At 43.6% G+C, this 61345-nt stretch overlaps 1 long non-coding RNA gene across 1 annotated transcript; it reads left to right on the top strand.

The window, feature by feature from the left end:
- Positions 1–3344: 3344 nt before the first annotated feature.
- Positions 3345–35949, top strand: LOC135221431 (uncharacterized). Its single transcript, XR_010315945.1, has 2 exons — positions 3345–3491; positions 35308–35949. It is a non-coding gene; the product is annotated as an uncharacterized LOC135221431 (long non-coding RNA).
- Positions 35950–61345: the final 25396 nt, after the last annotated feature.

Genomic DNA, 61345 nt, shown 5'->3' with positions numbered 1-61345 from the left:
GCAACAACGATGCTTTCCTTGCATCAGATATGCAACAGTTATCTACTGAATGGTTACTAGGTTTTTTCAGTGATGCCGAATGTCCTCAGCTAAAGAACAAGCCTAAGCTCTTCATCTTTGATTTCTGCAGAGGCTACTATACTGACAGCTGTGCCAGTGTTCCTAGATCTTTTAGACCTACAAGAGTGAACGAACCTCAGCGAGATATGGTCTGCATTTACTCCAGCAATACTGGATTTACGTCTTATAACTTCTCAAAGGATGGATCTATCTTCCCTACTGCCCTTTGTCGTACAATGGCAAAGCACGCTCACGATATGGAACTCAATGATCTTTGCAGAGAGCTGGTTGTAGAATGTGGAAAAGAAGCAAACCTGGTGCCATCGATAAGGAATATTGGGTTCACAAAGAAATTCTTTTTCAATCCTGGGGTCTCAATTTCCCTGGTACAGAATCGCTAAGACTGCCCATCACATTTACAAATCATTTGTAGCCTTTATCTTTTAGTGAACGAAAGTACCTGACTTCTTGTATATAGACATTTTACATTTCGTAGGCGTTAAGGTGATTGCTTAAATGGCATTTGTATTTGTTGCAACTTTATTTTAGTGTTAATTGTTGAATGCGAATGTATTTTAGGAGTAAATAAAATGTTCAATACAGACGGGTTGGTTGTAGGCTACTCAGAATACCCATAGGCCATATGACTTGGATTATCACGAATTAATACCTTTATAAGGATTTTCATTCGCCAGAACTGAAATTCAAGGAAATCTGTTCTTATACAAATCTGAGTACTTTTCAAATATGATAATAATAAGGGAAACTGAAAAGGCATATTCCAAATTAAATCTCGGCTTTCTGTGTAAAACAAAGTGAGACGAGCGCTCACATATACACTCATTTTACCACAACACACTCACGTAATTTAAGATGGAGGCAGTTGTATGCTAATGTCATACCTGTTACTGGTAGCCTACTAATATTTACCTGAGAAAATAGAAAGATGATCTGTCTTTATATTTGACAGTTGTCAAATAAAAATTATATAAATGCTTGCAAATACTAATAGAATTTCAAATAAAAAAGATATAAATGCTAATAGAATTAAATGAGGGACCACATGGAAGGTAAAACACTGATCTTATGACAAAATTCTGACTACGCTGCTCATAAGAATGTGTAAAACTCAGTGTTTTAATTTATTTAAGTCATCCTTTGAATAAATGGACAGTTCCATGTTCTTTGAAAGTTTCTATATAGTTTTCATTCGTCGAAATTGTGTCATACACCAAGAGTCAGTGTTGCCACGAATTCTTCTACAGTGGGGAAATCTGGTGTCCGTGAGTGGGTATGTGAAACCTATGGGAATTTCACTTATTTCCCTTGTAGCTAATGTTTTTTCTTAATATTCTAGATAACAAAATAGAAGTATTATTGATATAAATAAAAACTGTCAAAAATAATAAATAGCCAACATAATGATTGTAATAAAAATTCTGTATTTGCGAATTTCAAAGGGCCCCATCCACTGAACGATTGTCTCTATCGTTCGCAAAAACATTGTGTTTTGTCTTATCTAAATGCAAAAATGGGTGGAATTTCGTGGTCTGAACGATCTCGGCGGTAATCTGTCACGACCAGGTTTGCGACTTATGTCTGTCATTCACAGCTAGGTCGTTCAATGCAGTATGTGTTTGTCTACCGATATAACGGTATCGCGCACGTGTCTTGATAGTACATGCCAAGTCTTCCACAGAGAAAATCTTTGTTCAGACTGAAATCGCTGCGGAGATCGTTTTTACTATCTGAATAGTGTGTGTGTGTGTGTGTCCATGGGCGGCCGCCGCATATTTTCCAAGAGGGGGCAAATTATATATATATATATATATATATATATATATAGATATATATATATATATATATATATGTGTGTGTGTGTGTGTGTGTGTGTGGTGTGTGTGTATGCATGTATGTATGTGTGTGTGTGTATGTGTGTGTGCAGTGGAACTGCGATGCCAATAATTTAAGTGAAGCAAGATGCAATAAAGAAAAATTACAATGTTACATTGATTTTTTTTCAATAGTTCCATATACTGTTCAGCTGAATTCAAGTATTTCTGGCAAGAACAACGTAGTTATATATACCGTACACAAATCTTATACAATACTTAATGATACCTTCAATTTACTTAAACTGAAAAAAAAAAATATATAATGTAAAATGAAAGGAAAACAGTAATGTAGTTAAATGTTATATATATATATATATATATATATATATTATATATATTATATATATATATATATACATAAATTTTCCCAGGATTTCAGGGGGAGGTAAGTGGCCCCTTTTGCCGTTATGTGGGCGCCCATGTGTGTGTCGATAACGGTTACGACAATCGTTGAGACAGTCGTTCATACAAAGGTTCAGTGTATGGGGGGTTCCTTGAGGAACATCGTGTTTCAAGTTCAGACTTGTGACATATAAATCTCAGTTTAGCATGAGTCTAGCCAGCTCCTGATCAGGGCATCATTCACAGGCGATGTTTTGGGGTTTCTGTAATTATGCATAATTCAAGTAACCGGAATAAGTCACCGCACCCAAAGATATACGCAGGAATTGGTATCGTGAAAATTGGCACTCGTCGTTCATACATAATCGGATTCTCTTATACATTTTCCAAAGGAGTGGCCGCAAATGATGTTTGTTGGACTAAAGGATGACTATAGGATTAAATCAGAATTGGGTGTTGTTGCAATGGTAGTTAGAAAATATATAGGTTGTGAAATTAATTAAATTCTACTGTGACTGAAGAATTTTTTTGTTACAATGATTTTTATGTAATAGAATAATCTGGCGTTTATTCACGTTTACTATAAATGCTTTAACGTTTCTCTTAAAAATGTATTTTCATAGGTTACAAATAAGTAGTCCCTTTATCATTTTTCTTTAATATCAATGTTTTTTTAAGTAAAACAATTTAAAAGTCTATTAAAATTATTATTTACTTAATAAATGTTTGTCATTTTTCTTGAAAATCTCATTTTTCATCTGTAAAGTAATGACTATTCTTAGTGTTGGATCAATGGTTGTAATAAGATAATTTACTATTTATTTACATTTGCTATAAATACGTTAAGTTTTGATGCATATTTTTTTTCAGCCGAGTTCATGTTTTTGTATATAAAAAATTTGGCATGTTTATTTTCAATATAAATTTAAACTAAAGTGTAATACTTCATTTTCAATTAGCGTACTTTTACATATGGTACCTAGGGGAAAGTTGGGGGGGAAATCACCTGTGGTTTAGGGGAAAACGCTCTTATTGGGGTGGCAACACTGAATTTGTATCACACGCCAAGGAATCTAAAGTGCGGTTCAGACGTCACTCGCTGAACGCTAGGCATTCGCACTTTCACAGCCATTTAGTATTAAGAATTATGGCTGCTGATTTCGGCCGTGTTTCATGCAGGTGGAAACAACCGGCGTAAGTGTCAACGGCTGGTTAATATATGTTTGTTGCTTCGTGAATTTCGTGGTAGATCTACCAAATTAAATAAGGCTAGTATAGCTATTGCTTTTGCAAAACTAAACTTTTATGGAGGTGATTTTGTTTCAGTTGGAGTCTGGAGGCTAAGGATTTCTTGCTGCCCAACATTTTCAGAATGACAAATAGCCCACAGCACTTAACCTTAATTAAATATGCAGAGTGACATCCGGAAAATGGTAAAGGTATAAATAACTGTCATGTTTAGTAGCCTACCAGCTCCTTGGGCTTCGATATCAAAACATATACCTAAGGCCTTTAACGTTTCTGGATAACTAACCAAATTTTTCAAAAAAATTTAGTACGTTTTGTACCTATTAAGAAGCATATTAGCACTTCGGTGGGGTGGTTGGTTTGGTCTTGGCTTGCCGCTTTGGTGGTTGCAAGTTCAATTCTCGGGCATTCCACTGAGGGGTCAGAGATGTGTACTACCTAGGCTATTTCTGGTGATAGAAGTTCACTCTCGCGAACTAAGAAGCATGTTAGGGAGACGTTAGCAAAAAGCAAAACAACTAGCCAATATGGAGAACTGGCGTCAAATAGAAAAAAAAACTGGAAAATATAGGAAGGTAGGCTAGGTTAAATTCAAGGTGGTTTACCTAGGTCCTGCTTTGAAAGTTCGTGTTTTGACAGAGACCTTGGTTTACTGGGCATTCCAAAATGTTTTAACTGTCATTGAACTACCCATAGCCAAGTATGGTAGACTTTACAGTTTTTAAAGTTGCAAGTATTTTGGCTTCTGCCAAAGTACTATAGCTAGGCCTCTGAACTCTACTTTAATATCGAAACTGTTGGTAATTAGGTTAAATTCAAGCTAAGACTGGAGACTATGGGAGATCAAAAAGTACTTGAAGAGAAAGTGCAATCTATTGGAACACATTTGATAGTGCTCAGTTTATGAACAGTGAAGATCAGTTTGTCATCCAATTATGGCAAGCAGCATGACTCATGTAGCCCAAGGTTTTAAATGATGAAAGAGTAATGTTGGGCTCATGGTTAATGTTTCAAAGTTATGTATGTAGGTAGGTAGCCTTATATGATTTAGTATAATTTGAAAAGATATTTTTTGTCTACCCTTTAAAAAAAATAGCCAAGCTTAGACTATTACCCAACACTTTCATTGGCCTACATCCGAATGCAGGCTTATTTGGAATGTGGCTGATTCGGATCAGATTCAGACCTTAGTCTTGGCTGATTCGGACCATTTACTAGGCTGATTAGGACAATTGTATGGGCTAATTCGGACCATCTGCTCGCTCAGCTGTTTCCTACCTTTGTTTTGGATGATTCGGACCCATACAAATAATTTTATACATAGCAAAGTTACTTTTTAACATGGAAGACCCATAAGCTGTTAGTTTCTTGCCTCACACCACGCCAGGATGAGTGATCAGTGTGTGAAATGTTTGGCCACCACCAAGCCATTGACTGATTTGTGCGGTGGTCGACAACATCGTGGGTGTGGAAACACTGGTAGATATTATACAGTGATATGAAAAATATGATAGTAAATTAAAACAAACTATTATATTAGATATAGGTTATTTGAGAACTTGTGAATCCCTTTTATGAAATAAATGGTCCTAGAAACGTGAAAAAGATTGGATTTCTATTGCTTACCCAATATATTTTCATAATTGACTTTTGATTGATTATGAATTACAAACATTGAAACAATATTATAAAACAATTTTACATATGTAGATGCAAATTAGGTCCCAATCAGCCAATCATATGAAGGTCCGAATAAGCCTGGATAAAGGTCCAAATGAGCCAGTAAATGGTCTGAATGAACCTGTTACCCTACAGCCATCTCAGTTGGCCCAGGAGAAGAGGAGCGTTACTACTTCCTGGGGTAAATGTTTAGGAGAGGGCTGCACCAGTTTTTTGAGGTTTAACGACGAAAAACGGCAAGAAACCACCAGATTAGTGTTGCAGAATGCATAGAAGCATGAGGAAACCCTTTGAAAATAAACTATCACTTACTTAACCCAAAGCCTACTACTATAGTTATAGGGGACCCCAGTGGGAACCGGGGTTTTTGGGTGGGGGGAGCAGGAGAAAAGTGATTTGTGGGGCATTACCTAACCTAACACAACCACATAACCTAACCTAGGTTGCCATACCCCTACCTAGGCCTAGGGGTGGGGGCTTTGCCCCCCTCTACAACCCCCCCTTAAGGGCACTACATCTCTGGAGCAAATCCACTAGTTTTTGTGTATTTTCAGAGTACACTAGACAAAAATCACCATAACTTAAATAACAGTCTCTACAAGACGGAATTTCGCCAATACGATTCTGGAATATTATCTCGTAAATGCTGCTCAAAAGTGTTGGCTACTGGCTCCATGTCTAAGAAGGAACTGAAATAGCGTTGCTAGGATAATGTATTCTTGTGCCCAGAAAATTTTCGAACAATCGCGCCATATGCCAAAGTTTCTGAGGTGTCAAAAACTGAAACTGTGATTGGCCAAACATGTAAAATGTTATAGTGTACTCTTTTCTCTGTGGATTTTAGTAGTTACACGGCTCATTAAAAGTAAACATTACCATAGAGGAAAAATCTATCCCGACTTAGGAAAAATTTAAGGCAAAAACTTATCAAGCTCATTTAATTCCACCTCTTTCAATCTCTAATATAATGACTATACTTGTTATATAGCTTTTCACATGATCTTTCCATGTAGGTAATTATTATTTTTAATATCCAGTGCGGCATGAAAACCTTCCTGTCTGCGGCTGCCCAGCATTGGTGAGTGTGTTTTGTACCCAGTTGGCTACCACTTGCCTTGGGGAAAATTTAAATTCAAAATTTTGGTATATTGGCACATTTTTGCTGCTTAGACCTACAATTCAACAAAACTACATCAAACAGTTGTAGTTTGGGGTGCATCAGTGGTATAACTGGATTTTTTGGAATGATGGTGGCCAGAGGGGCCAAGTTATTATTTAGAGGCCAGTTTCCAAGCTGACTGTAAATTTCCTAGGTAACTTGCTCAAATTGTGGTAAATGGCTCAGGGTTAGGGGAGCAGGGCAGGACAACAACCCCTTCCATTGTATGCATTCAACAAAAGATCGAGTGGCTGCCTGGATTACTATCTAGTGTACCTGTTCACCACCAGGTGTGTTTTGAATGTTATGGCTCTTGTTAGAATTCTCCTTGTTGGTACTTCATGGCTGTTTACTGCTATCACAGTACAGTAGTGCCTCAGGATACGAAATTAATCTGTTCCGAAGCGGCCTTCGTAACCTGATTTTTTCGTATCTCGAACTACATTTTACATGTAAATTGCCTAATTCGTTGCAAGCCCTACAAAAACACCACAGTAAATTTTATAATAAAGCTAAATTGACCAGTAAACAATGAAATACAACAATTTGGACCATTCAATAACTAACATAACCATGACTGTACCTGTAAATAAAGTGTATTAGTGTACAGGGTTAAAGAAATACTGTACATACATGTACGTACTTATGTAGTAAAATGTGGAACTGTACCTTTCAAGTGAGGCGATCTCCGAAAGTGGCGACAGAGGAGGAGGAAGACAAATGGCAGAAACATGAACACTTAACTTTATGAAACACATTAAAAAATGACAGAAAACCTTAACACTAAACTTTACAAAACAAATGGCAGAAAACATTAACACTTAACTATACAAAAACTTAAATTTTTGTTTTTTTTTTTTTTTTTTTTTGCCATTTTCTGATTAAAATTTTTTTTTTTCATGACACTTACGTTTGGCAGATATATATATATATATATATATATATATATCTATATATATATATATATATATATATATGTATATATATATATATATATACTAGTCTGTATTCTCCGAAGTCCGACAGAATTTCAAAACTCCCGGCACACGCAGTGGTCGGCCAGGTAGTTAGTACCCATTCCCGCCGCTGGGAGGCGGGTGTCAGGAACCATTCCCATCTTCTATTCAGATTTTTTTCTGTCACCGGTAATGTAAACACCTGTTTTCATTACCTCCGCCTAGGATTTTGGAACTTCATTGCCGTTTAAGTATCTTGGTTGTTTTCTTTTTGGTTTATTAACTTGGATTTGCGGCTAGGCATACGCTATCATAAATTGATTTCATTTTGAATTTCTTGACATAAGACGTCTGAATCTAGTTAGGCTAGTTTCAGACTTTGTTGTCTGCAAGGGGTTAGGTGAGAATAACGAAACTTTCGATAGATTCTCACTTAATATGCACGACGTGTACATAATTCTTGTTGAAACATCAATGTAATTAGTGTGATATTTGACCGATTCCGAAGGAAGATGTATGATTCGTATGTACGCAAATTAGAGCGTAATAGAATCAGGAGGTCTTCCTCCAAGATCAGCAAACAGAGTAAACTTTATTTTGACTAACCTTGTGGTATGGCCTACGGGCCTAGAGGAAGTGTCTGTGAGAGGTAATGCCCTTTCTGCTATGGTGGATTACATCAGTAATTGGAATCTAAAGTGCTCGCTCTCCAATCAGTGTTGTGAGTGTAGTGATGTTGAATTAGTGCCCCTAGTGTTGTGGAGGGGGCGTCAGATCGGCCTTATAACGCCTCTAGGTCTAGACCTCTGTCGGACTCCCAGGTCCACAGGGAGAGGGAATGTCGATAGCCGAAGGAGGGTTACGAGGAACCCCCACCGATCTGGCGTCCCTTCGGCAGGACCTGAAGACGCTTCCCAGGCTGCCAAAGATCGTGCACGTGCACGAATCCTGAAGGATTGCTTCGCGTCCTCCCCGTACAGGGGTTGTATCTCTCGGAAGGACTCGCGCCCTTTAAATAGAAGCTTATAGAGGAGGACGCTTCACGTCCTCTCTCTCTATTGTCATGCGATTGTAATCGCCGCCTTAACATTTTGACGACTTTCCAACGCATGGGGGAAAGAAGAAGGAAATAGGACGTCATCGGAGCAGGACGCTGTTAAGCGCCCAGATCGCCTTATCATTGTTACTGTGAAAAGGAAGAAGGCGTCCCCTCGTCTTCTCACAGGATCAGCCCTTCAAGGTTGGCCTCGTTTTCGCCAAGAGAAGGGCAAAACACATTTACCGCATGAAGGATTTGAGGCTGTCTGTCTGTCAAGTTTTCGGAACGCTCGGCGTTCCCTTTTTGAGCGCATTTATGGAAGCGTTCATTTGCTTGACAAAGACGCAAGATGTCGCACAGGTGGCCGTCGCTTTTGTCAGAAAGTAAGGAAAGTCCTTGAGGCTCGTAGTGAAGGGAAGCTTTTGAAGATGCTCGACGTCATAAACATCGAGACGCTCGCCAGGACGCTTTTGAAGATGATTGATGTCTTGCACATCTGGACGCTAGCGAGGACGCTTTTGAGGACGCACCGATGCAAGCTAAGTGTCCTGAGCGTTTTTCGAAAGACGCTCGGCGTCCCTCGGAGCAAGTCCCGCCTCAGGACGCTTTTGAGGACGCTTTTTGGGACGCCTCCGTATTTGATAAGCAACATTCAAACCTTGGATGAAGCGGTACGTCTTATAGACAATAAAGTGCAGCGAGATCGACAGCTTACGTTGGAAGACGTGCGACTTCCTGCGAGTCCAAATTCTTGCTCCCTTAGCAAGGACGCTCTGGATGACGCTAGACGCTCTTCTATTCGGAAAGTTCAACCTAATTCTGACTTGTCTGCCTTTCAGAAAGACAGGCGTACTCCACTGAGAGGAGCCTCTTCCCCTAGTTGCTTTGAGAGATACGCCTTTACAAGGACCAAGACTAGTGGGGACGCTTTTGAAGACGCTCGGCGTCATAAAGTCATGACGCTCGGCAGAGCACTAGCCAAGACGTTCTTCACAACGATAGGTGCCTTACGCATCAAGACGTTCGGCAGGACTCCTACAAGAACTCTCGTCAAGAGTACGCTCTTCAGGTCTCTCCACAGGACGTTCCTTTAAAGGAACTTGATAAAGATTCGGAGTTGCGGTGAGACATACCCGAACTTCTTCGAACCCTCTTTCAGTTAGAGGACCCCTGTTATGAACGGGACCTCGGGGTTTGATTATCGAACACACTTCAGAATGCTCAGCAGCAGAATCCTTTACCGGAACTTCGCAAAGCTTCGGAGTTGCTATGAAGCATTCCTGACTTTCGTCTTTGAACCTTATTTCAAGTAGGAGACCCCCCTTTTTACGAGGTGATAACGAGAGAAGGGGTCTCAGGGTTTCATTGCTTAGCGGTCTGTTAGGGACTCGTCTACTTTTCCCGTAAGGGAGACAGAGTCCTCGAGCACTAATTCGTTCTCTTCGTTAAGAGAATGAAGACAGTCTTTTTCCATTCTTTCTCTTCCTCATTCTTTCTCTTCCTCGTAGAGGATAGAAAGAAGTAGAAAATTAGCTGTCCAAATGACTGCAATACTCTACGTTTTGTTCATGACACTTACCTGCCAGATATATATATATATCTGCCAGGTAAGTATGAGCAAACTTTATTGTATCATTACAATATCATATTTTACCTTTGCGTTATATGACTACTGTATGGTTCAAGTCATATACGCATAACGTAGTTACCTCAAAGGATGGCAACCGAAAGGACTATTATTCTAAGTGAATTTAATCGGTACTTCCTGCAACCCTCCAGGACTTTCCGGTTTCCCCTTTAGATTTTTAAGGCAATGTTACGACAACACCAACTCAGCTTTGTATTTAGCGAATACTGTTTCGCTTAAATATGTTTGCTTGAGAGTTTTCTTTCTGCTCGATAATGATGATAAACCTATTAATTCGTAGAAAAGAGTAGCTGGCAACCCAAGCAGAGTAGTGCGAGACTGCGCATGTACACTGCTGAGACTAGAGCCAGCTCATGGACGGAGAGCGAGCTCAGTTCCAGCTTGGTGTCTGTCATGTGCTGTTGGTTAAGTCTCTCTCTCCTGTGGGATTGATTGACTAACTGTATCTCTGCCCTACAATCACGGACTTTAGCCTCGGGTTGAAGGGATTCTCGCATGCATGAATGAACATGACCTTCGCTTTGCGAAAATTTTTCAACAGAGATTTATATTAAATCTTTTAGGTTCTGTTTACCGCAAGGTAACAGAATTCTGTACGAGTCTACCGCGGCATAGCACGCTGCACAATAATAATACACACCTGCTTAAGCATTATTAGAGAAGGAAACATGCTCGGTGAGGTAATGAATGAGTCTGCTGGGGACCATTTCCTCTCTGGAGAAGTTTGTTTCCCTTAATAGACTGCAATTCATACTTCTCCAGTTTTTCCTATCGGAAAACTGAAATTGCATCGAAGATCTAGATATAATTCTGAACATCTCTCAAAATCAAGGATCACCTAAGGGGATAGAGAGACTGTGCCAGGCATCTGGAGAGAGGTACAGTTGTCCTGGCTCATAATCTCATAGAATTGGAGGCAATTCCGTTGGCTCTCCAGTTCGTCTAGCATCGAGTGGTTTACTCGGGTCCAGATCAACTCGGACAATTCCACAGCTTTCTCATATCCCTAGAAATATGGAGAAACACTCTCTTTGTCCCTGTTCGCGTTAAAGAGAGAGAGCCTGTTATGAGCACAGGCACGGAACTTAACGATCCTTAAGAGGTTCGTTGCACGATTGCAGCACGTCCGTGCGGATCTTCTCGAGAGACGGCAGTAATTACTGACGTCTGAGTAAAATCTTCGCTTAGAAGTGTGTCGAGATTTGTGGAAATGTTCGGGACGGCCTTTCAGAGAACTCTTCGCAATGTTGAAGAAGAGGAGTCTTCTTATGGACTGCTCCCTTATTCTCGATCCTATAGTATTGAATGGGGACGCCATCCTATAGTATTGAATGGGGACACCATCCTATAGTATTGAATGGGGATAGATGTTTAGTCTTTTTACCCCTATTCAAACTCTTAGGAAATGTAATAATTTCCGGCGTCAGAGGGAGAGAGAATGACACTGAACGCCCCATGTTGGCCTTCGAGAGGCTGGATTCACAGAGGTAACGTCCTTCCTAGAGTACTTTCCAAGGACCCTTCCTGAGAGATTCGGTCTACTATAATAGCCTCACTTCGAGAAGTACCTCAAGACATCTCCGCCCTAAGTCTGACTGAGTTCAGACTGTCGAGAAGTTAATCAAAATGAGAGGATTTTCAAGACTAATGGCAAGTGTCATTACCAAGGCAAAGAACTGCTGCCTATTTAGCAGGGGACTAATCAGAGTGGGCCGTTTCTGGAGATAGTGCAGGAAGAATGGCTTTTGCTCCACCTCGACATCTGTGAATTACATTCCTCAGTGATGTACGTCCGACAAGGCATTTTTTTCAAAAAAGGCCAGTCTCGTCACAGTTGAAGACTTCTGAACTGTAGCCTTCCTTGAGCGTCATCTCATCCGAACGTCTTAATAAAGGCTTCTGCTGCTTTCGTGTCCGAGCTGGCAGCCTCCCCATGCTGCACCACCAAGTGGATGCCAGTCCGTTTAAGGAATTTATCAAACCACCTCTGAGAAGCCTTGAAGTCTGGGGTTGGCATCGATGTCCCTTCTCCTCCGTTGTCTTTGGCCTGGGCAATCAGATCACCAAAAATAGCGCTGGCCTTGTGGCAGATTGCCGTCTCCGTTATCATATCGCCAGGGATTTCTTTGTCTTTAATCCATACAAGAAGCAGCCTCTCCATCACATCATGCACGTGGCTCTTCTTGTTGGACAAAATAGTCACGCCCTTGGAAGGCGTAACTGCTTTGATGGCTTCCTTCTGCTTAAGGATGGTGCCTATCATTGACGGATTTCGGCCGTATTCCTTAGCGATCACACTCAACCGCATGCCAGCTTTATACTTTTTAATTATCTCCATCTTTGTCTCCATGGAAAGCATCCTCTTCTCTGTGAACTTCAACATTCTTGGGACCCATGGCTAATTAAGTTAATTAAGTTCACACACAACACGATAAACAACTTAATACGAAGAAAGCGAAATCACTTACACGAATTTACGTTAACAAACGAAATCTATGTGAACGAACGCTGATGCGACGAAGTGGTTGAAGGATGCCTTTACATAGAGGGATGATGGGACAGATGCTGACCAATAGGAAAGCAGGATCTTATGGTGGTGACTAGCATCAGGAAGGATGGTGGTGAGTCTACTCGGTTGGCTGTGCGCAAGTTTTAAAATTGTTCTCGGCAGTCCGGGCAAATCTCAGACTTTACCCTTTTGCATCCTGAATTATTTTCGTATACAGAAGCAAAAAAATCTTTCTTTGCCTTTGTAACTTGGATTTTTCGTAAATAGGGACTTCATATGTCGAAGTTCCACTATATGTACTGTACATTTATTTTTCTTAGGATGCCTCCACAAGAGTCAAAGCTTAGAGATGCACATTGTTTACACTAGTTGCAGTGGTATAAAGTATAATCTGGAGAATAGATGGGAGGAAGTAGGGAGTTTTGAACTTTTCTGCTTAAGTTCATTAGTATATAGGAAGAGAAGGGGATAAGATTGTGAAACCAATTAGTAGTTAGGTCAGGTCATCAACCTGTCATTTCTCTCCCTTCTCCAAGTCCTTTGTCTGTAGTTAAGCATGCTCAATCTAAGCTTTTCCATTGCTAATGCTATAGTCAGTACTGAGGCTTCCTCTAGCTCCGCCTTCCACTCCCCTTTCATTTCAGGAAAAGCACATAAGTACAGTGGTACCTTGAGATACGAGCGTCCTGTGATACGAGTGCTTTGAGACCCGAGGTGGAATTCGGTCCAAATTTTGCCTTGAGACCCGAGCTGTGTCCCGAGATCCGAGTTGGTTCGGGGACGCCACCACTAGTTGGCGTTTGCGGGCAGCATCAGCTGGGAGCATCCCACGAGCTCACTCGCACATGTGGCCGACAGATTTAAGTTGTGTTTGTGAGCTGTACTCGTGTTTTCGCTGTTTTTTCACGAATTAGTGAACTTTTTTACCTACCATCATGGGGCCAAAGAAGGTTAATGTGGGTAAGTTAAATATCGTGCAAAGGAGAGTGGCGAAAAGAGAAGAGAATGCTGCCGATAGAGGTAAAGCGAGAAATAATAGAAAAACATGAGCGTGGTGTACGAGTGATGGAACTGGCCCGGGTGTATGAGCGTAGCACACTGACCATTTGTACCATCCTAAAGCAAAAGGATGGCCATCAAAAGTGCAAAAACAGCTAAAGGTAACTACATATTCTGTCGCCAATCTTAAGGACAATGTCCATCCTAAAGCAAAGGATGCTCAAAAGTCAAAAACAGCTAAAGGACTACAATTCTGTCGCAATTAAGGACAAAGTCCATGAGAAATGGAGAAGCTGCTCTTGGTATGGTTGAAAGAGAAGGAACTAGCGGGAGATACAGTGACGGAGAGTATAATTTGCGAAAAGGCTCGCGTTATTTACGCAGATTTGAAGAAGGAAGAGTCATCAACTTCAGAATGGGGAGCAGAAGACACGTTTTTAAGGCAAGTCGTGGGTGGTTCGATAACTTTTAAGAAGAGAAGTGGCATTCATTTCGGTGGTGAGGCATGGTGAAGCAGCGAGTGCCGATTGTAAAGGGAGCTGAAAGGTACATCGTCGAGTTCGCTGAGCTTATTGAGGAGGAAGGCTACATCCCGCAACAAGTCTTTAACTGCGATGAGACGGGATTATTTTGAAAAAATGCCACGGAGGACATACATCACCGAAGAGGAGACGAAGATGCCAGGCCATAAACCCATGAAGGACCGTCTGACCCTTGCATTGTGTGCAATGCTAGTGGTGACTGTAAAGTAAAGCCACTGCTAGTCTACCATTCTGAAAATCCTCGAGCGTTCAAGTCACACAAAATTCTGAAAGAAAAACTGCACGTAATGTGGCGCGCGAATGCAAGGGCATGGGTTACGCGGCAGTTCTTTACAGATTGGGTAAACCTCATCTTCGGTCCTTCAGTGAAGGAATATCTTCAAAAGAATAACCTCCCACTGAAAGCCTTATTAATTTTGGATAATGCTCCGGCCCACCCACCTGGTCTTCAAGATGACATTCTCGAGGAGTTCCAGTTTGTGAAAGTCCTCTAACTACCCCACCCAACACGACTTCCATCCTGCAACCAATGGATCAGCAGGTCATTGCTAAATTTAAAAAGCTTTTCACAAAGCACTTGTTCCGCCGATGCTTTGAGGTGACAGAGAACACCAAGCTTACCCTTCGAGAGTTTTGGAAAGAGCATTACAATATCGTCGTATGTTTACGTATCATTGACTCGGCATGGCAAGAGGTAACAAGACGAACCTTGAACTCGGCGTGGAAAAAGCTATGGCCTGATGCTGTTTCAGAGAGGGACTTCGAAGGGTTCGTACCCCAAGCAACGGTGGAGGAGATTGTGTCCCTCGGAAAGTCGATGGGTCTGGAGGTAGATGAGGGCGACGTCAACGAACTCGTCGAGGAACATGAGGAGGAACTCTCAATTGAGGAGTTGAAGGAGCTGCAGGTGATGCAACATACGAAGGCCCTGCAAGAGATTAGCAGCTGTAGCGAGGGGAGGAAGAGCCGGAGGAAAAGTGATTCCTACAAGTCAAATTAAAGACATGTTAGCAATGTGGGAAACACTTTCGAGTTTCATTGAACAGAAACATCCAGAAAAAGTTTCGACTAGTCGTGCTTCAGTGTTATTTAATGACACTTGTTTGACTCATTTCCGGAACATTCTAAAAGGGAGGCAGAAGCAAAGCTTTGGATAAATTTTTGTTAAAGAGAAGCGCAAATGAAAGTGCCGAAAGTGATTCTAAAAGGCAGAACACAAGTGCTGATTAAACTTAACGTATAAGCTTTAGGTTTAAGTTTTAAGTTTAAGTGCAATTGTAGTATTTTTTTCAATTTAAGTTAAGGAAATTGAAAATTTTTATTAAAGTTAAGGAAATGCAGTTTTAGTTTACATTTTAATGTTATCATTTTGTGTTCGAAAAAATGCTGTTTACGTAACGGGACTAGCCCCTCCCTGCTCCCTCCTCCTCCTCCTCCTCCGCCACTCGACTCCGTTAGCCAGCCGCACTCGCCTGTCAGCAAGGTAAGATTACGTGTTCTTAACTTTTTGTTGTGTTACGTAACTTTGCTATTCATTGCTAAATTTTAGTTTTAGTTTACATTTTAATGTTCATTTTTCATTTTCTGTTAGGAAAATTCCTGTTTACGTAACGGGACTAATGTAGCCGTCCACCCCTCCCCCTCCGTCACTCGCCTCCCTTAGCCGCCCGCACGCGACTGTCACCAAGGTTAGATTAAATTAACTTTTTCTTTTCTTTATTTTACTTTAATTCTATTCATTACTAAAATATATTACTGTATAATTTTTTTGTACTATATTTCTACATTTATATGTGTGTTTTCTTCATTATTTACGATGGTTTGGGGGTATATTTCATAGGTCTGGAACGGATTAAATACATTTCAGTTAATTTAAATGGGAAAAATTGATTTGAGATAAGAGTTTTTCGAGTTCCGAGCCCGGTTTCGGAACGAATTAATCTCGTATCTCAAGGTACCACTGTATTGAGAATAGCGAAGGCTGGAAGCACTAGATTAGACATACTAAAACAGATTAAAAAGAAAGCTAAGTAGCAAATCAAACCAAGCCAAAACAACAGTTGAAAGGAAAAACCAAAAAGAGTATGTCACCGAATTCTGCCAAAAAACTGGCGAACATGGATTGAGGAGCAAGCAAGATGCGTGTTGTCCCGTACGCGGCATAAATAAGAATGGTGCTGTTGGCGTCAGTCACTTACTACTTCCTGTTACAGTGGCTGGGGCCTGTCACTCCCTCATTGCAACAGTCACTCGTTTATATGTTTTAAATTTAGGATGCCATACGAGCATAATGCATTCATTTCATTAGTCATTTGTATTTCTCATTGTTTTGTTTGTAAAATTGTATATAATCCCTATAAAATGTATTTTTATATAATTAACTTGCCAAGTAACTATATAGCTATAATTTCTACTTTTGTGGCAGCTTAGATCTGAAAATTTGTGGTAGCTCTTCTTTGTTTTTGGTGTCAGTAACTGTAAGAGATATAAGAATCGGGATCACAGTCCCGAACGTTCGTGTAGTTTTTGGAGCATTCCCAAACGTGCATCACCTGTGTTGATCAAGAGGTCTGTAGGCCCCAATTGGCCAAACAATGTTGCAGGTGCTGTACCAAAGTATGTTATGTGCAGGAGTTTGGTAAGGCAAGTGTTTTCTTCAGTCTAGGTGAGAGTCGACTTCCCTTTCTGATCTGCGCCCTCAGACAGGAGCAAGTAGCATGCACTCTACTTCAGTCAAGGATCCTTCGTTAGATCCTATCCAGTGTCAGCTCGACAGTATCCTTGACTTGCTCCAGAATCAGTCTGTTAACAAAGAACCTTCGGATGTACCTAATTCTCCGATGTTGGACGAGGAAGAGGTTGAACAGTATCAGCATTTGTCAGCTTAAGCATCTGTTAACAGTTTTTCCTCCTTTGCTTCTCGACGTTTCTCTCCCCAGCAACTCCATATCGAGGATTGCCTTTTTTGATGAGACAGACTTCAGAAGCCTCATCCTTACCAAAAATGGTTCTCTTCTTCATCCAGGCTCCTCCCAAGGCAATTTCTCAGGGTTAATTGATTCGTCCAGACGTTTGACTTTCACTTCTATGAAGAATTTGTTCACCACATCAGAGCTGGATCACATGGTCAAGAATATGTTCAAAGTCTAAGTGTTCAACTTTTTAGACTGGACAATAGGCGCATTAGTGAAGAAAGTTGAGGATTGCACCTTTCATCAAGCTAACTTTTTCGCAGATTGATTAGGTGTGCTCTCGTGCCAATAAAACAATTCAAGACGGTTCTCAAGAGGTAGCTCCCTTGTTTGCAACTGGAATCCTTAAGAAGAGAGAGCAATTGTGTGCTTAACGATTAAAGGGGTCACACCATCCCAAAGATCAGCACTGCTTTATTCTCCGCTGGATTGCTGCAGCCTGTTTCCCCAGGCCACCATAGAGCATATCACAGCAGAACTTCTAGTCCACCCAGGTCCTTTTGGCAGCCTTATCTAAGTGATCTAAGGAGTCAGGATGCCAGCCTTTAGTCTCGTTTTAACCTAGAAATGCCGATCCTCTGCCACAGCAGTCTTTTCGGGGAGGCAGAGGCAAGTATCAACAGCGCCCAGGGACTAACATCCATGCAACTAGACCAGCCAAGAAGACAACTAGTAAGCCTGCTCCTCGTAAATAGCTTTCCCGTCCTCAATGCTCAGGTTGGAGCCAGATTAAATCGGTTCTGGACCAAGTGGGAAGTGAGGAATGATGAACCATGTGTCTTGAAGGTATTGAAAGAGGGATATGCTATCCCAGCCAAGTAGAATCCTCCCTTAACTTCCTCTCCAGTCAGCTTGGAAGCCTATTCCATAGCCTCGGAGATATTTACTATTCTTTCAGAAGAGATAGGCTCCCTTCTCAGAAAGGAGCAGTAGCGATAGGCAAAGACACAACCACCAAGGGATTTTATAAGTCCTTTTTTTTTTTTTTCTCCCTCCCCCCCCCCCCCCCCCCCCCCCAAGTCATCATGGGGTTGGAGACCCATCTTGGATGTCTGCGCCCTTAATTATTTTTAAATCTACAAAATTCAAGATGGAAACCACTCATTCAGTCCTGTCAGCCATCTGTCAAGGGTGTGAGGTGTGGACAAAGGGGCAGGTAGTAGTGTAGTGACTTTATTACAGATAAGGGAAAATTCAAATATACAGCATGCGGGCGGAAATGTGGTTACCGACTCGAGAGAGAATAAAAGTGGGTTGGCAATACCAGATTTGTGTTTCTTGAGAGACATATAATACAAAATACAAAAGTACATAAAATATGATTTCACAAAATATATACATTGGCGGAAAGCCCGCTGAACACACTCGCGGAGGGAAGTAAGAACAACGCGAATGTTGAACTACATACAGAGAAAATTGTGAATAAGCGTTGTCCTTACAAATACTCCCCCCCTAAGACAATAATTAGGCATAATTGTTGGCTGATTTCTTTGTAATTCCGACCGTTACTCACGGAAGCAAGCTGGCGGGCGGAGGCGCCCTCAGGTGTGTGAAATCAGCTGCTGTGGTAGATTATCGGGGATTTCAGGGGACGGGATGCCTCCCCTGAGGTGACCCTCGGGGGGTTCGACCGTCTTCTGAGGGCGGCCGTGGCTACGACTGGGAGGTTTGGTGACCGATGGAGCCGCTTCTTTCCGAGGAAGATTGAGGCGCCCTATGGAATCCATGTCGGCGGACTCTTCGATTTCAGGCGATCGATTGTGACCCAGTCCTCACAACCATTTATGGATATGGGGTACGCCTTGACGGTGCGTCATAGGATGCTGAAGGGGCCTCAGTAGGGTCTTGTTAGCGGCGGGCGGCAGGCGTCGTCCCTGATGAAGACGTGTTTGTCTAATGTCTTATCGCTTGGCGATAGACTTTTTGTTTTTTCCTTACGGCTGTTATCCGTAAGTAATGTTTGGTTCCTCCCATCTCCCTTGGATATCTTAGTAGAGAGGTTCTTTCTTGTCTAGAGGAGATGATTCAAACAGGCTAGTTGAACAAGTTAACAACTTTATTCTGTAACTCCATACTAGGAGATGCAGCTCGGTCGGACGACCGATATGTTTGATTCTTGGCGTGGAACTGCCATTCTAAAGCATCGCGTCGATAGCGGAACATTAGCTATCTCAGCAATTCATATAAAAACACATACGTAGTTCGCCGGCTCGGAAGTTACAAGTTTCCGGCGTAGGTTAACAGGTCAACCGCTTCCCATGGAAGTTGTTGTGCAAAGTTATCATAACATAAAAATGTTGACAAAGCTTTGAGCTAGATCAGGCTACTGCAGACAACGCATAGCGTAATCTAAGGTAGCTTTGGTCACGTAGAACCCTCCTAATGCCATGACCCCAGGTCACTGGTTTATATAATGTAATTCTTACATTAGGCTCGGTCTGCTACCTATTCAAGCCTTGAATAACAAAAAAAAAAATTACTTTAAACATTGTTCATAGGAGCGTGCTCGTAACATACTAAGTGATTAAATGCATAAAAAGATTCTGTTACATACCCTTGTTGACATATTCATAAACAAAGATAAATGCATGGAAAATATAGATCCATGTTTGGTAATAATAATGATTATGTACCCGAAAATAATAAAATGGTAAAAATCAAAACATGTATACATGATTAATATGATAACAGGTAACCTGATTAAGAATAATGGTTACTAAATAATGATTATAGCATGATCATGGATAATTGTTAAAGAGTACTTGTCACTCTTTATAATAGATAAATATAATTTTGTATAATAGTATAACAATGTAATTCTGCAGAAATTCATATAGGGCTGATATTTTATTAGGTGCCCGAAAAATACCTTTAGGAATATATTAATGTATAATATTGGGCTATAATGATTTATTAGGTGGCCCTGGAGATACTTTAACTGTTCAAATGCAAAGGCGTGAGTCTTTCTTGTCCTACATTGTTGCCAGCATACGGACCGCTTTTCACACAACACAATTCCAGACAATTCCCTAGGCACGAACTGAAGTGGCCAGGTTCAGGCGGCCCTAAACGCAAACGACTTGAGTTTAACGGGTACGTCATCCAGACGGGCCAGTACGTTCCCTTGGAGATCCTTCTGTTTACGCCTCAGCCTACGCCAAGCAAAGATGTTGACGGCGATAACCAATATGGCCGTCACGCTGAACACGGCTAGCAGAATGTAGTAGCGAAGATTTTCTCCACCTGCATAAGGCGATGACGCGTGGGTCATCTCAGCCAGTTTGCGTTCAGACGATGAGCTACTCGCGCGTTTGTATGGGAGAGGTAGTGATGGGATGATTGTTGTAGCCCACGTGTAGTTCGCGAAATACGCCTTCTCACGTATTATCGTGTTGATCCCCTCTGACGGTATATTTGTAGATGTCCACCCCGTACAACCATCGGCTTGCTACGAAGATAGGGGCATGGGCGGTGGATGTGTCCGGACACACGACGTCGAATCCGGCCTTATCATAACGGATCCAGGACCCATTATTCATCCTGTAATTGAATTTATTACCGTAAAAGGGATAAAGTTTCCCCAGACAACCTTCGCTTGTATGAGAGAGAGAGCCGTTTAGCACTATGTCTAACTCACATGAATCCGTTGATATAGGATAGAATTCAAAAGAGTCAGCTGTACAAATTTTATTATTCATGGCTTCTGAACAGTGAGTGAGTTTATCTAAGTCTCTAATGACTGTAAATGATTTCTTATCAGAAGAAATCAGTACATGACCCTGTTAAATTGGATATTTACTGTATTTGAGTTATTCGTCATAAAAGTAGGAAACGGTGCTATTTTGTATGATTGCCAAGCATCGGAAGAATCAAAAGGAATCGTGATCATAATTCTATAATTTTCTACGCTGACTGATATTAGGCTATAATAGAATTCTACTTTATGGGCATCCAATAAAGGAATATAACCTAGCTTCTCCCGTCCGTTTTCCAAAGTTAACGTCAGATCTTTAATAGGCATGAGGTGAGGAGATAACACCCCCTTTGTTGCTAACGTAATTGCTTCTACGTAATCTTTGACTTTTCAATAAAATGTGATATTTTCACACGGATATGATCTATTTTCGAACTATAGTAAGCTAAAGTAGCCAGCAAATGTTGAACTTCCATGACCTGATCGGATATTATTTGAATGTTCATTAACGATATTCATTATTTGATTGATCGAAGATAACTGGCTGCGAAGTTCTGATAAGGCCAGTTCCGTTTTGTGTTGCAAAAACTCAATTCTTTTATTTTGATTATTTATCTTGAGGCGATTTGAGATTCCTAAGCCTAGATTCGCAACTGATCCTAAGATGTTTAGTCCAGCTAGAATAAGCGGGTTGCGGCGTTCAAGAGTATTGTGCCGCACAGACCACATCAGCAGGTCACGAGCGAGTTCTTCTGCCTCAGCGGTTTATTTTGTATGTCATAAGACAACATTTCTGCGACGCTTGTTGTTTGAGCTAGTGAAATCTCTGAGTTAGCATGAAAAATTACGTTCATGCATTTCCTTAAGGGAAATACCAAACCTCATCAGGTCATTCTTTAAGTTAAGGACGTCATCTTCAGGTAAGAAAATAGCATGCATATCTACCTCGATAACAATATTACTTGACACGATGAATACATCATCGATTCTCTCGATAATCGAGCCATGATTAAATTCTATGTCTTTAGTCCTAGCACTCTTTCCATACAACAAAGATGTCTGAATACACAATATCACTCTAACAATAACAGATTCATTTTTGAAAACCTGCAATGAGTAAAACAGATGTAATAACTCGCGTAAAAGAATAGGTTTACATACAATATGATTAATAGATATATATATATAAATTATTATACAAGTTTCATAAATACAACCATTTTTTCCCTCACTCCATCTACCTTTCTTTAGATTCTGATATGTGCCAATGGGACTATTCTCACATCAGTGGGTTTGGATACATTTTGAACCCTAACTCTATTGGCCGTTAAATTTTCTAAAATGTTAAACGGGCCTTCAAACTTAGGTGTCAGTTTATAATTTAAACCTTTACGTACGTATACTTGTATGTATACCTGATCGCCCACCGGCATATGTTCTAGTTGGCTTAGCTATTTTATCATGATTTTTTTTCATTTATTATCTGTGCTTCTTCTAAATTCTTACGAATTATATTATATCGACTTATGCTTGCATCCATAACATCCTTTAGAGGATTTGATAAATTAGTTGTAGGCTTTAAGATGTGAAAAGGCGTTCGGGCCGGGATACCGTACAGTGCCTCGTGCGGTGTCATTTTTATAGACACGTGATACGAGTGATTAAGTGTGCTTAGTACCGCAGGTATGGCAATGTCCCAGTGGGATCTGCCCCCCCTAAGGTGACCCTTAAAATGTTTAAACCTTACGATTTGCCTTTCCACTAGCCCATTAGACTCTGGGTGATAGATCATGGTATTGATTTTCTTTATACTAAGGAATTCGCACAAGGAGTTAAGGAAATGATTATTGAACTCCCCGCCCGAGTCTGAGATAATGAGTGTGGAATTCCATGTTTACAAATGTAGCACTCGTAAAACTTCCTAGCGCACTTAACCGCGGTTTTTGTTTTAAGCGCTATAAGTTCTGTATATCGAGTCAAAGCGTCTATAATTACTAGGAGGTGCTTATTTCCTCTGTCTGACTCGTAAAATCCTGTTAATAAATCTAAATGTACTCTTTCAAAGGGTTGATTTGGCACGGGGTAAGCCCCTAGGCTGACAGGTGTCTTCGTGTGCCCTTTGTATTCTTGACAAGTGCGACAATTTGCTATGTGCTTTTTTATATCTCTAAGCATCGTATGCCAATAAAATAAGGATTTGGCTTTCTGTGACATCAAGGTATAACCCGGATGTCCGTGCAGTGGATTTTCATGCAACCACTTTAAGACAGTGGGTATGAGTGAGATAGGCACCACCACCTGGTTGTTATTCAACTGCGGTGTGTTGCGGGTTTTCCTCGTCACAGATCTACACAGGATATTTTCCTGTAGGATATAATTCTGCTGCTTATACTTTAGGTATTCTTTTTCCTTCGGATTTCCGTTTAACGCAATGATGATTTTTTCTATTTGCGGATCTTTTCTTTGTTCCGTCTGTAATAGTTCAGCACTCCAGCCCAGATCTTCCTGTTCGGATATAGTTTTAACAACGGGCATGGAGGTTGAGATATCTATTAATTCAGCTAATGGCTCGGTACAAGATGAAGAGGGGTTGCGTGATAATGCGTCAGCAATGATATTTGCTTTCCCAGGTAAATACCCGATCCTCGCGCCAAGTCCTGAATGATCATGTGCCACCGAGTTCGCTTGGGGCTGTGACTAAAGCCTTTAAAGAAGTCGGTTAGGGGCTTATGATCAGTGAGAACCTTGACGGGATAACCGTAAATTATGAATTTAAAGTGCACGAGTGAATTAACAATAGCGAGCCCTTCCTTGTCTATTACTGCATATTTACTTTCGGAAGTCTCAGTTTACGTGAATAAAAAAGCTATAGGGAAAAACTGTCTATCATATTGTTGAAGCAATACCCCACCTACTCCTAGGTCTGAGGCGTCTGTTGCTATGAAAAATTCCTTATTGAAGTCAGGAAATTTCAAGATAGGAGAACTACACAGTTCATCTTTCAATTTATCGAACGCCTGTTGATGAATTTCAGACCATACGAAATCTACGCCCTTTTTTATAAGATCGGTTAGGGGAGCGGCTATGATTGAGTAGTTGCGGATGAAGCGGCGATAATAACCGCTGCATCCTAAAAATTGCTGTATTCCCTTGACGTTAGTAGGTATCGGAAAATTACGGATAGCCGACACCTTATCGTGGACGACTTTAAGACCTTCACTAGAAACCGTGAAACCTAGATAGACTAGTTCTGTTTTAAAAAATTCACACTTGCTTATCTTTACCCTTAAATTATGCTGCCTTAACCTTTGTAACACTAACTCCAATTTACGTAAATGTTCTTCTAATGTGTTGGAAAAGATTACTAAGTCATCCATGTAGGCATGTAGGATATCTCCCAACAAGTCTCCAAACACGACGTTTATCATACGAGTAAAAGTGATAGGAGCACAACGTAAACCAAAAGGCATACGCAAAAATTCATAATGTCCCCTGGCTGTGCTGAAGGCAGTGTATGGGATACTTTCTTGTTCCATCGGAATCTGATGAAATCCTTTTAGTAAGTCTAGGCTTGTGAAATATTTATTCTGGCCTAGTAAAGATAGGATATCATCGTACATGGTACTGGGAATCTGTCAGGGATTGTTTCTTCGTTTAAACGACGAAAATCTACGCATATCCGCCAAGTTCGATCTTTTTTCGGTACTACTATTAACGGAAAACATTGATAAGGGCTGTTTGATTTCCTAATGACTCCTTCCTTTAACATTTTACCTACTTCCTCTGTTATCTCATTCTGAAATTTCATAGGAAGTCTGTAAGAAGGTACATAGATTACTTTCTGTTTGTCCTTGAGCCTGATTTGATGCTCGATGACATCCGTTTTTCCTAAGGTTCCATCCGTAGTGGAAAAAACATCATGATATTTAGTTAACAGATTCAAAAATTTCTGCTGAATTTCTTTCTTCTTGAATATCTTTTATTGATTTTTGTTCTTTAATAGATTGCAAAAGGGTTTCATCCGCGACTGATTGAGCGTGATTTATCTCAGCTACGGTGAGAATGCGATGTTTATAAACTTCGGCATCCAAGATATGTTGATTTTTGTGGATTACTAAAGTGGTATTCAAATGATTACAGACTTCGATATTACATTGCTGTTGTGAGCCGACTGTATAAACGGCTTGTGTGACGGATAATCCGTGTGTTTTCAGAGTTTCGGAAAGGATTAATGTTTCAGATCCTGGCAAGGTACGTTCTTTTTACACGCACTAATATATTTGAAGTTACGTTAGGCTCGAGAGTTTGCGTGCAAGCTGATATTACGGGTGAGCGAGAGTTCTGTTCGGGTTGCCTGTATTATTTCTTGGTTCATGAGACAGGTGATTGGTTCCGTAATGTAAGTGACAACTCTGGCTGTCTCTTTATTATCTAAAACAGATTTTAGGGTATTAGAAGACCTATAGAATTTCCCTTTGATATACACGCCGTGTTTTGCAGGTGCTAAGATAATATTTTGAGTGCCCATAGACGGGTATCCGATAATTACTGCGGGATACATATTAATGTTTTGTACAACGACAAAGGTATCAGCAAACGTGCGCTTACCGACCTTGTACTGTACATGAGTTACGCCCACAACATTTAATTCATTATTCCCAATGCCTGAGAGCCTTATTCCGGACTTTTCTATAGGGAAATTTGAAAAGAGTAAATGATGAGTCCTTAAATCCATTATATTACGTGGACTACCAGAATCAAAGAACAAAGTGAATGACTTATGGTCCAAATTTACTGCATGTAAGGTTGGTCGCAACTCGTTTTGACTAATAATTGCATGAATTTGTTGCAAATCTACGGGAACCTGCACAGATTGTTTTGATACGGCCGTGTGTTTCATAGGAAAATCAATTGTCTCACAATGATCTGATAAATGATTAAACTGATTATTTGATACAAAAGATGTTGATATTGATGACCCAACATCGCCCTCTCCCCCCTTGGAGTGAACTACGTGGTATTTGTTTTGTTTATCACACCCTGAAAATTCGCTTGCCCTTGCGAGTTCTGGCTAGACGGCCCAGGAACAGAGGTACCTGAAGCACGATTTGTTTGTTTCTGCTGTTGTGCAGAATTTCCGTTTGGTTGTTTCTTCCTTATAGTAACTGAGGGACCCTTCTTTTTATTTGCACTAGCAACTGGTTGCGTGTTTGTAGCGTTTGGCTGTTGATTCCTCGAGTAGCAACGGTTATATGAATGAGTTGAACTATTGTGTATTGAACAAAAACGCGTCCGACAGTCTGAAATCATGTGACCTGGTCGTTTACAGTTATAACAAACCATCCCTGCAACTTGATTATTATTATGTACCACATTTACTTGTTGTGGCTTGTTCTCATTTTTTGCAAAAACTTGAATGAGCGAAGGATCTAGGTCGGTACATTTAGACATGTGTTTTTTGATTTGTTTATACACATCTAATTCCGTACTGTCGGGCTGCAATTTTTTATCAAAACACCGTACTAACGCTTCAGGCAACATTACAGTGATAGACGTAAGGTAGATCAAACGGATAAAATCTTTCACTTTGATTTTAGCACCCGCAACCCACCCGGAGTTACCTAAACTATCCTGATATTCATTTAGCCGGTCGGCAATTAGCGCCGCCCATCGACAACATTGAGCTGAGTCATGGAGGCTTGGTTAAGGATATTTCTCAATGCCAATACTACATCTAAAGCCTCTTCACCCCCATACACGGCACGTAATCTAATTTTGAACTCGTCCCATGTAAGCGCTTCTTGGAAAGAAACCCCTCTTAGATACGCACTTGCGTCGCCTTTAACAAAGTCAACGAAGCTCTTGGCCTCCTGTAATTGTACTGCTGGGTCTGTGATTGCTTTTTGCATTTAAATAGCGTCTACAGATGAGATCCATGCCTCAACATTTTGAGGCAGGAACCCATTGACCCGACCTTGAAAAGGGACTATCGCTGACCTCGCGCTAACGAGAGTCACCACGTTGGGGTTGCCAGCCGGAGTGGTTTGCCATTTCGGCTTTCACTTTTTTCTTATCACTTCTATTCCTTGCAATCCTATCAAAATATCTATAAGAGTACACTCGACCACTACGTAAACGCATAAGCAATGTACTGTATAAGTGTGTTATAATAATAGGAAAATCCCCCAAAAGATACAAAAATACAGATAATATGATAAAATATTATACGGAGAATTCCTGCAAGAAATGGTTAATGACAACTAGAAAAGAAAAAAAAATTAATCTGCGGGCGAGAACCTCGTAGTTGAAGATAGGTTCTGTAATGAAGGAAGATTAATATGGCGAACAACTCACCCCCAGAATACTGGACGATCGACTCTTGATGAACAACACTTCACTGAGGAAAAGACCTGAATAGATAAAATGGTACTTAGCTCCAGATTATATTGCGAAGGATTGTTGACATGGTATGACGTCACAGTTCCTGTCCACGTCTCGCGTCGGAAGTCGTGATGACGTCACGGCCTTCTCTCGGTGCACGATGCGCGGTAGAGTCCAAGATTGATGACGTCACAGCCTCCGTCCTTGCACTACTGCGTATAGCTGTCCACTCTGCGTCCTTGCTCGTGAACGGGTGATGTTCCCTGTGTTTGTTTTCTTCTTTCCGTTGATGTTCAATGCTGCTCTCGTCCGGTGTAGATTCTCGAAGATAAGTGATAACAGTTGCTCAAACGTCAGTGTTAAATGCTTGTATTCCTCTCGATGAAGGACATAGTTGCGTCTTCATAAACTGTTGCGTTGATTGAAGATCCCGTTTCCTCTGTTTCGTTTGATGTTGAAGGTGGAAGTTAGTTCTTGTAGACCTTCGGTCGGCTGATATGGGTCTTGTTAATTATGTTCTTCGTTTATTAGCTGCCACCACTTTCTAATGTCTTATCGCTTGGCGATAGACTTTTTGTTTTTTCCTTACGGCTGTTATCCGTAAGTAATGTTTGGTTCCTCCCATCTCCCTTGGATATCTTAGTAGAGAGGTTCTTTCTTGTCTAGAGGAGATGATTCAAACAGGCTAGTTGAACAAGTTAACAACTTTATTCTGTAACTCCATACTAGGAGATGCAGCTCGGTCGGACGACCGATATGTTTGATTCTTGGCGTGGAACTGCCATTCTAAAGCATCGCGTCGATAGCGGAACATTAGCTATCTCAGCAATTCATATAAAAACACATACGTAGTTCGCCGGCTCGGAAGTTACAAGTTTCCGGCGTAGGTTAACAGGTCAACCGCTTCCCATGGAAGTTGTTGTGCAAAGTTATCATAACATAAAAATGTTGACAAAGCTTTGAGCTAGATCAGGCTACTGCAGACAACGCATAGCGTAATCTAAGGTCTGCTTTGGTCACGTAGAACCCTCCTAATGCCATGACCCCAGGTCACTGGTTTATATATAATGTAATTCTTACATTTGCATGATGATAGGGCCTTCGGGAGGAAGTGTTTTGTCCTGTCGGAAAAGGTTTTGATACAGGGCGTGAATCTCCCGGCGGATTCCCGAAGTCTGCCGATGGAGACGTCGGCGTCGTCAGCATTGGTCGGGAAGAACTCGCCAGGGACTGTCAGTGGTTCCCCGTATACCTTCTCCGCAGGTGATGCCTCGCCGTTCGCCAGCGGGGCAGTCCTGAGGCCGAGGAGGACCCATGGTAGCTGGCTCTTCCAATCTTCACCGGTGCAGCGTGCCATTAGGGAAGCCTTGAGCGATCGGTGGACTCTCTCCACCATGCCGTTAGCTGCCAGGTTGTAGGCGGTGGTGGCGTGTAGCGATGTCCCCATTAGGCGGGCCAGGGCAGTCCACAACTCCGACAGGAAAACGGGTCCACGGTCCGTCATGATCTCGTCTGGCACTCCGAATCAACTGATCCAGCTGGCGAGAAGGGCACGCTTTGGTGGTTGCCTCCAACATAGGCGTTGCCTCAGGCCATCTGGTGGAGCAATCGATTATCGTCAGGAGGTATCTGGCGCCTCCCGACGGGGCAGGGGGCCCACGATGCCTATGTGAATGTGGCCGAATCTTCATTTCGGCTGCGGGAATTCCCCCACGCCTGATTCTGTGTGCCGACTGACTTTACTAGTTTGGCAAGGCACGCAGGTCCTGGCCCACTTGAGGGAGTCCTTCCGAATTCCGTGCCAGATGAACTTCTCCGTCAGGAGGCGCATCGTCGTCCGGCCCGAGGGGTGCGAGAGTCCATGTATGATGTCGAATACGGCTTTCCTTCGGGAGGCTGGGATCAGTGGGCACGGGCGGCCCGTGCTGATGTCGCAGTGGAGCGTCGTGCCCACGTGTCCGAAGGGCACGTCTTCCCACCTGAGGGCGGTGATAGCTGTGCAATATGCAGCGGTCTCCGGGTCGGCGGCCTGTTCCCGGGCGAGGTCTTCGTAGTCGATCCTGAGGTGCACGGCGTTGATTTCTATCCTCGAAAGGGCGCCCGCCACGGGGTTGTTCTCGTTGGGCACGTACTGGATGGTGCAGCCAAACTCTGCGATGGCTGCCAGGTGCCTCTGCTGTCTAGCTGACCAGGCGTCGCCCGCCTTGGTGAAGGCGTGCACCAATGGGCGGTGGTCTGTCCTGATCGTGAAAGGGGCGCCCTCGATGAGGTAGCGGAAGTGGCGCACTGCTTGGTACACCACCAGGAGCTCGCGGTCGAACGTGCTGTATCTCGTCTCGGCGGGTGACAGTTTTTTATTGTAGAAGGCGAGTGGCTGGGCCCCGCCCTGGACCATCTGATCGAGGACAGCCCCGCAAGGAATGTTCCTGGCGTCAGTGATGAGGCGTAAGGGTGCAGTAGGGTCTTGGTGGCATAAGGTCGCGGCTCTGGTGAGGGCCCTCTTTGTCTTGTTGAAGGCCTGCTCTTGTTCAGCTTCCCACATCAGGTTCTTTGGTTTCCCCTTCAGGACCTGCGTTAGAGGGGACATGGTGCGGGCGGTGTCGGGGATGAACCGGCGGTAGTAGTTGACCATCCCGATGAATTCCTACAGGGACTTGACTGTGGTTGGGGTTGGGAACTTCTGCACCGCGCCTACCTTCGAGGCCATGGGGCGCATGCCTGCCGCAGAGATCTCGTGGCCGAGGAAGTCCACCCTCTCGGCATCAAAGGTGCATTTGTCGAATTGGATGACCAGCCCATTTTCCTGCAGGCGCTTCAGGACCGCTCGGACATGGTGTAGGTGCTCCTCTGGGGACCTGGAAAAAATTAAGATATCGTCGACGTAGCAGGCGCAGAAAGGCAGGTCCCCAGGATGCTGTCCATCAGGCGCTGGATGGTGGCCCCTGCGTTTCTCAGGCCGAAGGTGGAGTAATGGAAGACGTAGGAGCCAAAAGGCGTGGTGATGGCAGTCTTGGGGACATCCTCGGGGTGCACTGGAACCTGAAAATAAGATTTTAAGAGGTCCATTTTCGTGAAGACTTTTGCTCCATGGAGGGCCCCGGTCAAATCCTGCATGTTTGGCAAGGGGTAGTGGTCGGGGATCGTAGCGAGGTTGAGACTCCTGTAAGTCTCCGCAGGGCCTCCAGGTGCCGTCAGGTTTCCGTACCATGTGTAGGGGCAAAGCCCAAGGGCTTGACGCTTTCTTGCAGATGCCCATTCGTTCCATTTCCGAGAACGCCCGCTTTGCATCCTGGAGGCGACCCGGAGGGAGTCGTTGGAACTTCGCGTGTGTCGGGGGGCCCGTGGTGGTGATGTGGTGGAATATTCCGTGCTTGGGCGGCGTCCCTGCCACCTGATGAAGTTCCGGTTTGAAGACTTCAGGGAATTCCTGCAGGAGCAGTTGCCGTACTTGTGGGGGGCGACGGTACAAATTGTGGGGGCGCCTGGGCCCGCTGCAAGTGGTAGGGAACGGCATGTCCCCGTGTCGAGGAGGCGTTTGCGGCCCACGTCAACCAGGGGGCCGTTCTGCGCCAGGAAATCTGCCCCCAGTAGTGGAATCTTGACGTCCGCGATGGTGAACTTCCAGACGTAGTTGCGCCCCAAGATGGATATCTCGAGGGACTTCGTGCTGCAGGAATGGATGGGGGTCCTGTTTGCGGCGACGAGGGCGGTTGTTTTGTCAGGTTCGTGGCTACGGTCTTTTCCTGACTGCGGGAATATCGAGTGCATCGCCCCTGTGTCCACCAGCATCCTCCGGCCGGAGATCGCGTCGCGGACATAGAACCCTACGGTGTGTGATTCCGACGAGGCCGTTGCCATGGGCGGCTTTGGTTTTGTCTGCCATCGCCGTTTTTTGACTGCTGGAAGGTGCAAGGGCTTTCGCACCTCTTGGAGTATCTCCTGAACCTCTGGTGGTAGCGGCACCAGGAGTTTTCGCCGCGCTGCATGTGGGAGGACTTCCCCTGGGATACGGCGCCGATCTCTTCCGTTGGGTCGTCGTCGTCTTCTCCCTTCTCTGTGGCTAGGCACACGGAGGATCGGGGGGCAGCGAGCTTTGCAGCATTGCTCGACAGCGTCTTTTTTTTGCTTTCTCCAGTAGTTCGTCGTCGTGGAGGGTATATGCATCCGTCAGCTGTTTTCGGACGTCTGGCTCGAGTTGCCGCAGGAATATTTCACGGTTCAGGCAGATTTCTTTCTTTTTCCCTTCGGAACCTACTTCAGGCAATCGGACGAGGCCCATCACCGTGTCCCAGGCATCCTGTGGGTCGGCGCCGCGCATGGGGTTCGTAACTAGGTCGAAGGCGCAGGTGGCCTTTTCAGCGATGGGCGTGGAGTAGGCTGTCACGAGCCTTGTCTTTATCTCATCGAGTCTGACCGGTTCAGTTTGTGCTCGGCCGGTCAGCCAGGGAGTTATTCACCAGAGTTCTGGCTTCCATTGCGAAATGGTTACACCTCTCGGGAATCAACATTTGTCTTTATTCTGATGGCGCTACTCTTCTCCCCATCGGAAGCGAGATGCATGGAGGACCCACGGCAGACTCTTCAGCTAGCTCAAGAATTGGGTATAATATCAACAGGGTCAAGTCCCAATTAGTTTTGATTGTCGATTCTATATTTGGGCATGAAGATAGAATCTGAGTTTTCAGGTTTTTCCATCGGACTAAAGAGTCTGCTCTTGCCTGCAAGCAGTGCTGAAGTTTCTTGATCAACCATCGTGCTCTGCCAAGTACTGGTTGAGCTTGCCCGGTACTCTGTCATCAATCAAGAAGTTTGTTACTTTGGGAAGACTGCATATGAGACCGCTTCAGTTTTTCCTCAAAGTGAGTTGGCAAAGGAAGCTTCATCCAGACTCGCTTATTTTTCAGATCACTCCGGAGATCAAGCAAGACTTCAAGTGGTGGCTCACAGAAGGAAGATTTGCGGAGGGGAAATCTGTTTCCTGAGCCCCAATCGAACACCATTCTCAGACACATCAGACCTGTTTTGGGGTACGACTCTGGGAAACATGGAAGTATTGGAGACGTGGTCTCCAGAAGGCAGGAATTTTCAAATTATATGAAAAAGCTCATAGCAATACATCTGGCCCTTCAGCACTTTGCAACAGTGACTCAAACAGAACTGTCATTGTTCATTCATACAATACCACAGGCCTTGCGTATATAAAGAATCAGGGAGGGACATATTCACCCTTGCCCTACAAGACAGCCAGGGATCTTATTTAGGCTTGAGACAATCGTACGAAGATTGTCATAAGGTATATTCAAAGAAAGTTAAATGTCTTGGTGGACGAATTAAGTCACCACAAACAGGTTCTATGGATGAAGTGGACATTTCCACAGTCCGTGCAAACCTGTGGGGAAAGCCGTCGATAGATCTATTTGTGACATTGAGGAATCACAGACTTTCCCTTCTCACCTGTCCCGGACCCACTAGCGTGGGGAATAGATGCTATGATGCTAGACTGGTCGAATCTCAGTGTTTATACATTCCCACCGTTCAGCTTGGTGAGGGATGTCATAAACAAGTTTGTCTCAACAACATTTTGATGATTTTGATAGCCCCCTTGTGGCCATAGAAGGAATGGTTCCCGGACCACCTCAACCTTCTAGTAGACTTCCCAAGACTTCTACCTCAGCAACGAAGTCTACTCAAGCAATCATACTTTCATCTGTTTCATCAAGGACTATCCACTCTTGCTCTGACAGGCTTCAAACTTGTCAGAAAGCTTGTCAGAGCTTTTCAAAACCAGCTGCGGAGGCAATTGCAAGTTGTAAATGCCAATCGTCCTCGAACATTTATCAGTTGAAGTGGGCAGTTTTCTGCAGCTGGTGTAGAAGACGTGATGTATAAACTACCACTATAGCTCAAGTAGCAGATTTTCTTCTCTTTTTAGGGACGTCACAAAGTAGCTACGTTATCCATATAGGGCTACAAAGCTATGCTAAACATGGTGTTCAAGCAGAGGGGATTGGTCCTATCAGCCAATGTAGTTATCACTGAACTTGTGTTTCAAGACTTCCAAGCTAGAAAGGAGAACTTCTTTATGGAATCTAGATGTTGTCCTTAAATGGATTTCAGGACCTTTTGAACCTCTTTAAGCTTTAGACAAGAACATAGGTTTTACTCAAGGAAATGCGGTGTGTTCTTTCACTCTGGGTTTCTTAGTCATAAGTAAAACACTGTCCAATTCCTGGCCTCTTTCATTCACAATCAAAACAGTAGTGCGTTAGGACCTTTTTCCATAGCTGGCATAGTTTGGGTGAGGAAGGATAGGAATATAGGCAGCCCTCAGTTAACAACGGCATCAATTAATGGCTTAATGGCTATCTGGTTTTACGTAGCTTGTCTAGCGATGCTGTTAACTGGATTTTCATTGTCAATCTCTGGTTAGCAGCGCCGATCTCTGGTTAACGGTGCCAATATTTGGTTAGCAGCGCCATTAAGCAGGTTTGTATTGCTGTTATCGCCGATTTTTGGTTAGCAGCATTGGCTTGGAATAGAACCCCCTGCTGTTAACGGAGTACTGCCTTATCATCTGTTTCTCTGTCTCCTCGCCTTGATTGAGATTATCAAGTTACAGGAAGCCTGTTGGGTACAGTGTACTCGGGTACCCACCTGTCATTTTCTCTTGTTTGGTTGGGTGTTGGTTTTTATGGGAAGTGTAGGTAGAATTTTCTCTCATTTGGTTGGGTGTTGGTTTGCATGGGATGTGTAGGTAACGTGCGTCTGGTTAGTTTTTTTTTATGGTATTCCCAAGGCAAGGGCATTTCTTTAATTTGATACTTTGGTAACCATTGGAGTACTCCTTGGTTGCAAAGCTCCCATTAAAGTAGAGGCGGCTCTCAGCTTTACTGCTGCCCCACTACAGGTCGAGATGAGCAACAGCCAGATGCAGTATCCTCCTGGTGTAACTCCCACCAGGTAAGGTTTCAACAAACATTTCATCAATGTTGGCTAACTTTCTAATTAAAACTTCCTCTCAATTACAAGTGCATTAGAATAGTTTTAGTCCATGTTTCACATCCCTTGTCAATGTGGGAATCAGCTGTGTCATTACTTGGTAAGTTACTTAAAAAGGACATTTTCATAATAAAAGAATAAAATTTCACATATACATACTTACCAAGTAGATATACATGATCGGAGCTCTCCCACCTACCCTCTTATGGACATTGAGCATGAATGAATTGAGCTCGTCAGCCAGGTTGTACCTATTCTTTCCCGAAAGTGGGCAGGTCTAATTACCTACACAAACAAAAGATCACTATTGTGGATTTTTTTAACTTTAGCTGCTGCGATTAGTATGGACTAATAGCAATGTAATTACTGTAGTACTTGGTACAAATTCGACATGAACAGCTGTTCGGAACGTAACTTATTCATACGTAGAGGAACATCTGAAATGTTTTCAAGATGATGATGGTGTAAATATGCAACTGGTTACTATGTATCATATTTAAAGGAATGCTTCAAAATGCAAGGAAAGGTGTAAGGAATATCAGTTCTTCAGTTCATTTTGAATGCACTGAAATATGAAATTCATCCTTTGCACCTGCCATTAAAGCTGTCATTTCAACATGCATTGATGATCATTACTATGACTGAATTTTGCAGTACCCAGCTTTTTTATAGAAACTGGTAAATAAGCAATATCATGAATGAATCTCTCAATTTTTTAGTGTTTATTGCCAATGTCGTTTAACATTACAAATATATGATGATAAATCAACAAAATCTGGGAAGGGAATCGCCTCAAGTCATTGTTCTCCTTAACTGAGTATGGCTGCAGCGTCTTAGTTATAGAGGCTGAAATTTTGACAGTACTGAATAATACATGACTTTGTGAGAAGAGTTTGTTTTTAAATCAAATCATCAGGTAGTGCAAGATGGATCTGGTTAGGCATTAATGTTATGAGATTGATTAACAAAGGTTATAAGCAAGTCTTAAAAAATTTATATTAAATTTGTTTATGAAACTTAAGACTAATAGTAAGTCAGTCCATTATATCTAATCAGTAGGAAACAATACTAGATGTAAAAGGCTGCATTATCTTGTCTAATGATGGTACAATATACTAAAACGTGTTCAAAGTATATTTTGTAAAACATTATTTCCCCAAATGAAGTTTGATAATCTGTTTCAGGAAGAGCTTGAAGGCGTGTCTGGGGTAGCATTCGAACTTCTGAGTTTTTGGTGAACTGGTTGAAATACTTCTGTCAAGAACAAACATGTTGTAAATTGACTACCATTTATTAAAGATAAGGAAGATCTTAAAAAACTAGCCAAGTGCAGTAACTGAAATATTGTAAAGGTTAGGATAAGAGTTGTCTCCCTGTAAGTTAAGACTCAACATTGTAGGTAATTGTGGTATGTATAGATTTTATTTCTTAATGGAAGGTTGAACATTTCCATTCTGTATGAATTTGTATCAAAATTGGAAGTCAGTATACAGAAAAAGGACATTTTTTCAACATTTGCCCAGAGGAACCTAACATAGCATGGATTTTATTTTTTCCCATTCGAAGGTTATGGACCCTCCTATCAGAGGGAGTGGAGAAACATCTGGTAGTATACGTACTACAGTGTTTGACAGTTACGTGTTATTACTGTATATGTAGTTTGAAATGTCAACAAAATTAGTCTGCAGCAAGTTTGTGTTTTTGTTATTTATATTGATACGTTTTATACACAGAAATGCTGAAAGCCTGTAAAACTATCTTTTCACTTGACTAACAAAAATGAATGGCTGGAATTTTTGTCTAGTAGAGACATTTGACATACTATTGGGTAGCATCTTACCCTTTGGAATTCCCCGTACTAGATGTCATTTGCAATCCATCCTTGGAGATGGGAATGAATCTTGGATGTGTTGTATTAGAAGTAAACTCAATTTAGTTTGTCAGTTTTCATGACAAAGAGATACAGGTGGTGGCCTGATTAGAATCGTTTTACAGTCATACCTCCTCGTAAAGGGTTTGTACGTTCAGTGCATCTCCTACTTTCCACCCTTTCCTAACAATGGTTTTGTATGTAATGGGACTTAATCCAGTAATTACATTAGCTCATAGTTTTCCACATACAACAGCCAAAATTCAAATTTTGCAGAATGAATATATTAGCTAATTCGTTCCTAATATTGCTGTTAGGGTGCGGTACTGTATGGCAGTTGGTGTTGAATTCTTTTGTTTAATATCGAACCTGAGGTGGACCTCTCAGGGTTCGTAACATTGTGGCTACCTTTGGCCAGGCTATTCGGCACCGTAACAGATTGAAACAGGGAGAATATAGAAAGAACCAGAATGAGTGAGATGGTGAAAGAGTTTATTGAGTCTGGTAAGCTTCTGGGTCTAGAGGGGAATGATCTCCGTGAGTATGTTGAAAAGAAAGAAAGAAAAGTATGCGAGAGATGAAAGAGCGGCTGAGAGAGAAGTAATGAAAATGCAGCAAGAGAGAGAAGCAATGAAAATGCAGCAAGTGAGACAAGCAATTAAAATTCAGCAAAAGAGAGAAGCAATGAAAATGCAGCAAGAGAAAGAAGTAATGAAAATGCAGGAAGAGAGAGGAATGTTGGTAATGCAGCAGGAAGAAAGAGAGAAAGAATGTATGCATGAGCAGGAAGAAAGAGAGAAAGAACGTATGCATGACTTTGAAATCGCCAGGTTAAGGCAAATCACTCTTAACAGTCAGACAGGCCAGAACGAGAATGAAACTGACAGGTTAGGTATAAGTGCAGTGTTGAAATTAGTACCAAAGTTTGATGAGGAAGATGTAACGAAATATTTCATGTGTTTTGAGAAGTTAATGGAAAGAGTAGGTTCTCCTAAAGAAATGTGGACTCTATTTACAGTCAGTTTTGAGTGGTAGGGCACTTACCGTGTATAGTTGTATGTCCAAGGAGGAATGTGATGATTATGATATTGTGAAAGAAACTGTTCTTAGCACGTACAGGCTAGTACTGGAGGCGTACCGTAAGAAATTTAGAAATTTGAGAAAGGATGAAAATATTACGTATGTAGAATACGGTAAGAAGTTAGAAAGGCTGTTTTTTAATTGGTTAACTTCTGCTAAAGTTGAGGATTTTGATGATTTGAAGAACTTAGTGTTGTTAGAAAACTTTAAAGATAACGGATCCCCGGAAATTAAACTTTATTTAGAAGATAGGCGAGAAGTATCTTTTGCAGGAGCCACTAGGTTAGCAGATGAATATAGTTTGACTCATAACTTAGTGTCGGTAAGAGGCGAAATGATCCTTCATCTGGTAGAATACAAAGCAGTAAAGGTTTCAGTTCTAGTAATAGCAATGCCAGTAATAGTGACTATTCCTGTTATACATGCAGAAAACCTGGTCATACGTCTAAGGTTTGTAAGAGTAAAGTGGCGTCTGGTGGCTCAGAATTAACTTGTTTCCAATGTAATGGGAAAGGGCATTTAGCGAGAAATTGTGCAGTAGAAAGGAAGGACGGTATGAAACCAGTGTCTCTAGTTAACCTTTCGTCAAGTATGAATGATTTGATGAGAGAAACAGGAAAGTTTTTGGTGAATTTCTGTCAGGTGGTGTAGTTTCCTCTCTTGGAGGAGTATATTCGAGGGAAGTAGTCTTGCTTCGAGACACAGGAGCTGCTGTCTCACTGATTAGGAGAGTACGCACGCCAGACAGGGCAGAAATCAATATGGAAGAAAAAGTCATGTTAGGTGGATTTCCTAGCACTTGTGTTCTTTGTCCTTTGTTGAAATTGAATTTAGAAAGTCAGGTATTGTGAGGACTAGTGAAACTAGCAGTTGTTGACAGTTTGCCCAGTTGATGGCATTGACATCATTGTCAGTAATGACTTAGCTTTATCCAAGAATGTGAATCCTGTTGAGAGTGAGATTCCAGTGCCTGAAATGGTAGTAACTAGGTCAGGTTTAGATACAGACATAGACTACGGTCATAATTTGTTCGTGGATTCGAACAAGTGTGAGTTCGTGGATTCGAACGAGTGTGATAGAGGTGGCAAGATTGATCTTGGTGTGAGTGTGGCTGATAAACCTGACTATCATTGACAGTGATAGCCAAATGGAAGGTGTAGCTGTCAAGAGTAGTGTAGTCGATCTAGCGGAATCAAGTACTAGTTACGGTGATGAATTAGGCCCTAACCTTTTGAATAAGGATGAACTAGTCAAGTTTCAGAGAGAGGATGAGACACTAACCTGAATTTTTTGTAATGTGAGTTGGATGATGATCTCGATAATGTGTGTAAGGAAACTTTTTGTTTAAAGGACAAAGTTTTGTGTCGTTATGTTCAGCCTAAGTCAGGTAGTAAAGAGGAAATCACAGAACAATTAGTAGTTCCTAGGAAGAGCTTCGTGAATTAGTTTTGAAGTTAGCAGATGATGAGCAAGGACATTTGGGAGTAAATAAAACTTTCAGGCGTATTAGTAGGGTGTACTTTTGGCCTGAAATGAAGTGACGTAAAGAGGTATGTTTTAAGCTGTCATGAATGCCAAATTGCCGGGAAACCGAATCAAGTAATTCCCAGAGCCCCGTTGTGTAATATTCCTTCAGTAGGCAAACCTTTTGAGAATGTAGTTATCGATATGGTCGGACCTTTGCCTAGAAGTAAGGGTAGAGAAGATTACATAACTAATCTAACTAATCTAGAGAATTATCAAAATAATTTAAGAGATGCTTGGCAATTTGGAAAGAGAACGAGTGTGTTTGGCAACTAGTGAAAGAGAATGAGAGTGAAAGTCAAGGGGAGACTAAACGGAAACATGATCTAGAGCAAAAGAGAAAAGTTTGTGTGTAAGAGATAAAGTTTTAGTACTAGTCCACAAAGAAGGTCCCTCTTTACCTTAAAAGTTCGAGGGTCCTTTTTCAGTGTTAGAGAAGAGGGGAAATAATCATTATATAATTGATATGGGTAAGAGTAGAGCAAAGTGGATGCATGTAAACTTGCTTCAGAATTATAAAGAACGCTCCATGCCGTGGCCTCCGCCCATGTAATGGTGTCACAAAGAGAAATTAGTTTTGAGAAAAATGCAAGAGGTGTTTTAGTATTTCAAAGTTTTAATCAGAGTTCAGAAAATGGAAAAGTTAAGAGGAAAGGATAATGTTGTAGCTGATAGCCTAACTAGAGTTTTCAGAATGAGTAGCCTGATGACCGTTTTCTATTTTGGCACGAGTGGGTGTGTGAGTGAAGTGCGCGTGTTTAACTGGATTAAAGCTTTATGCAGAATTGTTCCCCTGCTGTTTAATTCTTGTTACTCTTTAGAAAAAAAATAAAATCGGATGATTTCATTTTTTTTCTATTTTGGGGGGACGTGTCATGGTAATTGCTTTATAGCAAAGAAAGATAAGTTACAAGAAAGGAAAATGCATTTTCTTCAAGTAGGTCTGCAGCAAAGAGGCATTCGCGCACATGTTGGAGGTGCCTGTTCTTATGATTGTTCTAGAATCGTCAAGTGAGGTATGGAACTCGACAGGCACTGACATGCCATGAGGATCGCAGCATATTGTGATGCAACATTCTGTCTAGATCCTTCTAAAGATTTCTTGTCGTCTCGGGAGTCTGTGACGTTCATGCTCCGCCCCCCATAGGCCCCGCCCCCAGGTCACCGTATATATACGACTGACGAAGTAGGAGAGATCAGAGATCAGCAGCAGAGATCATCAGTGAGAGACCAACAGATATCATCAGATCATCAGAGGGAGATAAGAGAAGAAGGAACAGACGAAGGATCAGAGAGAAAAAGGCACTCGAGAGTTTAATCGGAATCTGGTCAAGTCGTCGTCAGGAAGTGGACGACCATGATATTTCTACGATGAGCAAGCATTCAGAGAGGAAACGTTCTACAAGAGGTTTCAATGAGTTCCTGTCCTTCGAGTATCAAGAGTAGACATTGTTTTCTGCAAAACGGAGTCAAGAAGTTGTCTGAAGTTATAGTCCTCCTTGGTGAAATCGTCGCTTTGAGGATTGGTTTCCGACAACGGCTAAACTTACCAGCAAGTACTTTCATTACCTCACTGTTTTCCCAGTTCATACAGTGTAAGATTTTACTTTTGCTATGTAAATAGGAGAAACTATTCTGCATTTATCTTTGTTAGTAAGCTTGTAAATAAACCTTTGTTCTGTTTGTGTATCTTTCTATATTTGTTTCCCCAGTTTCAACTGTTGGTGTTGAATTCTTTTGTTTAATATCGAACCTGAGGCGGACCTCTCGGGGTTCGTAACATTTACATAGTAATAAACTGTAATATATGATTGTGGATTTTTATGACACAATCAGCTTAAAAGTAATTCTTGAATATTGCATCATTGTTTACCGGCCCTAGGCTATTCTAAAGCTGTCAGTAAATAATTAACCTAAAGTAGTTCGTAAATAATAAGAAATTTCATGAGTTCAAACATTTGCAGTTAAGCCAAAACCATTTTTGTTCATCAAGACATTCTTTAGGCCAAAACCTTTTTTGTTCATTGAGCCTGAAATACTCATCACACTTTTGCAGATTACTGGAAAGTGTTTTGGGTGGGTGGCTGAAATACAATAAGGAGAGAGTGGTGTTAATGTTGGCTGCATTGGGCTATTGTTAGAAATGTTCTTGTCTGTTGAGTATGAACCACTGGCTCTTGTTTCAGCAGTACTTTGGAACTTTGCAGAGAAGGCTCCTAGCTTCGAGCTCGCTTGGTGGACCCCAGTGCAGGACACAAGTCCACTAGTGGGGGCGTGTAATTGGTTATTGGATTCGATTACTTTAATTTCCTGAAAATTCTTGTAATGATCTCTTTGATTAATCAGTTATTTGTAAATATTTGTTTTATTCTTTTATCGCCAATTAAAGAATAAAACCAGTGTTTTACAATATTCGAGTCAGATTTGCTTTAATACCAAAACTACTTGTTAATATAAAATTTCATATATTTTTGTAATGTTTTACAGTAATGGAGTAGGATTTGCTTTGATACTTTAATACGAAAACTGCTTGTTGATATAAAATTATCTTTTATTTTAGAAGGCATATGTAAATTTACATTATTTTGAAATATTCGTGTCTGAATATATAAAATACTCATGTTATTCATACATTTTACTCATATTTTCATGCCTAGATGACAGAATTTCCTATTTTTGTACATGAACTTTCCTGTCAGATATATACTTAGCTTACGTCTCTGACGTCGCGACAGAATTCAAAACTCGCGGCACACGCGACAGGTAGGTCAGGTGATCTACCTTACCCGCCGCTGGGTGGCGGGTGTAAGAACCAATCCCCCTTTCTTGTCAGATTTTCTCTGTCGCCCGGCTTGACAACACCTGTTGTTAAGTCCTCATGATAGTTGGATTTATTCTCGTTGCCGAGGATTATTTGGATTGACTTTTTGGTGAAGTACCCTTTGTCCGTTGGCTTGGCATACACTACTTTGGATTGTTTTTTGGATTTTCTTTGGATTTTTCTTATAATGGCTGATTCTGATATTAAGAAATCTTCTGTTTTTCGAGTATGCTCTGTGAGTGAATGCAAGGTGAGGCTTCCTAAAGCATCTGTAGATCCTCATAGTGTATGTATGGGTTGTAGAGGGAATGAATGTTCTTTCAATAACCCATGTAAAGAGAGTGAAAGGTTGGATGAAGATGGATGGAAGTCTCTTTCTTCCTACTTAAGAAAGTTAGAGAAGGATAGGGTCCGTAAAGCTTCTTCTAGGAGCTCTAGTAGATCGCGAATTAGCGAGCTTGATGTAAAGAACCCTGCCATAGATTTAGTACCTTCTCCAGTTTCAGCCCCTGCTCCCAGCATCGAACCTGAAGATTCGTGTTCGGAGGTGGCGTCCATGAGAGCCACGATTAGGAGCATGGAGAGCAAAATACGCTCTCTTGAAGGTAAGAGTGATTGTGCCAGTGAACAGTGCAGTGCCCCTAGTGCAGTGGAGGGTGCGTCTGACCGGCTCACTAATGCTTCCAGGCCTAGACCTCTTCCAGACTCCCAGACCCAGTGGAGGAGGAAAGTCAACAGCCGCAGGAAGGTTAGGGAGAACCCCCACCGGTCAGGCGTCCCCTCAGCAGATCCTGTTGCTCGTTCCCAGGCTGCCTCGGATCGAGCCAAGAAGGTGGTGTTGCGCCAGTGTTTCTCTTCGTCTTCGTCGCCCTCTCCTAAGCGCGGATGGAGCGCCTCGGAAGCCTCTCACCCTCTCAAGAGAGCCTGGAAGGAGCCTTGCGCCCTTCCCTCCAGCCCCGAATCCTTCTCTGAAGAGCCGGAGATAGAGCCCAAGAGAGCCAGGAGATCACAAGAACCCTCTTCTCCTTTCCTCCCTCGGCCCTCGTCTCCAGTTGAAGCGTTCGAGAGATCGCCAGCGCGCATCTTGGCGGGTCTGCAGGCGCAGATCTCAGCTCTGGCTGACTCCTTGGCAGGGAGTTCCCACCGTCGGAAGGACGTCTCGCTCCCGGTGAAGAAGTCTAAGAAAGACAGTTTGGATTTCTCGCCTCCTGCAGGAAGGTTTCAAGAGCCTCGCAGCTGCGCTTCCTTCAATCAAGAAAGCTTTAGAGACTGCTCTCCGAGCAGGCGCTTCTCACCCCCCAGCAGGCGACAAGAGCCTGGCAGGCGCAAAGAGCCTGACAGGCGCTCTTCTCCTGGTAGCCGCTCTTCCAGACTTAGACAAGAGGAACAGGATGATCGGTTCACTTCTAGCAGGCACCATTCGCCGAGGATCCGTTCTACTCCTGGCAGGCGTCAAGAGCCTGACAGGCGCCAGGATCCTAGTATTTACCAGGAGTTTAGTAGGCGCGCCTCCCTGAACGGGCGCTCTTCGCCTGGAAGCCGCTCTCCATTGGACAGGCGCTTGGAGCCTGGTAGACGTTTTTCTCCAGGAGTTCGCTCTTCGCCAGAGACTCTCTCCCCTTGACAGACACAGAGAAGCGAGTAGGCGCCAAGAGCCTAGTAGGCGCCAAGAAACCAGTAGGCTCCTTTCACCGAGTAGGCGCTCTTCCCCAAGTAGCCACTCTCGACTGGACAGGCGCTCAGAGCCTTGTAGGCGCTACCCGTCTGGTAGGCGCTCTTCATCGGAGAGCATTTCTCCCCGTGGCAGGCGTCAAGAGCCTGGCAGGCGCCAGGAGCCTGGCAGGCACCAAGAGCTTGACAGGCACTCTTCTCCTAACAGGCGCTCTCCCATTGACACGAACTTAGGATATGACAAGAGCGCCTCTTCTAGTAGGCGCTCCCCTAGTAGGCGCTCTCCTAGTAGGCGCTCTCCTAGAAAGAGCTCCCCTCCAGGCAGCCGCTCTTCGAAACCTCATTCTTCTGAAGAGGACCAAGGTGCTACTGACGAAGATTTATCCAAGGATTCTTCGGTTTCCTCTTGCAAGAGGCTGACCGACCTCCTCTTGCAAGAGTTTGGAGATTCTCTTTCTGCTGTTGCTGCTCCTTCTCCGCCCTCCTTGTTTTCAACGGCGAAGACTACCAAGACGTCTTAGTATGTCAAGATGAAGCCGACAGTATCAATGAAGAAGGCCCTTAAGAGCTTTGGCGATTAGCTGTTCTCCAAGGAGGAGAAAGGGAAGACCGTTTTTTCTTTCCCGCCTTCCAAGTTGATGGGAAAGATGGGATTTTGGTATGAGTCAGGGGAGCCTTTGGGCCTGGTTCTTCCCTCTTCGGCGGACTCGGACTTCTCTTCGTTGGTGGATTCCGCACGTCGCTCGGCTCTTAATTCTGCAAAGACGACGTGGGGAATGAGTGAATTGGACCACCTTCTGAAGGGAATGTTCCGGGTCCTCGAAGTATTTAACTTCCTTGACTGGTCCCTAGGAGTATTAGCGAAGAAGACGCAAGCTCAGGAGTCTCTTTCTCCAGAAGATCTTCATTCCGTCCTGTCGTGTATGGATAAGGCAGTGAGAGATGGATCTGGCGAGGTAGCTTCGCTTTTTGGAGCCGGAGTCGTCAAGAAAAGGGCAGTGTACTGCTCTTTTCTAACCAAAGCAGTGTTGCATGCACAGAGGGCCTCTCTGTTGTATGCTCAACTCTCACCACAACTCTTCCCAAAGAGGATTATCCAGGATATCTCCAGCGCGCTATCAGCGAAGGCCATGCAGGATATGTTGGCCCAATCGGCGAGGATTCCAAAGGCTTCTTTCCAGCCTAAGACCAAGAAAGAAGCAACGAATAGACAAGAGCCCTTTCGAGGAGGCCCTTCTTCCCGTGCCTCCTCCTCCAGAGGAACAAGACCTCCTAAGAGAGGAAGGACCTTCTCTCGACCTATTAGATCGAAAAAGTAGTACGCATGTCCTCCAGACTACAGTAGGTGCCAGACTGCAGAGCTTCTCAGACGTCTGGGCACAGAAGGGGGCGGACAACTGGTCCCTCTCAATCGTCAGGAAAGGGTACCTCATTCCCTTCATTTCGAGACCTCCTTTGACCACAACACCAAGGGAGTTGGTGGCCAAGTACAAAGACCCTCACATGAACCAAGCCCTTGCTCTAGCAGTAGAGCTTATGCTGGAGAAGGAAGCTATAGAGCTGGTGAAGGACCCTCTTTCCGCGGGTGTTTACAACCGCCTCTTCCTTGTTCCCAAAGCCTCGGGAGGATGGAGACTGGTTCTGGACGTAAGCGCCCTGAACGTCTTTGTGAAGAAGAGGAAGTTCGCCATGGAGACGACATCTTCAGTCTTAGCAGCTCTTCACCCTGGGGACTGGATGGTGTCACTGGACCTTCAGGACACTTACTTCACGTGCCGATCCATCCTTCTTCTCGCAAGTTCCTAAGGTTCATGTGGAAAGGAAAAGTTTTCCAATTCATGGCTTTGTGCTTCGGCCTCTCGACAGCCCCCCAAGTGTTCACGGGGCTCATGAAAAATGTAGCACAGTGGCTACATCTGGAGAGAGTGAGGGTTTCCCTCTACTTAGACGATTGGCTGATCAGAGCCAAATCGAAGGAGAAATGTCTGGAGGACCTTTGCAAAACGTTGACCCTAGCAAGTTCTCTGGGACTGTTGGTGAACTTCGGGAAATCACAGTTAATCCCCAGCCAAGATCGGATCTATCTGGGGATTTGGATGGTTTCTCACAGCGAGGGAGTGGATGAGTCTGTTGGGGACACTCTCCTCGCTGGAGCAATTCGTTTCTCTAGGAAGGTTGCACCTAAGACCCCTTCAGTTCTTTCTGAATCGAAGCTGGAACCACAGATCTCAGGACCTAGATTTCCGTTTCAAGATCTCGAACGAGATAAAGGAGGATCTCCGCTGGTGGGCAGACCCTCTTCTCTTCGAGGAAGGTATTTCCCTACATCTGCAGAACCCCAACCTAGTGTTATTTGCAGATGCGTCGGACATGGGTTGGGGAGCGACTCTAGGTTCAAGAGAAGTGTCAGGCACCTGGGAGGAGGAACAGGTGTCCTGGCACATCAACAAGAAGGAATTGATAGCGATTTGGTTGGCCCTCAAAGCTTTCGAGCCCCTCGTCTAGAAGGCAGCGGTTCAGATCAACTCAGATAACACCACAGCCCTGGCTTACATCAGGAAGCAGGGGGGGACTCACTCATTCTCCCTGTACGAAACAGCAAGAATGCTTCTTTTGTGGTCGGAGGAAAGGGAGATAAGTCTCCTCACCAGGTTCGTACAGGGAGAAAGAAGTGTCAGCCGATCTTCTGAGCAGAAAAAACCAAGTCCTTCCCTCAGAGTGGACTCTGCACTCGGACATGTGCCAGGAGCTGTGGAGAACGTGGGGCAGACCTCATTTGGATCTATTCACGACCTCCAAGAACGCAAGGATAGACCTTTACTGCTCCCCGATCTCAGACCCGAGAGCAGTAACGGTAGATGCGTTTCTGATGGACTGGAAGAACCTAGACCTGTATGCATTCCCTCCATTCAAGATTCTGGGGGAAACTCTAAGGAAATTTGCAGCATCAGAGGGAGCAAGAATGACCTTGATAGCTCCGTTCTGGCCCGCCCAAGACTGGTTCAGAGAGGTACTGGAATGGTTAGTAGACATTCCAAGATCCCTGCCACTAAGAGTCAATCTGCTCAAACAGCCCCACTTCGACAGGTATCACAAGAACCTCCCCGCTCTCAGTCTGACTGGATTCAAACTATCAAGAGTCTGGTCAGAGCGAAGGGCTTTTCGGCAAAGTCTGCAAGAGCTATTGCCAATGCACGTAGACCTTCCACCACCAGGGTCTACCAGTCGAAGTGGGATGTTTTTCGACGCTGGTGCAGGAATCAGAAACTTTCCTCCTCCAGTACCTCTGTGACCCAAATAGCAGACTTTCTACTCTTCCTGAGGGAAAGATGCGGTCTTGCGGTCTCTACCATAAAGGGTTACAGGAGCATGCATCTTCTGTGTTCAGACACAGAGGATTGAACATCTCGGAAGATAAAGATCTTCATGATTTGATCAAGTCTTTCGAGACTTCTAAGAAAGTCTCTAGTTTGACTCCAAGCTGGAATCTTGACGTGGTCTTGCTGTTCCTGAGGTCCTCGAGATTCGAACCACCCCAATCAGCCTCTTTCAGAGACCTTACGATGAAGACATTGTTTCTCATGGCTTTGGCTTCGGCCAAGAGAGTGAGTGAGTTACAAGCCTTAGAGGGAAATGTGGGATTCAAGGGAGACTCCGCGTTTTGTTCCTTTCTCCCTTCTTTCCTGGCCAAGAACGAAAATCCCTCCTCACCTTGGCCCAGGAGTTTTGAGATAAAAGGCTTATCCTCTCTGGTCAGAGTAGAAGAGGAAAGGACTCTTTGCCCTATAAGGATCCTTAAGTTTTATCTCCAGAGGAAGAGAAGACTTAGGGCTAACATGGACAACCTCTAGTGTTCTGTAAGAGACCCCAGTAGGCCTTTGTCAAAGAATGCTCTGGCATTCTTTATTAGGAACCTAATAAAGGAAGCTCACGCAGCATGTAACCAAGACCATTATAAGCTTCTGAAAGTCAAGGCGCATGAAGTAAAGGCCATCGTGACGTCTTTGGCTTTCAAGAAGAATATGTCTTTACAGAACCTCACGAAAGCGACTTTTTGGAGGTGTGATTCGGTCTTTGCCAACCACTACCTTAGAGACGTAAGGATTACGTATGAGAGGTGCTTTGGGTTAGGCCCGTACGTATCGGCAGATTCAGTGCTGGGGCAGGGAGCTGAAGCATATCCTTTTTAGATTTTTTCCCTTTATGTATTTGTATTGTGTTTTTTGGTTGTATGAAAGAGGTTGCAGGGAGGCACCTCATTCATTCGTAGTACTAACAATTAGTATTTTGGTTAGGTGATCTGTTTTGTGCTTGAAGCTCCTTGCATTGGTAGTGGACAGGTTCTGTCATTTAAGTGGGCGGATCCCCTTTGACAAGACCCTAACTGGATTCTACCAAGTAAGCGGAGTCAGTTCCCATTGGTAGACCCAAAGAGTTTTTCAGCTGTAGGTCACGCCCTCGCTGTAACTCTTCAGGCAACGCAGACTAATAGACAGTAACTATGAAGTCTTCTGCCTAAAACAGGTAAGAACCAAGGTTTTTTTATATCCTATAACATGTATTGTCTCCCCTTTCTTTGTAATTGAATGTCTCTTTCCCTCCACCAAGGGTGTCAATCAGCTAAGTATATATCTGACAGGAAAGTTCATGTACAAAATTGATATTGTTAGTATACAATAAAGTTTTGTACATACTTACCTGGCAGATATATACTTAGCTTACGTCTCTGACGTCACGACAGAATTCAAAACTCGTGGCACACGCTACAGGTAGGTCAGGTGATCTACCTTACCCGCCGCTGGGTGGCGGGTGTAAGAACCAATCCCTCTTTCTTGTCAGATTTTCTCTTCCACCTGTCTCCTGAGGGGAGGCTGGGAGGGCCATCAATCGTATATATCTGCCAGGTAAGTATGTACAAAACTTTATTGTATACTAACAATATCTTTTTTATAGAGTAGTTAGTAATGGATTACTGATCGATTATTTTCATGAAAGTAATCAGTAACCGAGATCACCAGAGGTGCCTGCCTGTTGCCTGATGCCACTTCTCGCCTTCTACCAGCCCTCCTGTCTTAATAATTCACTACTGTGCTTGGCTCCCTCGCTTCCTTCCCATGCCTTTGCCAGCCTTTTATTTCGAAGATCATGAATTTATACGTGTAACAGTGAAGTGTTGTGCAGTGGTGGAGGTGGCTACTCATCCCTCAATGCTCCTAGACAAAGGTGACTAACCAGCTCCTCTGCACTAGGGAGAAGACCTACCAGAGGTCCAAGGGGGTTCAGGGCATTTGCATCATTTGCATACGGGTAGTTGTACCTTCAATCTAGCCTGTGTGGTCCCAGATATCAACAGACAGACACTGGAAAGGCATCTTATTGAGTGTGTGGTGGAGAGGTGGCTTATCTTGCCCCTTGGATCTCCTAGACCTAAAGTCTCTTGTCTTGTTCCTCAGCAACGGGATACATACTGGCAGTCAAAGGGAATCCGAGGGGGTTGCCATCTCAGTTGAACCTGTCGCAATTTTACAGGCTTCGACTTACTCCCCTGGAAGGGCATCTTAGTGAATGGTGCTCAGTAGTCATCAGGTTCAGAAGAGATACCTCCCAACAAGAACTTTAATTATTATATTTAATTATATTGAACTTCCTGTGCTAGTGCCTAGACATTTGAAGCATTGTAAAGGACCTCTTTCTTTCGACCACCAGTCCTTTCCAAGGCTTTCGCCACCAATTGTGTCAACTCACTTGCCTTCATCTATACGCTCCCCCTCATCTATACACTCCCACCCCCCTTTGGTGCCTAAAGCAAGTTTCTTGGCTCCAGAGGTAGTGTTTTGGCGCCAACTGTGTCCTCGCCTAAGACATGAGGTTTAGAGGATTCATCCTAACTCCACTTTGTCAACAACTTTACAACCAGGTGGGTTTTTCTCAAGTAGGCTACCATTCCTAAAGGTGTAGATACTGACTTTTCGTCCGATGAAGAGGAAGTGGATCAGGACTCTGCTCCTGCGTTGATATAATTGAGACTTCTCAAGTACTTTCTGTACTTGCGCTCGTCAGGATATGTAGTACTGATTCTACTGACGAGCACCAGGTGTTGGTGCCTAGGCACTTGGATTTCTATCGTATCAGGCATTTTTCATTGAGCGCCAGCTTGAGGCACCACACCCTCTTGCTTTGGCTTGCTCAGCGTTTCCACTCCTCACCCACTACCAGCAGTTAGACACACAGAGACACGTCTCCTCATCCATCTTCATCAACACGAGGATCCTTCACTAGCCCTATTTGCCATGAATTAGAGGATTAGATGGATTTCCTTAAGAGGAAGAAGTCTGTTGCCAAGAGTGGGGATCACTCTTTGTCGTCCTCTCTTCTGATGAGAGCGATCCAGACCATGACAACTCCCCTGCTTCTTCATATTTTAGCCCTCTGAGGTTTCTTTTAGCAAACACTCCGGACTTCTTTGTACCAGCACCTCCCAGTTCACTTGCCTCCAGTTTCCATATGAGGAAACTTCCTTCTGTTCCTTGCCTTCCCAATTTAGTGCTCTCCTCTTCGTAGAAGAGATACCTGTGTGAGGTAGAGGAATGTTTGATAGTCAAGAGGGATGGTAAAGTTTCCTACACTTTTCCTCTATATTCCTTGACTTCCACGACATCTCTCAATTTCCTATTCTTGTGACGTCCAGCTCCTCTGGTGCCAACTCATGCTCATATTGTAAACTAGCTCCCGAGTTCCCAAGTCGCCCGATACTTGGCTCCTCATGCGCCAGCCACAGCCTGGCTCCAGCTTGTGCTCCAAGTGACCTTGCTTGCATGGCGCCAAGCTCTTGTGACATCCGATCATACTCTAGTGCCCGCCAGCTCCTGAGTCCTTAGCTTGCCTGGCACCTAGCTCATCTGGCACCAGCTACAGTTTGGCTCAAGCGCTAAGTAGTATAGAGAGCTCTCTGTTCAGTTGGAGTTTTTCAGGAATTCCCTGAGCTGAACATGAATAAGAGGTCCATCCTTAACCTAGGAATTTATAGCAAGAACCCATCTCTTCCTCTGTCTAAATGTGTTGTCTTCCATTTTTATATGGACTTCATGTTTGGAGTGCTTTTTGCCTACTTTGAAGCAAAGCTAAGGATGAGAGAATGGCCTGGAGAGAAGCTAAGGATGTCAGAATAGCCTCTACCTCCTCAGATTTCAGACACTATTTGCTCTTTACGCTCATTCTACTATCAAAATACCAGAAGCGTAAGCAATCTTCGCCTCTTACTATAATTTTTATAGGTTAATATGTTAAAAAGTGTCAACATTTTTCATTACCTTGAGCACCAACCAGAGGCAGTATCCATCTGCAGTAGTTCTCTTAATTGACAGGAAATGACAAGCATTGTTTCATAATGCTAGCAACTTTTCTATTTCAAATTCATTACATGACTTCATGCTTTGAAGTAGAATATGTCCATGATCACACCTCCTTTCAATTTGGAATCAGCTATTTTAATTACAGAATAAGTCACATATACAAAAATTACATATTGTAATACACTCCCTGAACACCTGAAATAGCCCTGGTCACTGACCAGCCCAAACTATATCCTCATATATTTACCCACTAAGTGGGTAATTTTAAGTGTCAGCGTTACCAACGCTGTAGGTAAAATCTAGTCAAATGAGTTACCTGTTACCGTTGTCAACGCTGCTGCAAATACTGGCCACCAGAGGCTTGTCCCCTCAATTGTTATTCATTCGCGTGGTGAGCTGGACATGGTCCTGCTCCCAGCAAACTTTTGGTCATGTAGCCCGACCCTCAGAGTGTTTACCGAGGTCTTGATTGGGTTTTGATATCCTTGCGTTTTGTTTAAAACGTCTCTTCCGATTTTCCCCGATTTGTATAGTATTTCAATTGTTTTTGGAACTTCTCTGTTATCGTCGGGAGATGGTCCAGCCTCCCCAACAAATCCTTACTTCAATCTCTGCTTCATCAGCCTTGCCTCTAACAGTTGCGGGTTGAGATGTCGGCATACTTCGTCCCTGTGCTAGTGCAACAAAGGATGAGTACCCTCAAATGACAGATATTCCTTTTGTTCTAGCTGTAGGGAAGTGTAATCCGTCATACAGAGGTGTATAGAATGTAAGGATTAGTTCATTAGATCACTTAGGACTACCAAGAGTATATAGAAGATAGCAGCAAAATCGTGAGAGTTAAGCCAAGAAGAGCTACAATAGGAACGGTTTAGAATTGGAGGATAGAAAATGCTTAAATTGTTTACTATTTCATGACAAAGCTAATTGAAATAAAGATAGCAGCAGTAGCGTAGGTTACACTAATCATTCCCTTTCAGCTCCCCTGCCTGTTCCAGAACCAGCCCTAACGGGTGCCGGGGGTTATGGATCTGCCGGGCCCCCCGGTGCGGAGCAGGCAGTGTTAAGCAGCAGATTCCCCCTTGAGGTGTAAGTTCTAAGGCCAGGGACAGATAAGTAGCGGTAATAGTTTAAGTAGTGTTTGTGAAGAGAATAGCAGGTTAGGTTCTCTATGGTTCAGACTCCCTTGTAGTGTCTAGTGTGAAGGTTCGTCTTTAGAACCACCCTTGGTTTTATTACCTGCTCCGAGTTCTTTGCAACAGAAGATTCTAGTCCGTGGTTGATCATTTAGATGTGGTTTCTAGTTTGGTTCAAAAGTTTTGCATAGCGCACCGTCGTCTTCGAAAGTACCTCATTCTGTCTGTGGGTAAATTTGGTTCGTCTTGCGGTAGTGGCAATCCTGGTGATCAGGTCTATTTCACAATTCGTTACGGCACGGTAATTATTATTTCAGTTAATCTCTAGACAATGCAAATTGTCTTTCGATAATTCAGTACAAGAGAAACTGCATAAAATTAACGCAGTAGTCCAGCCTAAAGTATTCTCTATACTTCATAGCTGTATAGTAATTACAAGTACATGTATTGGCCAATCCTGGATAAATGCATTCTGACTTTTGATGATTCGCTACTGGAGTAATTGAACACGAAACGAGAATCGAATCATATAATATTCGGTTCAAGAATGTAATTGAACAAGAACGTGAATCAGATTCAATTGGACTTCAGCATTGTTGGACTGTGTAGGCTTGCCAATATTGTATGCATCCATATCGTATTGTCAATACGGTAGACCTATATTACTATCTGCGGCGGTGTAGACTATGGCAGGTGCGGTTTTTCTATGCAGTTTTACCTCCTGAACAAGAATTTTAAGTAATATTTGTTCAGTCAACTGTAATTAACGCCCAGGGGCTCGTACTAAACACGGCAAAATACATTTGACGCCCCCCAATTCCTGGTGGCTTTCGTATTCGTGGGGACAAACGATGCGGAATGCTTATATAGAAATACCCCTTATTTAACTCATTCTTGGCCGAGGTAAATTAAGGAAATATAGTTATTCCCAAAGTGCTTCTTGGCCCTGATTGGCTGGCTCGGTCTGACGTAACTAAGCTCCTCCCCACCTATTCCTTCCTTTCACCTTGCAGTGGTCAAGCGGTAAGGCAGTCTTTTAACTATGACATTTTAACATAGCTGATAATGGTATCTTGTATCATATAAATCAGAAATCATAAGAAATTGTACATTTCATTATTTTCCAAGAATGGTCCTCCTGGTAACGGAATTCGGTAGTATGACGTTTTCGTTAGCTTAGCAGACGAATTTCCGTCAGTAATTACATGATGCCTCATGTCAATTACAGTTACGAATATAAGTACCAGTTGCATCATCAAATTACATGTAAAATTTTATTTGAGATAGCTTTAAGATTTGAAACTTAAATTACCTTGAAAATGTTTAATTGATTACAATTCAATGGAATTACAATTACAAGTTGCCCCTAACGCATAGCCCTACTGTGTTTTGGGTGGGGGGGGGAGTGACGTATCCCAGACAGGCAGAGATGCCGACTAGTCAATTCCTTCACTCCAGATGCAACCATCTCATTGGGTCTCGGCGAATGTTCTTGATCCTAGTTAGCATACATCAATATCTGGATACTTTACTTATTTTAGAACGAAGTCATAGTGTTCGTCTCACGACGTAATTTAAAGTACAAATTTGACTAATACGTCTTATGGCAACTACTCTCCCCCTGTGGTAAGAGTTTGCGTAATTTTCAGTGATTCCGTTCATTATCACTCTTTCTCATCGGTATTACGAGCTTTACGTAATTTATCTTTGTCACTGTGAAAACAACAGTAATAAGCTCTTTCATGGTAGTAGTTTTCTTTTTACCACGACTGTGTTTTGAATTCACATGTTGCCAATGCCCGTAATATTACCTTACCAGCTTCAGCTACATTTATAACATAAATACTGTAAGTGTTTACTGTCGTACGTGGTTTGAATACGATAACGGATGTTGCTACGGTTCCATCGTATTAGCAAACAAAGTGTCTCATTCGGTTGTTCATGGCTGCATGCAGTTATATACGTATATATCGTTAAGATAATACTTATTAACTTAAAAGATGGTGTAAAGTTATGGAGGTGAAGTTAGACAATTGTAATTTGGTCTCTCTCTCTCTCTCTCTCTCTCTCTCTCTCTCTCTCTCTCTCTCTCTCTCTCTCTCTCTCTCTCTCCTGTTCCTCCCATTTACTTTCCTCCTTTCATATTCTCTTTCTTCATCTTACTCTCCACCATCTAACACTGTTACACCTTTTACTGTCAATTTCTTTTCAGCGCTGAATGACCTCATAGTCCCGATACTTGGCGTTTGACCAAAATTGTGTATTGAAACCATCTCGCTGCCTGACTGCACGTGGCTGCCTGCGCCAGCTCCGTGCGAGACATAGAAACTTATTTTCAAAATGTAGTAGTGTCGATTTTAATAACTAACCCCATCGTAAAATGGATTTATCGTAAGACGATTTACAGTAGTTTGAATACGGACTGTATTCACGATCACGTCTTTAGGAATTTTCCAGAGTTTATAATGATGTTTGCCAAGGTCATCATGGAGAACAGAGTCTGTCTAGTGTCTTTCTTTCCCAATTTCTCCTAAAACTTGTCATGTCTTTTCACAGTCTTCTGTATTTGGTCACTCTTAGGAGATTGCTTCAGGGTCATCTCTCTATCATCCTGTTTCTTTGCCATTAACACACCAGACCAAACTGTTTTTTCACCGTTTCATCCTGAAATTTGGGGATTTCGAAGACTCTCTCTCTCTCTCTCTCTCTCTCTCTCTCTCTCTCTCTCTCTCTCTCTCTCTCTCTCTCTCTCTCTCCAGGGTTGAGGGAAGTATTTTTGGCGGGGTTGTATTCTTAGCACCTTACACTGATCCCGTAGTTCTCAGGCTGCTGGTCTCGATGCTCAGAGGCGGTTTCGGAGTTTCCGCACTCTGTATTTTTATCCTCCTGTACTGGGTTTGAGACGTAATTGTCCGCCGTAGTTCTTGCGGGGTCTACGAAAGTCGGCGATTCGTCTTCGCCATCATTGACTGTGTCAGTATAGTTTGTGTCCTCAGCCTCTCCTTTCATAGAGTAGCTGGTAATCTTCCCTCTTCAGTTCCCATTTTATGCTTTCAGGGTTGGAGACTTATATTGGGCCTACCGCGGTTATTGCTGGGGCTACGGCAGTTGTCAGTTCGCCTGCACCATCATTAGTAACGTGTCCATGTCCTCCTTTCGTTAGTGTAGCTGGTAATTTCCTTCTTCGGTTCCCATTGGTTCCGTAGTTAGTGTAGCTGGTAATTTCCTTCTTCGGTTCCCATTGGTTCCGTAGTTCGTAGCCTGTCTTAGAGGCACCCTTGGTGCGTGCAGCACAAGTTGGTTTTCTCCACCCGCACAACGTCGGCATTAGGTGCTCCGGTGGTTACTCCGAGTGTGGCTTATTCCTTGTTTCTCTCCTACTTCTTTCTCAGCCTTTTCCTAAGAATAGTTCCATTAATCCTTCAAGGTGTTCAATTTGGGTTCGGCTTTGTTTCCTGGGTTTCAGGGAGTACTTCCTCCCCTCACTTGATCAATGTAGCTTCAGCTCCAGACTTCCGTCCTATTTACTACTGGTGTAACCGGTGTTAGTTGGATAGCGTTTTGCGACCTCTTCGCTTTTGGGGGCGTTGCTCTCCCATTGTAGTCAGCCAGGTGTCATGTCATAGTCACTGGCTGGTGCGGGGTTTCTGCAGACAAGAGAGACTGGCTCAAGGTTATGTCATCGTCTTGGTTAGAGTAGGTTTGGCGCAACAGTGTTGTTTACTCGTAGAGGTGGTCGTGCATCACCAATGTATATTCAGATCTATGTCATCTCGTACTTTGACCAACTCATACTCTACCAACTCATACTTTAACCAACTCGTACCTTAACCATGTCGTACATTTGCCAACTCGTACCTTTACATAGTCTACCGGCATAACAGTATAATAGTAACTTCGAATTTGTTCATGAAACTTACCCGGCAGATATATATATAGATGTATTTCTTCGAAGTCAGACAGAATTTCAAAACTCCCGGCACACGTCGTGGTCGGCCAGGTGGTTAGTACCCATTCCCGCCGCTGGGAGGCGGGTGTCAGGAACCATTCCCATTTTCTATCAGATTTTCTCTGTCGCCGGTGCTGATGATAACTGTTTTCAGTACCTCCGTCTAGGATTTTCTAAACTTCTTTTGCTACTTAAGTATCCTGATTGTCTTTTGGTTATTGAACGTGGATTGTGGCTAGGCATACGCTGATAGTGGATTGGATTTTGAATTTGGCTTGTTTTTTTCCTTAACTAAGATGTCTGGGACTAGTTCAACTAGCACCAGTGTGTGTTGTATGGAAGGTTGTAAGGTGAGGCTACCGAAAGGTTCGGTAGACCCACACACAGTATGTACGAATTGTAGAGAACGTGTGTGTAATAGATGACCGTTGTAAGGAGTGTGAATGTCTGTCTGATTCAGGTTGGAAGGCTTATGAATCCTACGTGCGAAAATTAGAGCGCGATAGGATAAGGTCGTCTTCCTCCAGAAGTGTATCAGGCAGTAGAAGTAAGGGCAGTAAGGGTTCTCCTACTATTCCTCCAGTAGTTTGTACAACTCCTAAATCTGTAATGCCTTCGGGCCCTGAAATATCAGTGGAGGGTAATGCCCTATCTACAATTCTAGAATCACTACGTAATCTAGAATCAAAAGTGCTCGCTTTGTAGGGTAAAAATGTTGTTAGTGAAGTGAAGTGCAGTGAAAGTGCCCCTAGTGTTTTGGAGGGAGCGTCAGATCGGCCCCTTTAATGCCTCTAGGCCTGAGCCTCTGTCGAACTCCCAGGACCAGGGAGAAGGACATGTCGAAAGCTGAAGGAGGGTTACGGGGAACCCCCACCGATCTGGCGTCCCTTCGGCAGAACCTGTCGACGATTCCCAGGCTGCCAAAGAGCGCGCTCGTGCGCGTATCCTCCAAGAGTGCTTTTCGCCTTCGGAGGCGTCCTCCCCGCACAGGAGTTGGAGCTGTGGAAGACACTCGCGTCCTCTGAAAAGAACTAAGACGTTAGATGTCGCACAGGCGGCCGTCGTCAGTAGTTTCTCAGAGGAGGACGCTGCACGTCCTCTCGCTCCTTCTGCTTTGCGGGCTTCGCCTTTATATGTGGACTACTCTCCACTGCAAAAGAGAGCAAAGACGCAAGATGTCGCACAGGCGGCCGTCGTCTTTGGTCTCAGGGAGGAGGACGCTTCACGTCCTTTCTCTTCTGCTGCTTTGCGATCATCCCCGGAGAGTTTTGCTGCATTGATGCCACAAAAGAGAACCAGGACGTCATCCGACGATGACGCCTTTGAGCGCCCCAGTTGCTCCAGGAATAGAACTGAGGCGGTCCATGTGAGAAGGAATAAGGTGTCCCCTCGTCCCTCGCCTTCTCACAGGATCAGCCCTTCACCTGAAAAGGAGCTTTCTCCAACAAAGAGAGTCATCCGTTCGATGCAACAACAACTTGCTTCGTTGCTTGCTGAGAAAGAGGCAGAACCGCGTCGTAGAAGGAAGGATAATAAATTGCCGATCAAGAGATCTAAGTGGTCTCCCGCCCCTTCTGCTCACTCTTCTCTTTCACCGGTTTCTACGCCCTCTAGATTTCGTACACCTCCCCAGCCGTTGTCTAAAGAGTTCGAGGAGCGTCCTCCTAAAGGTTCTTATATCGGGATGAAGAAAACTTGTCCTACTCTTCGAGGCGTTCCCCTCTCTTCTACTAGGGGCTCGCCTTATACGGAACTTATCTTTCGTTCTGCTGCAAAGCAAGGTGTTTTGCAAGCTGGGAAACAGGATGCAGTGCAAGCAACTTTACTTAGACAAGCAATTCACAGAGACGCTCCTCGTTCGTCACTGAGGGAGCGTGATACTTTTATGCACACTCGTCTGGATGTCAAGCGTGACGCTTTTGTGGACGCTCGTCTGGACGCCAAGCGTGACGCTCGTATGGAGCATGACGCTCGTCTGGACGCCAAGCGTGACGCTCGTATGGAGCATGACGCTCATCTGGATGCCAAGCGTGACGCTCGTATGGAGCATGACGCTCGTCTGGACGCCAAGCGTGACGCTTATATGGACGTCAAGCGCGATGCTTTTGTGGATGCTCGGCTGGACGCGGAGTGTGACGCTTTTACGGACACTCGTACAGACGTTATGAATGACGCTTTGTTGGACGCTCATCAGGACTCACAACGTGATATTTGTCTGGATGCTCACCGACACTCTAACGTTCGTCGAGACTCCCACCGAGAAGTTGTTCAGGAAATTGGCACCTCTATTCCTGAACCTATGGACGCTAATATACAGAACGCACCTAGTACGTCACAGCATCGATCTTTATTAAAGATTGGACCTAAAGGACTTATACCACCTTCTTCGGGAGTCGCCTCTGCCGCTCCTGCTGAGGAGGGAGAACTGAGCAGTGTTTTGGAAGAAGCAAACGAGGATCAACCTTCTACGTCGGCTTCTTCTGATTACCAAGTATTAGTTCGTTTACTTCGGGCTTCATTTGGAGACGAATTTCAACCCTCGGCTCCTCGCTCTCCTCCTTCTCCATTTTCGTTGTCGAAAACCAACAAGACTCCTGGATCTGTGAAATTGACGAAGTCTCTGTCAACTAAAAGGGCTTTTAAAAAGGTCCAGGATTGGATGGAGTCAAGAAAAGCACAAGGAAAGACTTCTTTTGCCCAGCCTCCGTCAAGACTGAGCGGCAAGGCAGGCATTTGGTATGATACAGGTGAAGATCTCGGTTTAAGAGCTCCGGCATCTGCACAAAGTGACTTTACCACTCTGATTGACACACCAAGGAGGTCTCTCCTTTCGTCAGCGAAAGTAGCGTGGAGACCTGCTGAAATGGACCACCATCTTAAGGGCCTCTTTCGGACAATAGAGGCGTTTAATTTCTTGACTGGTGCTTGGGACTATTAAACACACACTCGTAGTCAAGATTCAATTAGCCTGGGGGAGCTGTCCAGCGTTCTTGCGTGCATGGACAAGGCCGTCAGAGATGGTTCAGAGGAATTGGCTTCGCATTTTTGTGCAGGGCTCTTAAAAAAAGAGAGCTCTCTACTGCAAATTCACGGCAAAGTCAGTCTCTCCAGCGCAGAGGGCAGAGTTGCTTTTTGCCCCTCTTTCGAACCATCTCTTTCCCCAGGCTATGATCAAAGATCTGGCCGGCAGCCTACAAGAAATAGCTACACAGGACCTCTTGGCACAATCTACTAAACGTCCTGCAGTTCCTTCGACGTCTTCACGAGCACAATTCACTAAGAAACTGAAGCCCTTTCGAGGTGGAGCTTCCTTGAGACCTCCTCCTCGAGGAAGAGGCCTTTCCAGAGGTAGAGCCCCTTCTAAACCCAGGGGTAGAAAATGAGAATATAGTCCTTCAGTCACCAGTAGGAGCCAGGCTTCGGTTATTTGCAAAAGCCTGGAGAAAGATAGTGGCGGACAGCTGGTCGCTCAATCTCATCGAGCAAGGATACAAAATACCTTTCCTGAAGCCGCCTCCGCTGTGCACGACACCCAGGGATCTATCACCCTCGTACCATCAGGACAAACAACAGATCTTGTACGATCTGCTCGAGCAAATGCTCGAAAAGAGGGCAGTAGAACAGGTCGAGGACTTACAATCCCTGGGCTTCTACAACAGGTTGTTCCTGGTACCGAAACAGTCGGGAGGTTGGCGGCCAGTTTTAGATGTAAGCAGTCTGAATCTTTTTATAGAGAGACAGAGGTTCAAGATGGAGACACCTCAGTCAGTGCTTGGGGCCTTAAGACAAGGCGATTGGATGGTGTCATTAGACCTTCAAGACGCATATTTCCACGTCCCGATCCATCTCCAATCGAGGAAGTATCTGCGGTTTGTCCTGAAGGGAAGAGTTTTCCAATTCAGAGCTCTCTGCTTCGGACTGAGTACGGCTCCAATGATCTTCACGATTTTAATGAAGAATGTGGCGAGGTGGCTTCATCTTGCAAACGTCAGGATCTCTCTATATCTAGACGACTGGCTCATTCGAGCATCGTCGAAAGAAAAGTGTCTGAAGGACCTTCAATCAACCTTAACTCTAGCGAAGTCCCTGGGACTTCTGGTGAATTTCGAAAAGTCACAACTGATCCCCACACAGTCCATCGTGTATCTGGGGATCCAGATGGATTCAGTGGCTTTTCGAGCTTTTCCGTCCCAGGGACGTCAGCAGCAAGGATTGGACAAAATATCAGCCTTCCTAAGGAAAGAGTCATGCTCGGTGAGGGAATGGATGAGTCTGCTGGGGACCATTTCCTCGCTGGAGAAGTTTGTTTCCTTGGGAAGACTACACCTCAGACCTCTCCAGTTTTTCCTGAAAGAAAATTGGAAGGACAAGGAAAATTTAGATACGATTTTAAGGATTCCGAAAGAAGTAAAGGATCACCTAAAGTGGTGGCTCGATCCTTTAAAACTGTCGGAGGGAGTGTCCCTCAAGCTTCAGAGCCCCCCTAGTGTTGCTCCCCACGGGGTGGGGAGCAACACTAGGGGGGGAAGAAGTGTCAGGCACATGGAGAGGGGAACAGGTGGACTGGCACATAAACCTCAAAGAACTAGCGGCCATCTACTTGGCGCTACAATTTTTCAAAGACAAAGTCTCACACCAAATAGTTCAGATAAATTCAGACAACACCACAGCTCTGGCCTACATCAAAAAACAAGGAGGAACACACTTTCGGTCACTTTTCAATCTAGCGAGAGAGATCTTGTTGTGGGCAAAAACGCAGGACGTAACTATTCTGACGAGGTTCGTTGCAGGCGTGGAGAACGTCCGTGCAGATCTCCTCAGTCGGCAAGGTCAACTGCTGCCGACCGAGTGGATTCTACATCAGGAGGTGTACCAAGAGCTGTGGAAGTTATGGGGACGTCCTCTCGTAGACGTCTTCACGACATCAAGAACAAAGAGACTTCCATTGTACTGCTCCCCGGTGCTCGATCCGGGAGCAGTAGCGATAGATGCCCTTCTCTGGGACTGGACAGGGATGGATCTGTATGCCTTTCCCCCGTTCAAGATCCTGGGAGAAGTGATGAAAAAATTCACGACTTCAGAAGGGACGAGAATGACGCTAATCGCCCCTTACTGGCCGGCAAAAGAATGGTTCACAGAGGTCATGTCGTTCTTAGTAGACTTCCCGAGGGCACTTCCTTCGAGGATAGATCTACTCAAACAGCCCCACTTCGAGAGGTACCACAAAAACCTCCCCGCTCTGAGTCTAACTGCGTTCAGACTATCCAAAAGTTGGCCAGAGCGAGGGGTTTTTCAAGACCTGTGGCAAGAGCTATTGCCAATGCAAGAAGGGCTTCCTCTCTTGCAGTGTACCAATCAAAGTGGGCTATGTTTAGGAGTTGGTGCAGAAGGAAGGGCATTTCCTCTACCATGACTTCTGTGAGCCAAATAGCGGACTTTTTACTTTACCTGAGAAGTGACTTGAAGCTTGCAGTCTCGACAATCAAAGGCTACAGAAGTGTGCTATCTGTAGTCTTTAGACATAGAGGAATTGAATTGGCAAATGACAAGGATCTTCACGATCTATTAAGATCCTTCAAAACTACAAAGATTCCTCAACCTAAGCTGCCGTCATTGAATTTGGACGTAGTCCTTAAATTCCTAATGTCCAGTCGGTTTGAACCGCTTCAAAATGCATCATTAAGGGATCTTACCAAGAAAGCTTGTCTTCCTAACTGCTCTGGCGACGGCGAAGAGGGTTAGCGAAATTCAAGCTTTTAGCAAGCATATTGGATTTAAGGGACATAATGCCGTTTGCTTATTAAACCCGATGTTTCTGG

Source organism: Macrobrachium nipponense, chromosome 2, assembly GCF_015104395.2.
Source record: "Macrobrachium nipponense isolate FS-2020 chromosome 2, ASM1510439v2, whole genome shotgun sequence".
In the NCBI taxonomy this organism is placed as follows: Eukaryota; Metazoa; Arthropoda; class Malacostraca; order Decapoda; family Palaemonidae; genus Macrobrachium; species Macrobrachium nipponense.
The sequence above is the reverse complement of the archived record's forward strand: the minus strand, read 5'-3'. Positions and strand labels throughout refer to the sequence as shown.